Below are 72,089 nucleotides of genomic sequence, written 5' to 3' on the forward strand. Positions count from 1 at the left end.
CAGTGGAAACAGTTTAGTGCTGGTGCTTCATTATTAGCACAGGGAAGTATAAGGGAATTTCAACCTGTTCTTTGTAACAATTCTAGGGTGTAATAAACAGGGAAGATCATGGAGAAGAGCATCCATGTTTGATATGGTAAAGCATGGAACATGGTATGTGAAATCTGCCATCTCGGTTTGGAATGTAAGCCAAATATGGCAATTGGAGATAGAACCCCTACCCTCTGATTCGCAAGATCCATTGGTATTTAATCCAGTCTCATTCTGACCCTGAGTGATTCATGGGAGAGGAGCCCTTAGTTGCAAGGTTTTCCCTTTAGAATACTGTCTGACTAAATGCTTTCTTTTACTATGGTAGAAAAAGGGAATTTAAGTAAACGGCTCCTTGAAATGCCCTGCAGCTAAAGGTAGCTCTAAAATAAATGCCTAATTGTGAGCTTCCACGTAATGTACAGTACAAGATGTCTGAGTGAAGATTCAAAGTCACATGTCCTCACAAACATGTAAGAAGGAGTGTTATTTCTCAAAGACACACATACTGTGCAATTTTGTTCAGTGACTAAAGTTTAGGAGCCAAAAGCCATTTTATTTGGCTTCAAATTCTGGCGCAGAGTCCTCCAACAGTGTGGTTGCAACCACTCCAAGCCTTGGTTTTCTCTTCTGTACACTTGAAATCGCCCTTCCCTTAGAAAGGGGCAAATGTGGCTATTGAGCACACTGCCCAGCACATAAAAATTACTCAGTAAAAGTTAAATAAGGAAGGAGAAAGATTTAGAGTAGCTGGTGTCCGACACTGAGGAGTGTGATTGTTTTTAACCTGGATTTAGGGAAAGTTTGTGAAAGATTTTGAAACAACTATCGCAATTGCTGGTTATCCAGGGGCTCTTCCCATTCTAGTTGCTTTTTCACCTCTCTATATCACCTTCCCCAGTTTCCCTTAGGAAAAGGGCTCTTCTGTATTCTCCTCACCACCATTATGTCCAGCATATAGTAAACAATAAGAAATAAGGTGGCCGGGCTATTTTGGTATTAATTACTCATTTTATTCCTAATTATAGTTCATGATTTCATCTCTTCCAACAAAAGACCAAGACATTTCTGCTTAATTTATTTTTTTATTTATTTTTAACTTTTTATTTTTAAATAATTGCAGATTTATGGGAAACTGCAAGTATAGTCCAGCAAATTCTATGTGCCCTTCACTCCATCTATCCATTAATAGTTGTATATTATTAAACTCAGGAAATTGACACTGATACAATGTGTGTGTAAATCTATGCCATTTTAGTGCATGTATAAATTGGTATGTAACTCCACTACATCCAAGATATACAAATGGCCCATTATCACAAAAATCTCCCCTATTTTATCTTTTTAAAGTCTTTCCTATCTCCCTAATCCTCTTTCCTAGCCTTCACAACCATTTATTTGTTCTCCATTTCTATAATTCTGTCATTTTGAGAATGTTACATAAATGGAAAACATTTTGAGACTGTCTTTTTCTCATTTACTGTAATGCAACCCTGGAGGTTTATGCCATAGCAACATGACTCAATGGCTCTTCAGGAGGTATATTTCCTTGTGGGAACCTTGCTGTGTGAATGGTTAAACAAACTGTGGTTTATCCATTCCATGGTGGGTGAATGGTTTTATTTACAGGTTTCTCTGAAGGCATACGTTTTAACTTATTTAAGATAAATGCCCAGGGGTATAATTGTTAGGTCACACAGCATATGTTTACTTTTGTAAGAAACTGCCAAATTATTTTCCAGAACGTCTGTACCGTTCCCATCAGCAATATATGAGAGATACAGTTTTTCCAGATTGTTGCCAGCATATGGACACAGTATACTGGTGTTGACATTTTACAAGTATGAATACATTTAAAATTTAGAAATCGTATCTCTACCTTAATATCCTCTCTCACCATTTATAATGTAAGTATCATAAATATTTCCTCCACACATAGAAAACTACATCAGATAGTATTATTATTTTTGCTTCAACTGGTAATCACAATTGAGAGAATGCCATAGGAGAAAGAAAGTGGCAGCTCAGGGCATGCGGCACCTCATTGTTGCAGGGCTCTGGCAGTTCAAGTTCTCCAGTAGGACTCCAGTGATACTGTGGTAGGAAGGGTAGGGAACCTTGCTACCACTCCTTATGAGGCCTTCATTGCCATTGCATGCTGTGGCTTTATTAGCACTGGACATTGGCAAGAATCCTGAGTCTCCCCTAGGATTCCTATGACACAACTCCAGCAGGGAGAGGGAGGGTGTCTCATTACTGCTAGGTGAGCATGGAAGCCCAGGCTCTACATGCCTTCTCCAGAAACACTGTGGAAAAGGGGAGCTCATTACTACCCAGTAGGAGTTGGAGCGTGGCTCTTCATGGTCATTTTTGACACCAATCTGGCAAAAGAAATGCCTTGTCACGAAGGGAAGTTGATTATCCACTCAGCCTTGCTGATAGAGGTTGAGATGGGCTGTAAAGCTTTCTGTGGTGTTTGGCTGGAATAATACAGTTATGGTTTAAATTTTTTGGTATTTTTTTTGGGCAGAGGGAACTTTTTTCTGGACTTTTGGCTAGAAAAAGCAGTATTTTTTGTGAGTTTATCTTTCTATTTGCTTCTGTTGGCATTTTTGGTTTGGTAGCTTCTCCAGGACAGAGTGTGAAATACATGTGGCAAAAAGATAAAACCTAGAAAACTCACCACCTTGCCATTCTTCAAGTACTGTGGTACTTAGCTAGTATGTCTTTCTTTCTATTTTTCATACTTTTCTATTTGTTTTATATATAACTTCCAGAATTTTTAGTTAAACTTAACAGAAAGTATAGAAAAATGTGTATCTACTAAATCTTTCTGCCATATTATTTTATGTCACTATTTTAAAAGTTTTTTTTTTTTTTTTTTTTTTTTTTTCAACTGTCCCTTTAAAGAGGAAAAAAAGTAGAGTTTGGAAAAGAAAGAGAGAAAAATTAAAAATGTGGCTCTGACAGCCCACAACACAGAAATGGATGAGCTTGGATTCCTGGAAATTTATCCTCTTTCAGAGTCTCCTCCAAGGCCTGGGAACTTTCTTGCTATCAGAATAACAAGCTTCACTACCTCCTGTCCAGTGGCTAAGCAGATGATAAATACAGTTATGTAGAGAGGACAATAGAGAAATTGATTAGGAAGACACACTGTTGGACAGGAAGGTGAATCCTACTATGTTACATGGTATGAGTTAAATAATGACCTTTATTAGGGAAGCTGGTAAGCCAAGGGTAAGTAAATGAAGGCCTCAGCCTCTCATTTCTTCTATCAACCCAACAGAGAACCAGTTGGACCCAGCCACTGGTGGACACATAATGAGTCCCAGAGTGGGAAGAAGCCTATTCTCTCTTTGTTATTCTTTCTACTATATATGTTGTTCATCCTCTTCTGAATGAACAGAGATTTGAACTCCAGTTAGTCTGGGATTCAATGCCATGAGAGCTGGCTTGCAAAACTATGTGTTCAGCAATGGAAAACCTTGGAGTCCATGAGAATAACAGCATTTTCTCTGATCCTATGAAAAGATCTGTTCAGGTCTAGCCCTTCCAGTCAAAAGAAGGAGGGCCTCCTCCCTACTCCTTACTGGCCCCTGATAGCATATTGTCTAGGTAGGTCAGAGTGGAATAGAAACATCACCCCAAGATTCAGTGACTCACTGGATCACATTCACTCTAATATATATTTTATAATTAGTTCCTTTACCTCCTCCCCAGATTAAAAAAAATCATTCTGATTTGAAATTATTAGTCATAAAGGATGTACTTGAGTCAATATGTAAAATAATTAGAGGGACTTGACAAAGTGGATTTTCTTTAAATTTATAATGCAAATGAAACATAATACAGTTTCTTTTTAGAAAAACAGTAAAATCACAAAACCTTATGACCGTACAGAGCAGGGAGTGTGATACAGGGTTGAACTGCAATGCCAGATCTTCTACTAAAATGCCATGTACTGCTTCTACTAAAAGGATGGTAATTATATTTTTTGTGAGTTTCAAGAAAATGCTATTGTCTGTGTCTTAATCATTTTAGCAAACCATATAGATCTGTATATTTCTTCTTAAAATATTTTGTCTTTAGCATGACAGTGAATTTCTTTATTCAATGCTACTGCCCCAAGTTAAACTCCTGTTAAAATTTAAGTTATTTAACTGTGACAAAACAAGTAGTCAAAATAGTGTTTTAGTCCTGTGTGAACAGACTAATTAACAGATAAAGATAACTTTCACTGTTCTGCTGATCGTCACGGGGCTGTGCTGACTGAGTCAAAGGAAAAGATATGAAAGTAAAACAAGAGACTGACTTCAACATAAATCAGTACTGACTAGAATCAACATAAAACACAACATTTATGCATTTACCAAGAAATAGTTACCACATTTTGTGTGTCATTAGGAGGGCTCAAAGAAGACTGTTAATACATGATTGCTGATTAATTGGTGGCATACATGGAGTGAAGGAATCTCAAGGTAAAGAAATGAGTTAGTGATATGGGCAAAACAAAAACAAAAACAAATAAATATTCTATTAAATATCAAATCTCTATTTGTTTTCAGCATAGATGTGCACACAACCTATAGAAAATTTGGAAGTGAGCTGGCAATATTTAGAAACACAAATTTAGCCCTGCTGAGAAATATCCTGATCCAATTACTTGAGTTTATTTCAAAATAAAACAAAGTTGTTAGGACACAAAGATGTAATGTCTTGGGAATAAAATTATATGTGTGAACGTGTATGTAAGTGGGGTAGGGAGACAAGAGAAAAATCTCTTTATTTGAAATGATTAGTTGCAATAAACTGTCTTCTGCTGGTTAACATAATAATGAAAAGACATTAATCAATTTTAATTGATTTTTTAAAATTATTGATTGTCACAAACAATTCCCTTTATTTCAGAAGTCAGCAATGCAGCAATAAGAAAACCAAACCATAAACTGCAGAGGTCAGAGGCCAAGTTTTATCTTCTCTGTGTGTGCCATAGCATATAATTGGAAGAAAAGACCTGACAAAGGCATATTTCCCATTGGCACTACTGAGAAGAAAATATCTACTGTTGCTAGAGCTATTAAGATCAGAAGCCTTTATAGCAATATTTATTCACCACAGATTAAATTGTGAAAAATCAATATATTTACTTGTAAAGGTGAGTAACAAGAAAAGTATATTGTTTTCTAAATTTCTATCAAGATTTTAAATAAGAGTGCAATTTTTTTCTTCCACCCATTTCCAAACACACACACACGCACACACACACACACACACACACACACCCCTCCTTTTTTTAGGTGCATGATTGTCACTTACTTCATTCTATGCCAATATCCATGCTGGACCCTGGTGCTCTAATTGGATACAAAAGCAGTAATTGTAATGGGCTGTGGTTAACCTCTCAAAGGCTTGTTAGTCTACTCAGCTGTGACAGCTGGGGGAAATTAAACTAGTTCCAGTAAATCACTCAAAAGCAGATAGAAACTGCTAGTAGAAACAAAACTTTAAGGAAAAAGAAGTATCTGATAAAAAAAAAATCCTAGCATTAGAGCTGTCAATCTATAATGTATTTAAACTTTAGCTCTGTTCCTCCCTAGTATCTTCCATGCAGTATTCTAAAAGAGCAAGCTTGAGTTGGATTTTCCTAAATTTGAGCTTCTCCTCTAAGGGATTTCTGTGATGTTTGCTTGGCTCAGCATTGACCTGACGGTAATTTTTATTAAGGTCCCATACTTAGTATCACATATCTCACATGCACCTTTATATGTCTGTATGTGCACAGACAAGACTGAAAATTTAAAATGGACCAGCATTATAGCAAAGGCTCTTGGTATTCATCACTTTAGCATCCCAGACTTTCACTGTTCAAAAAACAAAACTTCAAAGGTCCATAAAATCTTGCGGTTTTTGATTTAGTGGGGGCAAATAACTCTATAATACTGTTTTTACATTGCAAGGCTAACTAGCCAATACCTTGTTTATATTGTATATATTTTAAATGAGAAATACTAAGTTATGTTGAGGTTAAATGGCTTGTTCTGGGACTTTAATTGGTGGATAGATGTGCTTCATCCTGTCTAGGTCTCCTGAACCATGCCTAACAATAACTGAAGTTATAAATATTCTTACAAAATTACTTTAAAGCTCAAGGCCAAATCCTCTTTTTAAAGAACTTTCCAGGTTTATTCTACACATGGGGAAACAAAAATATTACTTCAAGCTGAAGAGTTGAATTGTTTGAAGCACAGTTAAATGATACTTTAACGTATTTTATACATTTGTGAACGTTATATAACTTGGAGCTATTAACAAATTTTATAGTTAAGAATTCTTGCTGAATTTTGCAAGTTGTCTTTATTCAAGACAGCAAGACAGTGATATGTTGGCAGAATTCTTCAGGGTCCCCAAATAGAATGTTCTTGACCACTTGCTGCCTACTGTCTTTGAGTAGCCCAAAGCCCACAGACAGCACCAAACCGTGGTGGGGGTGGGGGTGCGGATTATGTGGTGGTGAGTGGAAAAGTTCCTGCGCCCACAGTTGGGAGGAAAAAGACTGCAACAAGCACACCCAAAGAGGCTGAGGCAGTTCAATCCTAGTGTCAGCAGACAGCAATCCATTCCTGGAAGAAACAACCACATGTTCCCTGTGGAAAGAAGTCAAATGCCTGACTCACAACACTAAGAGGATTAATATCTACAAACTAACAACAACAACAACAGCAAAATATAACTTATTTTGGTACCCATTCATATAAGGGAAGAGAATCAAACTGGAAAAGCAAAAACAAATAGCTTCCATTGAAATGCAACTAATAACCAGAACTTTGGGAGGCTGAGGAGGGAGGATCACTTGAGCCCAGGAGTAACAGATTAGCCTGGACAAAATGGTGAAATGCTGTCTCTACTGAAAATACAAAAATTGGCCAGGTGTGGTGGCCTGCACCTTTATTCCCAACTATTCAGGAGGTTGAGGTAGAAGGATCACCTGAACCCAGAAGGCAGAGGTTGCAGTGAGCTGAGATCATGGCATCCTGGGTGACAGAGCCAGACTGTCTCTCAAAAATAAGAAAAGAAAGAAGAAAAGAGAAGAGAAAAGAAGGAGGAGAAGGAAGAGGAAGAGGAGAAGAAGAACAGAAAGGAGAAGAAATAAAATTAACAGAAAAGATGAACAAAATCTTTAAGCAAAAGATGAGGGTCTTCAAGGAGAAAATTACAGTTCCAAAAATACTTTTTAGAGTTAACAAAAATTATGATTTCTACTTTTTAAGAAGTTAAATTTTTAAATGAAAGGAAAGAAAGAATGACGCATGTTAAGAAGCCATTTAGGGTTTTTGAAGATTAAGAGGAAAAAAATCAACAAAAAGTGAAGTTCTACAGAGCTAGAATTTATAGGTGAAAGGACATGAGGCAGGTGAACAGATCTGGAAGATCTAAGGAGAATATAATAGGTGTCTTCAAGGGGCTGCCGGAGTACAGACAGGAAATGAATCATTAGACAAAGTTAAATTTAAAAAAGAAAAAAAAGAGGAGGAAGCTACCATAATTTGTTGAGTCTTCAGATCAAAAAAGACAATGTGCCCTGGGCCGTATTAATGGACACACACACACACACACACACACACACACTCCTTAACATTGCATGTTAACATTCCAGACAAACAAGGAGAAAGAGAAAATTTTTACAATCTTCAGAAAGAAAACTACAAAAGATGGCTAGATGACACTTTCCAAATCATCTTTCATGAAGAGTAATTTAACATTTAAAATCTATGAGTACTAGGCTTAATACTTGGGTGATGAAATAATCTGTACAACAAGCCCCCATGAAAAAAGTTTGCCTATGTATCAAACCTGCACTTGTATCCATGAACCTAAAATAAAAGTTAAAAACTAATAAAAAATAAAATGTATGTGAGAAATCCATCTCAAGCCATGTAACAGTGGTTAATCAGAAATAGGGGAGCAGAGGGCATATTAACTGATAATGAGAGAGTAATTTGACAAGAAGAACACATAGTAACACTTTATGAATATATACCCATTTACCAAGAAATGGGTTAATGCACTGAATTCTGGTATCTACCTGTAATGTCAGCGATGAGAAAGTAACGCATGGTATAAACCACTGCCACCATAAAATGAAACTGGTTTGAAACAAAATACCACCCTTGACCTAATGTCTTTAGCTTTAAATGTCTGTAGCTTGAAAACTGAATTACTTCAAAATTACTAACCCAATTCACTTTGGAAGGAGTCTTTTCTGGTGGTCAACGCTGAGAAACTGTAGTGTATGTGGGTAAGAGCACAGGCTCTGGCCCCAAACCTGCTGGATTTGCATCTTAAATCCACCTCTTTTCTGTGTGGTCTCTGTGTCCCATTCCTTATCTGTAAAGCCAGTGTACTGACAGCATTCACCTCACAGGGTGATGGGGAAGATTCAATAAGTACATAATGTACTTAGAAAAGTTAACCTACTTAGTGCCACATGAGCATTTACATTGTTGCTGTAGTTAATGTGTAGTTGGCTGTCATTCAGTGCACCAGTACCCGGCACTAGAAGCAGAGTGGACACAGCACCCTTCCCAGTAGATGATGGGCCACCTTGTGTCAGGACATTGAGAAACTGAGCTTTCCTGGCTTGAAACATTAGTCTAAGGCTAGATGAATGAAATAGAGTCAGGTGAAAATTAAAAAATCAAAATAACAAACAAAGAAATTTAGCTTAAAATACTTAGAAAGTTAGATTTTCAGCCGTTACTCTTACCTGCATGTTCGCCTCCAGAAATTGCTTCCTGACCTTCTTCATACTAATCTACCGTGCATTAAAGTTAAAATTGTTTCTAAAATAAAAGTAAATACCTTCTTGACAAGAGACAAACATAATCTAACATGGATAGACTATAAGAGCCTACTTTAAGATATGTTTGTTATACCTATTTTGGAGCTACTCAACTGTTTGTCATATAATTCCTATTTGCTTATTATTGTGGTTTATCTGTTTTGGGGAATGAGGGAATGGGTTATACTTTAGATAGCTGCAATAGTTGTATAGGTCTTCTGGTAAATGAAATACAGCTAAAGAACCATTTTTTTCCTGCCAACCAATCAACAACCTTTTCTAATCTCCCTCATTCTGAACTTGGAATAATCTATTTTCTCTCAACTCTTTCAGTCACCAAATCTCAGCCTTTCAATTATTTCATTTATAGTCTCTTCTCCATTTCTGTCACCAATACTGTCCTTTTTACTGATGTTTTTATCATAGCAGAATTACTATCAGTCTCCTATCTTGATTTCCTAATTCATCACCAATACATCCAGTTGCAACATGAACAAGGGACATTCTTCTCTCAACGTAATCTGTCTTTTCTTTTAATTTCTGAATTGCTCAGAAACAGGGACCTGTCCAGGTGCTGTGGCTCAAGCCTGTAATCCCAACACTTTGGGAGGCCATGGCAGGAGGATCACTTGAGTTCAGGAATTTGAGACCACCGTGGACAATATAGCAAGACCCTGTTTCAAAAACAAACAAATAAATAATTTTTAAAGGACCATGTTATATTCATCTCTATATTTCCAGTTTTTATCAGTTTTCATACCTGATATACAACAATTGGAGGGTATAGGAGTATGGGCAGAAGGAGTTTTTATTTTACATTTTACTTCCAGGGCTAAGAATGTTGTTACTAAGCTAAGTGCTTTTGCATTATGAAGCTTAGTTTACAAAGCCCTTTCAGGTATCGTGTACTTCTTGTTTAGGAATCATAGGCTTCTTTATTTCTGTCTTTTCAATCTTTTCAAATGTCTATTGTATTTGCCAAAGGGATAGTCTAAATCTCTGGCTGTCATGTGCGACTACTTGAAAACCTGTTTCGCCAACTGTTAGAAACAAAAAAATTCTGTGTACAAAAAAAAAAAATCCTGAAGATAATCTGATTTTAATACTGGAAATAACAATTTTGATGAGTAATTTATCTTAAAGAAAATAACTATTACAAGTGAGTCATTTCTTTGATGAAACAACAGGTGGCAGCAAAGGGGGTAGTATTGGCATCCCTACTTTTCAGAATAATTGGAACTGAAAATTGCTTTTGGTAATCCATTTTGAATCCTGTCTTAAAACCAGTAAAATTTTTGAAATATCAGTATATAGGGGTTTTTTTTTAGTAAGTATGTTATATGGCATTTGCTTTTAAAATAATTCTTTTTGTAAGACAAATGGATAGAAATGTGGATCTTTTAAGAGTTCCCTTGGAACTTGCACTTATAAAGAGTTACTTTTTAATAGATCTAAAAAGAAGAAAAATAAACCAACTAAACAGATACTCGGCTTCTAAACAAATGCTCACAGAACCTCTCTCTTGCATTGGCCAAATTTTCTCTTCCTATAAAGCAATCTGTCTATCACAGCATTTCAATGTTTTCAAATCACCAAATTTAGTTTATCATAAAGTTTGGTATAGGTTGTTTTTTAATTTCAGAACAAAAATCTTTTGACATTAAACTTGAATGAAGATCATTAATGTAGTATAATAAATATCGGGATTCATCTGGAAAATTAAAAGAACAACATCATTGATTCTAATAATTTCTGAGCTTAAGGTGCAATTTTACATGAATTATCTGCATAAACTAATACTTTTTTTCTATTTTTGCAATTATAGCAGTGACAACAGTTCTTTCTTTTAGAGAAATCCTCTTTCATGTGTAGTCTTGCTTGTAGTGGAAGCTAAGTTCAGAGCAGGGAAAGGGCTAAGATCCTCTTTTTACTCAAAAGGGAGCAGAAAGTTAATAGTGAACAGTTAACAACAAATCAGTGAAGTAATTCCACATGTACCAAAAATAATGATGGTTACAAGTCACACACTGAAGGCTATACTCAAGTTTAATTATCAGTAGAGTTAGGAATACATTTAAGATTTCCTGTCCACTTATACATGTAACTCTCTTCTTTCTTTAAAAGAAATAACCTACACCTTTAGAAATGGCCTTTAAAGATGGTTTATAGTAACTTCCTTTTTTACTTTCCTTTTATTTTTTAAACTGGAAGTGTGAATGGATCAATTTTGCCAGATGACAAAGATGATTTCAGGAGAGGTAAAGATCCATGCAATGCTATAAAATAAGCAGTAATGCATTTATAGTACCCAGGTTTCCTTTCATCATTTCATTCTTTCCTCCTAGTAACGCCACCTCTACCTACCTCAGACCCACATGTCTTCCTAGTTATCCCTGCTACTTTTTAAAACTTACTTTCAGATCCCACAATCACACACAACATAAATACCTTGTAACAGAGGCCAAAACCTTTATGTTAAATTCTAATGAGCAGAATTTCATGCTCCCAACTATTAAATGGAGCAGGACTTAAAAGACATGAAATCACATGGGAGAGCTAAGGATATTGAACTGAGACTAAATCATGTAGTTGCTTCTTCCTCTGTTTCCATGTACAACTGGCTGAATCCATTACAGCTATGTACAGCTACACCTATTTCAGACACGGCCATCGTATTTGCCTGCAAGACGCATGGCCTCTATATCACAATAATACACACACACAGCCAATACAAGCTGAAGCTCTACAATTCATTTGAAATAATATGAAGAACACAGGTTTATAAATAGCAAAGTAGATCTTCTCTAATTTAGTAGTCTCAAGGAACAAAGTCGAGAGCAACATTTATGCCTTTGAAGACTTCCTCTCTCAAGAAATAATGATCTAAGCTGTCTTTGGAGTGTTTGCTTCCGTCACACAGCAATGGCTCTCTCCTAAAGGGACAAACCTCTGAAATCAAAACATGACTTAATGACAAGGGAAAGATAGTAAGACCAGTGAAAGTAGTGGAAAGGCAATTGACACAAGAGAAGAAAGAAAAGAGAGTCATAATAAAGGAATTTTGTTTTCAGAGCAGGAAGAATCACATGCACTAAGACTGCCAGGTTCAGTCAAAAACATGCGGAAAATATGTCCCCTAGTCAGGCTCTCTTGGCAATGAACCATAACTGTGGGTGTTGGGTCAATATCAAGTCCGCCTGAATATCAGGGCTTATAAACAGGAAAAAAAGGAAGCATTTGAGTCAGGTCCAAAAAAAGGACAACAATGTATATGTCCTCATTGTGTTTGGTTATCTCTACATGAAAATAAATGTGGTGCCACCTGGATCACTGCCAAAACAAGGTGATGATCTAGAGATGAATTCATTCCACTTTCTGTTCTCTTGTAACTCTTGTGGGAAAGAAAATTTCTTAGTGCCTAATTACATCATTTAAAACAAGAGCTATAAAGCCCTGATGACACTGACATGCCTGATTCCTTTCAGATTGAGAATAAGTATGCTTCAAAGCATATTAAAATCTTGGAGAAAGCACAATTTGTGATATAGAAATTAAGTCACACAGAATAGCCAAAGCTATACTGAGCAAAAAGAACAAAACAGGAGGAACTAGATTACCTGACTTCAAATTATACTACAGAGCTGTGGTAATCAATACAGCATGGTACTAGCATAAAAACAGACAAATAGATCAATGGAACAGAATAGAAAACCCAGAAGCAAGTGCATACATTTTTAGTGAACTCATCTTTGACAAAGGTGCCAAAAACATCCATTGCAAAAAGAACAGTCTTTTCAATAAATGGTCCTGGGAAGACTGGATATCCATATGCAGAAGAATGAAACTAGACCCTCATCTTTCACCATATATAAATTTCAAATGAAAATGGATTAAAGGCTTAAATGTAAGATGTAAAAGTATAAAACGACTGTGAGAAAACTTGGGAGAAACTCTCCAGAACATTAAGCTAAGCAAAGATTTCTTGAGTAATACCCCATGAGCACAGGCAATCCAAACAAAAATGGACAAATGGTATCAAAACACGTTAAAAAGCTTCTGCACAGTGAAGAATACAATGAACAAAGTGAAGAGACAACCCACAGAATAGCAGAAAATATTTGCAAACTATCCATCTGACCAGAGATTAGTAACCAGAATACATAAGGAGCTAAAGCAATTCTATAGGGAAAAAAATCTAATAAACCAATTTAAAAACGGGCAAAAAATCTTAATAGACATTTCTCAAAAGAAGACATGAAATGGCAAATGGCATATGTAAAGCTTCTCAACGTTTCTTTCATGATGGATTATCAAATCAAAACTGCAGTGAGATATCATCTCACCCCAGTTAAAATGGCTTTCATCCAAAAGACAGGCAATAACAAATGCTGGTGAGGATGTGGAGAAAAGGGAATCCTCATATGCTGTTGGTGAGAATGTAAATTAGTACAACTACTATGGAGAACAGTTTAGTGGTTTCTCAAGAAAACTAAAAATAGAGCTACTATATAATCCAGTGATCCAACTGCTAGAGATATACTCAAAAGAAAGAAAATCAGTATATTTAAGAGATAACTGCACTCGCATTTTACTGCAGCATTATTCACAATAGCCAACATTTGGAAGCAACCTAAGTGTCTATCGATAGATGAATGGATAAAGACAGGGTGGCTTTTCATTCCTGAGATTCCCACTGATACGTGGGAGCTATGCTATGAGGATGCAAAGACTTAAGAATAATACAGTACTCAGGAGGCTGAGGCAGGAGAATTTCTTGAACCCAGGAGGTGGAGTTTGCAGTGAGCCGAGATCATGCCACTGCACGCTCCAGACTGAACAAGACAGCAAGACTCCATCTCAAAGAAAAAAAAAAATGATACAGTAGACTTTGGAGACTTGCGGGGAAGAGTGGGATGGGGGAGAGGGATAAAAGACAACAAATACAGGGCAGCACATACTGCTCGGGTGATGGGTGCACCAGGAACTCGCACATCTCCACTGAAGAACTTATGTAACCAAATACCAAATGTACCTCAATGGAAAAGTAATTTTTTAAAAAATGTACCCCAAAACCTAAAATACAATAAAATAAATAAATGGGAAAAAAAAAAGACAATGTGGTACATATACACAATAGAGTACTACTATTCAGCCATTGAAAATAATGAGATTCTGTCATTTGCAACAACATGGATGGAACTGGAGGTCATGACGCAAAGCAAAAAAAGCCAGGCAAAGAAAGCCAAGTGTCGCATGTTCTCACTTATTCCTGGAAACTAAAAATTAAAACAATTGAACTCCTAAAGATAGAGAGTAGAATAATAGTTATCAGAGGTTGGGAGGGATAGTTGGGGAAGAGTAGGGGTGGGGTGGTGGGAATGGTTAATGGGTACAAAAAATAGAATAAACAATATCTAGTATCTGATAGCACAACAGGATAACTTTAGTTAATCATAATTTAATTGTACATTTAAAAATACCTACAAGATTGTATGCCTGTATGAAAATACCCCACATACTCCATAAATATATATACCTATGAGGTACCCAGAAAAAATGTTTTAAAATTACAAAATTTAAAAATTTAAAAAATTAAGTCACATATTTGGGACATCTTTCTGCTCAACACGATTCAACCAGTCAATCACATTCTTGCACAGATCCAATCAATAACATAAGATCTTAAACTCACGGACACAAGCCAGTTTCTCTCAAATGACCACATATTGAAAGTGTATGTAATTAGGGACATGGGTCCTCACTAGAAAAGTATGTTTCTTGGTTTGGGGTACTAGAACTCTTCCAACTTCTCCAAATAGCTGAGACCTCCTAGTATTTCAGGATACAGGGAAGAGAATTTGTTTGATTCATGGAATGTTAGGAAATGTAACTGATAATAACAATTATAACATTACTATTTTAGGCATATATTATGTGCCATGTAATGGGGCTTAAGTCTGTCATGTGAATTATCTCATATAATACTCACAAAACCCTATGGGATAGATTCCAAAATTCCACAATTACTAGATGAACACCCTTGGAAAAAAAAGAGTTTTGGAGTTCCAAATATTTTAGATTTTAGAAAGGCAATATTACACACACACACACACACACACACACACACACACACACACACAGAGAGACAGCTGTGTGACCCCAGTGTAATTGGGTCAATGAACAAATATTGATATATCATTACCGACTAGAGTCCTTACTATTTTTTTTTTTAGTTTTTATTTTATTTATTTATTTATTTATTTTTTCCCATTTATTTATTTTATTGCATTTTAGGTTTTGGGGTACATGTGAAAAACAGGCAAAATTGTTGCATAGGAACACACATGGCAGTGTGATTTGCTGCGTTCTTCCCCATCACCTACATCTGACATTTCTTCCCTTGCTATCTCTCCCCAGCTTCCCACCCCCCACCCTCCCTCCCCTATTTCCCCACAACTGACCCCAGTAGTGCTCCCCTCCCTGTGTCCATGTGTTCTCATTGTTCAACACCCGCCTATGAGTGAGAACATGCGGTGTTTGATCTTCTGCTCTTCTGTCAGTTTGCTGAGAATGAAAGTTTCCAGGTTCATCCATGTCCCTACAAAGGACCCAAACTCATCGTTTTTGATGGCTGCATAATATTCCATGGTGTATATGTGCCACATTTTCCCTATCCAGTCTATCGTAAATGGGCTTACTATTTTAATGGTTTTAATCTAACATCCTTTTCCAGGATATCACATTGCATTTAGCTGCCATGTCTCCTTAAGCTCCTCTTGGATGCAGCAGTTCCTCATGCTTTCCTTGTCTTTGATGACCTTGGGTTTAGGAGAATACTGGTCAGGTAGCTTGTAGAATGTCCTTCAGTTGGACTTTATCTGATATATTTCTCATGATTAGACTGGAGTCACAAGTTTGGTGGAAGAACCCAGAAGTAAAGAGCTATTCATATCACATCATATATATTAGGTATATACTATGAACATGATCTAACTGCTGATAATTAGCTTTGCTTACCTTATTGAAGTGATGTTTATTATGTTTCTATTCTGTACAGTCGTGCTGTTCATTCCCCTAGAGTATTCAAAAGCACACATTTTGGTCAAGGCCTACGTACAACGAAGGAAGAGCTGAAAAGAATGTTTGGATGCTTTTCCCTTTCCAGCCCTTTTCTGTCCCAGTAATTTTTCATGGACAAACTGCCCTTTAAAGATCACTCTGCAGGTGAAGACTCTGACAGTCTGTATTCAGATGTAAAAACAGATCACTTAGCCACTCTGTGGATTTAAGCAATTTAATGTCCCTAAGCTTAGTTTTCCCAATTGTAAGATAAAGAAAATACTAGCATGAAATTCATAGTTTTCTGAGAAAAATAAATGAAATTATTTCCATATAGGTCTTAGCACAGTGTTGATATAGAGTAAGTGCTCAATAAATATTAAATAGCTTCACTTGCAGACTCATAAACGGCATCTTAAAGAGGACTGGGTGTGATAAATAAGGGAGAAATAAATGTTTCTCCAAAGGAGTATTTGGGAATCTGTGAGAAAATATTTTGATCATCCTAATAGCTAGGGTTTTATTTTGGTTTTTAGCATTCTGGGGCCAGAAAAGCAATATAGCCTGCCACATACGGTCCTGTGCAGTGAAGAATTGCCTGAGTCAAAATGTTAATAGTGCACATGGAGAAACACTTATAAAAAAACAGATCAAAAGGAACAAAAGCAAGTAGGTAGTGAAATAATCAATGCTATCCTGCTTTGAGGCACATTTCAAATCTGTGAATTGTAACACAAAAGGGAAGCAGTAGGACAAATTTAAATATTATTTTCCATTCACATTGGTTACCTGGCACAATGTACCCTAATTCTTACATAACATGCCATTTTAGTGCCAAACTATTTATTCTGTTCCCAACTTCCACCTCCAAAATTCTCCTTTGTGAAATGTTTGCTATTTCGTTGGGTTGTTGATTCTCTAAAATTGCTATATTTTTCCATGTTTACAGACTTAGTTCTCAATATATCTGCTTTTCTATAAAATGTTTCTATTATTCTGGATTTATTATTTTTTTAACTTAACAACAGAGTGGGAGGAAGAGGACGATCATATAACTTTGAAACTGCAGGTTTTCAAGAACACCAAAGCTATTTCAAACATATGAATTAAAAGCAATATAATGTTTTATGTCCTAACTATAAGAAGGCATGTAACTCAGATTACAGGTAGTGTGTACAGATTGCTCTTATGTTTAGATTTAAAATGTATGAAGATGATGACTTTAAGATATGAGAAATCAGAGACAGTACAGACTAGTAGTATCATTTTCACTTTAATGTCATAATCAAGTAAATGGGCATGATCTCTTGAGCACACACCAAGGTTTCCCAGCACATCCCAGAGTCAGCTCTACACTCTGGCCTTACTGGGAGTTAATTGTTTCTTCTTGTCTCTGGTTCACAATTATCACTGTGCAAGGAGATATGATCCTATCACTGCCTATCTTCACAGAATCCCTCAAAAATAATAGCATCTTTTTATTTTGCTTCTCTCAACATTTAGCTCAAGCAATAATAAAATGAATCACTATCTGAAAAGGCAACACGACCCTCTCCACTTTCTTTCCTCCTCACTATCTCTTTTTCAAGACAACAGCAACAACAAAACATCTCATGAAAATTGCCTCCTGGAAACCATCACACTAGCTCATCAGGCATACCCAAAACACCCTCACTCCTAGAGTAGATTTGGAATGGTCTCATGGTGTTGCTTCCCTAGTATTTCTGCCCTGTACATGAGATGTTGACTATGTATATCAGCTGGCTATTGTTCCATCCAGTAAGACACTATCTCAACAGGCATTCCCCATCTTGGGCAGGTGTACCATTAATCTGAGCACTTTTCTCTCCTCTCTTGGACATTGCTGGACCCACAGTGCAGGACTCTGTATTTAGCAGACATCTCTCATGTGGCCAAAATTATGCAGCATTCTGTTGGGCAAAGTTGGGGAGAATATATTGCTTCTCTTCTCTTAGAAAGGGAACAAAACTCTATAGTTTATATCCCAGTAACTTGCGTTTTCTAGTAAAATAGATCTTTTTTTTAACTTTTATATACATTTTTCTTTTTTTGTGGGATCCAGACAATCATCTCGGCCTAAGCAAGTGACAGTCACAACTGTTCTCAGCTTCATTACTTCTGCCTATCTGAGATTTGGTTGCCTGCTCAGGTTTGTGTTGGGATAACTTCTCTCCCAAGGATCTTTTTCTCCTCATGCAAATATGCTTCTGATGGAAATATCCCATCATTTCTGATTTTGACCATGAGTTCAAGGGAGGTACAAGTTTGGGACTCCCAGAAATACTTGGGAGGAAATTTGAGGAGGCTAGAAGTAGTTGTCTGAAATAAAGTCATATTCCAATTGTCAATAAAACACAAAATACATTGTGGAACATCCAAGTAGCATTGCAATGGGAAGATATAGATACAACTTTCTAAATGCAACTGCATAATCACAGGCTCAAATTCTCATTAGGGTACCGATATACTCTTTTGTCTAAGGTGCCTGTGGCAATGTCTATTCTAGTTTTGGTTCAAGTCTTCACCTTCCTTAATCTTTATGATTCTTCAGCTTTCTGTCTTCCTGTTTTTACCTTTTATCCTCCTCCCCATTCTCCCTATTCCTCTGTTTCTTAAAAGTATGTTTCAGGCAGAGTTAAATTTTGATTTCTTAACACAGTACTAATCGAATTGTGGTCTGCCAGTGCACGAACTACTTATTTCTGATCAACAATAAGAAAAGCACAGAAATTGAGATTAACCATTTAGAAACTTTTATTGCCATTGAAGATTACCACAACATTTAATTTTAAGCTTAATGAATCTAGTTTTAAAAAACTAGAGCTTATTTTTTTCTTAATTCTATTTTTCTAATTTTTTTTCTTAATGTAATAAAGGGATCCATCTGTGACAGATCAGAAAAAAAAAAAAAAAAGAACCAGCACAGGTGATTAGACCTATGTGAACCTTTTGTAATATTTTTTTAAGCAGAAAATGAATGTGTGATATGCATATTGGCTTTTCCGGAATTCATGAGGTAAATGAATTTTCAGGCTTGGATGAGTGTTAGAAACTAAAATACACTAAATGACCAGAATCACCACCAAAATCAGGTCTCATATTAGTCTGGTATGAATGGTGTTGCTGCCATCACTGTCACAATGTAATCAGACCTTGGACCTCAGAAGGTCTGATGCTGTCACGCATTCTCCCTGAAATAGCATCTTCCCTGTCCCCAGTCCTTTGCATCACTCACCCTACATTTAAACTACCAGGTTAGAATATCTCACTGGCCACAGCAACATCCTTCCAAGTGCCTTTTGAAAATGCCTGTTGGGTCTATGAATACTGTGTGCCACCAATGTCTATCCTGTCTGTCTTAGTTCACCTTTTTCCAAGAGCCAGGCTCTGCTTACAGGCAATGGGGTAGAAGAAGCTGCCTAGGTAGTCACTGAAGATACTGAAGGAATTTAAATGAAGACTTGGCACCCAATATCAAGGAAACTTTCCTAAACTATCAGGCACCTACCGTTTAGTGGTAAATGAAACCACTCATATATAATTGCCTGTAACTCAGGAGAATCTAGATCCCCACTGACCATGTTTAATGAAGGGCATAAAGCCTTACAATTCCCAGAAGCATGACTCGGATCAATATTGTTCCTTATTGAGTTCTCATTTCCTGAAAGAAAGAGGGGGCATCTTATCTTCAAAACAATGTTTCCCAGAATCCATAATAAGGGAAATATCAAACCTTCATGGCGGTTGATGAAACACACATACGATTCTTCACATTACCCACATGAAATGCTAACATAGTCTCTCCTTGATATCTTGTTTTCCTTTATAAAATAAATATTAATACAGTAATTTCATGCTTTCTCCAAAGAGAGACACAAAATTATGCATCCAATAAGAAGATGCTATTAAGGAATAATACAGAAGCAGCCTGTGATAACTGAAATAAAACAACACACAATAATGTATCATAAGAGACTTGAAATACTCATAACTTTTTGTGTGATAGAAAATAGAATGTTTTGTTGGTGGGAGGTGAGGAGGAAAATAGAAGAAGCTTGGGAAGAGCTTCTTGTTTTCTTTACTGTAGAACTGAGTAGCAAATAGTTCCAGTGGCTTAGCATGTGACAGGCTGTTAGTTATTATTCAAATTAAAGAGAGTTTCTGGAGCATGTCATGTCTGTAAGCCTGACATTTTTAGAAATGACAGTGTGTCTGAGAAAAAGCTTTTAGCATATTCTCAGCGGTAGCTAAATATGAAATGCCAGACTTCTCCCTGCTCTGCTGAATGAATTTTTATGGAGAACTAATGGGTGATTATATTATTTTGAGGGTGAAGGAGAATTTAGGATGTCCTTAGTGTATTTTGCTTTAGTGTCCTCTTTGTCCCCATTCTGCAAAGACAAGTTTAAAATTCACAGAAATATACAACAATTATGGTACTATGTAAAATTACAATGTCACACAGTGCTAGAACAATAATAGTTCCACTGATGTAGAGAGGGGAAAATAACATTCAGGCAAAAACAGGTCTAATATATAATATCTTAAGTATAACATGAAAACATAGTAGGCATGATCTGTAAAAACTATGTCACTTACTGATATTACAGTTCCACATTTCTCATTCATGCTCAAATGAAAACTTCTTAAGTGCTGGCCCATTACAGAAGAACACACAATGTCATTAAAACCCTATGCCCTGGCGCCGGGCACAGTGGCTCATGCCTGTAATCTTAGCACTTTGGGAGGCCAAGGTGTTAGGATTGCTTGAAGCCAGGAGTTGGAGGCCAGCCTGGCCAACTTAGCATGACTCCGTTTCTAAAAAACAAAAATAAAAAAATAATTTTTTAAAACCCTAATACTAGGACTCAAGGCACCAAATTCTACCTCTGTGCTGTCAAGTAAGAGAAAGTCACTCCTTTGACAGACTCCAACAGCCCTTACCAAAAAGCCTAATCTGACTCAGCACTATTGAGATAATCATAGTGGTGTTTTCACCAGGTTGGGCTAGTCTTGCAAGCGTAAAGACGTAAATTGTAGCATTCCCAAACGGGAAGGCACAACACACATCAATCTTTCCAAGTTTAAATGGGCAGTTTGATGGCACTGGGTAGAAGAGCTTATCTGCTTACCAACCTGCTTTTCTGGAAGTTTGCAGAAACCACCAGCTGTTGCACTGAATTAACGGAAGTTTTTATTTTATTTAAGGACTATTTCGTAAGTGCTTTCAGAATCTTTATTCAGAGGTCTAAGTGTCCCCTCTTTCTACAAATGTGAAATAAGGAAAAATGATGAAAGGAGGGATAAATTCAGTTCTCTCTGTTGCAGGGGCTGCTATGAAGCAGGGAGGAAAGAGATGTGAATTCTTTTGAATTAATGGAAGGCTATTTTCATGTCAGCTGATAGAATTTCATGGGGGCTTTTACAAACAATTTAAAATGCATCCGCTTTGGGTGTGCATGTTATTACAGGTTGTTGAGTCTGTATGGCTTGTCATTTGAGGACAAAGCCCACTCCCTATTCATTCTTACATGCCCACTGCCTTCCACAGTGCCCAGCTAATAGGCTCATACTTCACTTACTAACACTTAATCAAATCCAGTGGGTAAATGAAGACATTGAGATCTAGCTTGTCATAAGAACTACATTTTTCTTTTGGCTCAATTCCTCTTCTCTACAAATAATAACAATTAATAATAATTAGCTGGTTTCACATGACAGGCAATATTCTAAGTGTTTTGGATTCTAACTTATGGAATCCTTATAATGACATTAGGAGGCTCTACTGTTACCTCTACATATATGTGTAAGCTGAGGCACGAAGAGATTAAGTAACTTGCCCAAGATACTGTAGTTACTGTGTGTATGACCCATAACGTGAACTAAGGCAGCCTGGGGCTGGAGCTGGATTCTTAAACATTCTTCTATGCCATTGAAGGCACAAGTGAGTTAAAAGGAAAATGATGAAATTGGTGCCTCTCAAAAATTTTTTAAATCTTCAGTATCTAAGCAGCTTGTTATCTCTTGCTACTTTAGATTTTCACTGAGAGAGCTTTATTGATAATTAACTAGACTTTTTATCTTTTAATAAATGCAAAGCAAATCTCTTTCCCATAGCACACAACTTTGCAAACTTTACCTCTAATAGTGAGAAATAGACTCTACATTTTTAAGATAATATTTTAAAGCAGTATTTCTACTAGTTCTCTTGGAAATCCTAGTATGTGAGGGATATAATAGAGTGAAATATTTGATGACATAGTTAAATGTCTTTTTGTTTATTTTTTCTATGTGTCTAAAATACAACTCAATATTTTTCATTGCAATAGAAAGAACAACAATTGCTTCCAATGATAAAGCCCAGCCTTTAATTGGCAACAGACGCTGGCCAGCAGGCTCTGAGCATTAAAGCACTGTCCCTTGGTGTGTGTGTGTGTGTGTGTGTGTGTGTGTGTGTGTGTGTGTGTGTATTAAAGTGGAGGGGGTTCTGAAATCCTACTTACTCTTCTAATTTTTAATTTCTACTGGTAATAATTAAATTCACTTAAAAATTCTTGCAGCATTTAAATCTCATTTCAGATTAAAATGGTGGTGGTGGTGGTGGTGGTGGTGGTGTGTTTTGTTGCTTGCTTTTTGTTTGGCTCTGTGTAGGGACTAATTTCTGCGCTGCCACCTTTCCAAAATTCACTTCTAAAATAACTGCCATTTCCCAGTCCAGCTGGATAAAACAGCGTTGTATTAATGTTTTAAAAGCATTGACTATGGTGTTAGCACTTATGCTTTCAACCACCACATACCTTAGGAGTAACAATCAAATCCCTTGACTTCATTTGCTTCGTGCTCCATATCTGTGCTATGGGAATCATGATAGTCCATTTCTTACAGAGTTGTTTCTTCATTCATTAATTTATTTTGCAGGTCAGCAAAGAGTTCTTGAGCATCTGCAGGGCCAAGCACAGCTCTAGACATCAAAGAACCTGCAATGAATAAAGCAAGTCTCTTCTGGAAAATTACAATGTAATGTTGCAATTAAGTTTTTTTACTGCATGTAAAACCCTAATGCATACATTTGTCTGATACTGAAAATACATTACTACCCATTTTAGTAATTAACATTTGTCATTTGCTTTGTCTATGAGAGTTTAAAAGTATGAAAAGACATATTTTCAGCTCTTAGGCCCTGATTATCTCTGGGAGATCACAAGGACTACTAACTTTTAAAAAATGAGGAGTGGGAGAGTAGAGGGAAGCACAATGTGGGTGATTAATAATAATTTTGTTTAGGGCTCTGTGAAAAGCTGCATAGAAAGGGTATTTGATATTTGATGTTTGAACAGAATGTGAGGAACAAGAATTGACAACTAGATAAGAATGGAAGGAGTGATCTGGGCAGAAGGAGCTGTATGAGCAGAAGCTGGGAGGTATGAAGCTTCATGACATGCGTGGAAAACAGGAGCAAAACAGTCTGACCAGAGTAGAGAGCACCAGAGGTGGCATAGGAAAGGCAAATTATGGCACATTATAAACAGCCTCAAGGGCTGTGCAAAGTCAGAATCTGTAAATTGTCCTAAATATAAAATGGAAAAATATGAAGGTTTTAAATCAGGAAATGAGAGAATCAGGTGTTCACTCTAGAAAGTTAACAATTAGCTGCACAGATCGGAGCATGAAAGCCAGGAGATGAGTGTGTACATTATGATTTTAGGTAATAATTTAGGTAAAATATAAAAAGTAGCACAATGAGTTGAGAGGGTAGACAGATTACAAAATCATTTTGAAGGAGGATAAAAAAGAAAATTTGGTGAAAAGAAGTACATAAAGAAGAGACTGAGGAAAGCAGATCTTTCCAAATCACCTATTGAAGGTGATATTAAATATTGAAGGGCTCAAGAGTTCGGAAGGACAGAGAGAGAGAGAGATGGGAAGAAAGACAGGGAAAGAGCAGAGGTTGGGGGGAGGGAAGAGATGGCTGGAGATAGATAGATATAATGCCAGTAGTTTAGACATTAATAAAATTATATATATATATATATATATATATATATTCACATATATATTACTATGTATACACACACCATTTGTCATCATTTTGAGAATGCCTTGTTAAATGGCTAAGTTGTTATAATTTTTAAAAGTCAGGAACTCAAAGAAATAAAAGATGGCACATGAAGAAAGAGGGTACAATGAAGAAATATGGTCCAATCTCACTAAACACAAATAAAATAGATTCACAGATAAAGAGGGCACATAGGGAGACTACAAGTGAAATTAATGAATAAGACCAGAGAACTGAAGACACAATTGAAAATGGCATCACAGAGAGAAATACATATTTTTTCTCACACATTTTAGTACATTAAATAGAAAACATAATCTAAAAACTAGGGATTAAGGAGGCTCGGTGAAGTAGGCAATTATGATTTCACTTTGCATATGAGAAAATTAAGGCTTAGAGAGGCATCATGGCCAATAAAGAGATCTGATACTCAAACTCCAATCTCCATCTCTTTTTCTTTTAAATAATCTGAAAGACCTTTCCATTGTATTACTCATTATCTTTTAGACATCAGTAAGATAAGGTACCTAGTGAGATCATAGAATACTGACTTACTGTCTCTTGGAATGACATGGACTTGGTAGGATACTAACAGAAAGCAACTGTGTTTTTACTTACCATTCCTGTTAACACTAGCTACTGCATAATAAATAATTATTAATATGACCAGCAAAGTCCAACATTAAAACTCAACTTTCTGCCAATTGAAAACATCCGAGCTCCTCAGCTTGGGCCTGCCTTAGGGGGGAGGTACTGGCTTGTTGTTTCTTCCATACTTGCTCTAGTTTCTGGCCCCTTCAGAATGAGCAAATTGGGGTGACAGGGAGAGGATAGGAGACAGCAAAGATACTAAGAGACTGGCAGGATTTTAATTTGATCTTCTGGCTCTTTCTCTCACAAGGTGCTTTTGTGGATTTCTCAGAATTGTCTGTCATCTGTGGGGACCTCCAATTACAGTTTCCTGGAGGTGAAAATGTCTCCTTCAGGCTGGCTAGCAGCTTACAACAGCCCAACACCTTTCACTTCTGCATCTGGAAATCTGTTCCCAGGCTCCTTTTGAAGCATACCCTTCACTCTGAGTGAGATCATCTCAAGACATCTCCCTCTGTCATCCATCATTGGTGCGGTTGAGGCTGGCTCCCACTGTGGCCTCCTTACTTAGTTACCAACAAACCAACCTGTCTAGAAGTTAGTGTCTGTCATGTGTCCCCCAAATCACAGGGACATGTACCCCAAATTCTTTGATAACTTCTCACCAAGCATGGGTGCACCCTGAAACACCATCTTCCATCTTACCAGCTTATAAGATGACCTCCATCAAACAACAGGTCGGCTTCCCTTCCCCTACATAGTTTTCAGGAAATCTTCCCATTTCTCAACCATACACATCCATACACATTTTCCACCAGAAACTAAAAAGTCTGAATTAATTCTGTTTTTTTTTGTGTGTGTGTGCTGATTGTCTTATAGCAAATGATGAGTAGCTTTGTTTTCTTTCTTTATAGGGCAAGGGGCATCACAGAAAAATGAAACAATGATATTTGGTGTCCCAAGTTTTAATCTACACCAAATTAACACTTTCTATACCACCCGCCATAATAGGAAAACCAGAAACATTATAGGCATTCTGTGTTTATTCAAACAGGCACTCCTGAAAATTTGCAACAGAAGTTCTCATTCTGCAGCTCCTTTTACCAGTATGTTCTGTTCATCTCTTCTCCCCCCGTCTCCTTGCCTAGCCTTTTCCTGACTCCCATTCATTGATGTTTAAAAAAATCTTTCCAATGGTCCTCCCTGAAAAACTATAGTTATGAAGGGTTCATAGATCTATCTTTATTGCAGTTTTGTCTGTTTCTCTATTACATGACAGTAAATTTGTTTTAGAAGTAATTATACCACCTGAGCTGAGTCAAGATCCAAAAAGAGATCTTCTATTCCTTGAACCATCTCTATCAACAGTATTGCATGGGAAACTATATTTGGTTAATGCCATCTGCATGCATGATGGACAGCTATTATCAATGACAAAAAGAACAAAAAATGTAAAATATTAAGATGTTAGCTTGAGAAAAAGAAAATTTGCTAATAAAATAATTTCTGTATGGGATATGCATTCTGCATTCATCGATATGATCAGGCATTTTTTCAAAGAGAGAAACAATATGATATTAGTATTGCTAGCTCTTATTTTTTACTTTTTAATGCAAATATACAGTTTTTAAATTTTAAGAAATAAAATCTAATACAAAGCTACATCTTTATCCTCAGCTCTTGATTTTGGCTTTCATGTCTTCTGTCAATAATGACAATGTTACCTATCAACCCCCAAATACTCTAAGCCCATTGCACTTTACAGAGTTTAATGAGCAAGATTGCCTGGCTCTCCCTGGCTTTATGATGTTGATCTTCATGCAGGGCAAGCTTTCAGGTCAGCTGTCTCTCCTACCACACTTTTCCTCCTCCATTCTCCTGAACACATGCCAACACTTGTACATGCATGCAGTCTGCATGAATAGTGCTTTCCAAATGCTTAATGTTTACTGAACAAATGAATGAGTGAATGAATAAGGTATATTATGGATGCATTTGTGAATTGCTGTATAATGAAGTTGAAGTAAAAGTTACAAGCACTGTGATTGACCACCTTTTACATGTGGGCTGACTTATTCCTTTAGCTGCTTTCTAAGAATGGCATTTGCAAATGATCTCTCTGTTTCCTTCCTCCTCCACACTATTTCCAAATTCTGTTTGATAATCTGGCATTAACAGACTGTAAATTCCTTTGTTCTGGAAGCTGCCTTCTTCAAACAAAAAGTATAAATCCCTCTGCATGATCTTTCATTCTCAGCCTCTTAAATGTGCCTACCTTCACTATCAAACAACAAAAACTATTCTCATTAAAACCAATAATAACCTTCCAATTGCTAAATTCAACCATCTATATTCAGTACTACATAACTTTGCTGCAGCACTTGGCACTGTTCGTTGTATCTTCCTCTTTCAAGAAATGGTATTCTGATATCTGTATATTCTACTCTCCACATAGTCTAGCAATCTTCTGACCATTCCTGCTCTTTCATGTTGTTCATATATCCCTTATGTATGGGGTCCCAGAGCTATGACCTTCTAATGGTGGAAAAAAATACTCTCCCTTGTAGATATACTCCCATTGCAGATTTCAACTATGCCTTTAGCTTTCATCTATTTTCCAACCTCTAAGCCAACATTTCTAATTGTCTGCTGGAACAATAAACTTTGATATTGTACAGCTCCAACTTAATATTGACAACAAAGTTCATAACACACACACACACACACACAAACACACACACACACACTATTCTACATATAATTCTATCACAGAGGAATTCAGTTTTGTGTTCACTGGCACGGACTGGAGTCACACTGCTTGGGCTTCAATATTGGCTCTTGCATTACCAATTGTATGACTTTGGACAAATTACGTAACCTCTTTGTGCTTCAGTTTCTCACATGTATAGTGGGAATCATAACAGCTTCTCCTTTTTAAGAATGTTTTCAAGATTAAAAGAAGTAGTTCATGTAAAATATTTACAATAGTGTCAAAAACATAATAATCACTATAAAGGCTGGCCATATTTAGCTATCATTGTAGTTACCACAACATAATTAACTTTTAAATCTATATAGCCCCACTAAACAATGTGCTCTATGATGGTACGAAATATTCCTCCTTCATAAGGTTTCTAAGTAGGTCCTAATACACCGAGAATATTTAATGAAAGGTGTGTTGAATAAGTGAAAACCTTATGTGTATCCTATGTTCTCAGGTTAATTTATTGACTCTCTGCTATAAGAACGTCAGTTCTACTGCAGCTTCTTCCCTTCTGTTTCCCCAAACTTTCAGTGCTGAACATTCAACTCCCCTCTCACTCAGTCACTGGAATCTGCTGAGTCTGTGCTAGGGACCTCTACTTCCTATCTCCCCTGCCACTGAAAATCTTCATTTTACCTGCAATGAGCTCAATTTTTGTATGCTCCCAGATTCATACTTAAGCCCCTAATCCCACTGTTATAGTATTTGGAGGTGGTGCATTTAGGAGGTAATTAGGTCACCAGGGTGGATCCCTCACAAATGAGATTATCAGTGCCCTTAAAGGAAGAAGCCAGAGAGCTCTCTTGTCCTCTTTCTGCCATGTGAGGACACAGCAAAAGTCAGCAGTCTGTAACCTGGATGACAGCCCTCAGCAGACTATGTCCATGCTGATGCCCTGATCACACACTTCCAGCCTCAAGAACTATGATAAATAAATTTCTGTTATTTATAAATGACCCAGTTTACAGTACATTGTGAGAGCAGCCTAAACTGAATAAGGCATCTCACTTGAACTATTAAAATTACTCCCTAACTGGTTTCTGTGACAAGACTCTTATAGATATCATTTCTAGGTTTCTTTCTTAAAAATAAAAAAATCAAGTATGTAACTTCCCAGGTTTAAAGCCTCTCTTGGTTGCCTGCTGCCAGAAAATAAAATTCAACCTCCCCACATTGACATTCAAGAGTTTTCAGACCCTGGTTCCAGTATAAAACGTCTCCTGCCACTTCCCTCAAGGCTCCTGCCACTTCCCTCAAGGCTCCTGCCACACTGAATTTCTAAATGTTCATCAAACATGCCAAGTTTCTGTAGCCTCCAAGCCTGCACAAGCTTGAAAGCTTTTTTTTCCCCACTTTTGTCCGTTTTAACAACCCTAGGACAGTCTTAGTTTTTGAGATCCAACTCAAATGCTGATATTGCTACAAGTCTTTCCTGACACCCCAGGAAAATCTGTCATTCTCTTCTCAAAGATTCCATAGTTCTTTGTTCCTGTCTCTTAAGAACATTTGTCATGTTGCACTATTTGATTGTTTACCTGCATGTCTCTTCCATTAAACTACAGCAAACTCTTATCACAGCAACTCTCTTCCCCTCCCAGAAAGGCTGACCAGTGTAGGTAATGAAAAAATGATTACTAAACTCTTGATCCAATCAATCCACTCACTCATCAGATACTTTTAACACCTCCTCTCTATTATATATTGTATTATCGTTTTGGGTTAAAAGATAAAATATTCCTTTCTATAAACTAAATTATAATCTAGCCAAATAAAAAGACTTCCTTCATTTTTTTTCAATTGCAGAAAGTAGATTGATTAAAGAGAACAAGATTCCTGGGAGGTGGGTTAGGAATATGGAGAGGAGGTGATAATGAGAAATTTTTTCTTTCCATGAAAAAAGTGAGATTACCAAAATTGGGGACATTTTTTATTCCACTGGGAAGTATGACTTCCAGAAAATAAAAGGCAAGTGCTGTGAACTCAAGACAATGAATTTATCTCTAGCTTGAGATGCCAACCGTTTCCAGGCATGCTTAAAAATCATTTGCTGGAGTCTATCTTGCCTTTCTCCTAACCACTTCCTATATTTTCCCTCCTGTTTTCCTCAACTCTTATTGCTGAACATTTTCTGTAGGAAAGCAAGATTAGACAAGAAAAAGAGGAGATGTGGAGGTTGGTGGTAGGGAAATGCTTTATGGATTACAATGAAGGAATAATTTGTGCTTGCATATTTTGTATCAGTCAATGAGGTTTTTATCCCCAGTGTGCCTCGATGCAAGGCATAGGCTTGGTTTTGTTATCACACAGTGGTGTCACAGAGAAGGACACAGAGAAGAGCTGCAAAGGTAACTAGGTGCTTTCTACCTTCCCTAAATGTAGCAATAGATAGCAAAGGGGTCCTTATCTTCATTCTGTATTGCCCTTTTAGGAAAAATATTAGACAAATTTAAGGTAAAGTAAATTAACAGAAAGACTTGTCTACACCAATTCATGATGAATAAAATGGACAAACGGAGCAGTGGAAGGGGGACTTACATTAAATTTCAAGCACTGCTAACCAACTGTAAGATCTCACCTGAGGCACTTGTTTTCTCTAGGTCTGTTTTCTTTGCTGAAGACAAGGAAAGTGGATCATATGGACATTCCTTTCTGCTTTCATCAGAGATCAGGTCTGAATAAAGTGCAGAATTCTACATTTCTTCAAATGTAGCACATGTCAGAAAAAATGTGAAAACAAAGTCCAAGCTTAGACAAATGATAATTAAACACATAACTGCCACATAAAATGCAGGTGAAATTCTCATTCTTTCATTCTTAAATTAGAATTAGAACTGGGATTATTTAACCAAAAATGCAGCTTTTAGGAGGAAACTGAATTCTTTCCCACTATAAAGACTTTGTAAAATGGCAAAAACTAAAATTAATCATGCCCAGGTTCCTGTTTGTGCTTTAATATATGCATGACTCCATGTCATTTTGCAGTACCTTCCTGTCCTTGACATAATTTTGTTTTATGTAATTAACACAATAAACTCTTTCTTAGAAAGGGGAAGATGTCTGCCCTTCTGGAGAAGCAAATTATCTAAACTGAATCCACTGTTATTTCCACAAACAAGCGAAGGAATTATTGCTACATTCCTTCTTTAACAGTTATAGACAGAGGATACAATGTTTCAGGCCTTTCCCCTTTAATCCACCCCTTTCTCACCCCTAGGGAAAGCCAAGCATTAGAAAGAGCACCTACTGGCTATACTTTTCACTTTTGCCCTCAAGACCATCTTCGACCTTGGTTGTTGGCTTGTTGAGTTAGTCCTCAAGGTCTCCATCTGCAAAGTGGCACTTGATAACCAGCTGAATCTAAAGCACACTAAAACTGCTTGTTCTTATTTTTAGGCTTTAGTTCCCTAAATGAAACAAATGAGTGTAATATTAGTTACATCAATGACACCACTAAAGCATTCATTGAGCTTCAATAATAAGTGTAACAATAACAATAAAATTTTATGGCTCCTTTTCTCAAAGGAAATTAGAACACTTTACCAACATTATTGTCTCATTAAACCTCATGTCTTTGAAAAATGGTGCAGCATTGTGTGGATGGAAGGGTATAAGCCAGGGAGTCAGACAGAACTGTTTTCCATTTACCTACCTTGAAATCATTTAGGTAATGAGTAAATGAGATAATGTACATAAAGTACATGCCTGCTGGGTAAGCACTCAACACATAATTCTCTTTCCTTTTCTCTCTCTCTGCCCACCAGCCATTCTCACCCTCCCACCGCTCCTGCAGCCATTCTCCATTTTTTCGTCATAGAGTAATGCAAGTTGAGACAAGTTTGTCAGGTTTTGCGGGGAGTTTAATCCCCTCTGAGAAAAAAAAATGCATAAAAGCTTACTATACTTGTCCATCTGGTATGCATGGGCACGTACAGCTCCTAGCTTCACCAAAGTTTCCAGAAGGTAGGACAAGTAACTCCTCTCTCAGCATTAATCTTACTAGGTTCAGAAGAGTCTTAAATTTGAGTCATCATAATATCTATACTTTGGGCCCTGGGTGGAAGAAGAAAATCTCTTAAGTAGAGTGTATTAGTCTGGTCTCATGCTGCTGATAAAGGCATACCTGAGACTGAGTAATTTATTTAAAAAAAAAAAAGAGAGAGAGAGATTTAATGTAGCTGAGTTCCATGTAGCTGGGGAGACCTCCCAATTGCAGAAAGCAAAAGTCATGTCTTACATGGTGGCAGGCAAGAGAGAATGAGAGCCAAGTGAAAGAGGAAACCTCTTATAAAACCTTCAGATCTTGTGAGACTTATTCACTACCACAAGAATAGTGTGAAAGAAACCACCCCATGATTCAATTATCATCTCCCACTGAGTCCCTCCCACAACACTTGGGAATTATGGGAGCTACAATTCAAGATGACATTTGGGTGGGGACACAGCCAAACCATATCACAGAGTTAGGTCGAAAACTAACATGGAATGTGATCTACCATTCTAATAATTCAAGCTATAATCTGCACTTCTGATTTTCTGTGTGTATGTCCCTGTGGTTGTCCAAAAGCATTTACTAAAGTCTTATCTAAATGTTGCAGCCTTCCCCTGGGGCATTGTGAGAAAGACTGCATGCTTGGGCAGGATGTTAAACAGTGAGCAGTGCATCCACTTGAGGCCAGCACAATGGTGTTGGGGTGCTGGTGGTGGGTGGAGAAGGAATAATTACAAGAGCATCTCCACCTTCCAACACACTGCATCTTGGAATCAAAGACAGGTCTTTACCTTCAACTGACTTTTGCTCACCCTAGACACCTGAGTGGAGATTGTCTCCATTTCCTACCTAGGAGAAGTAGGGTTTTTGGATGTGCAAAATGTGATGTTTTATCTTCCAGAAGGTAGTGTAGTACATTTTGAAACACATGTAGATGAAATAACTTATCAAGAAAGAGTCAGTCATATAGCTGTGCCCAAGAGTTATTAAACGGTGTTCTTTCAGACATAACAATTGTGTAACTGCCCAGTGAGTTCTTCCTGCCTACTGCAAAAACAAAATCAATTCAGAGAGACCATTGCATTGCAGTAAACAGTTTAATTGACATGAGACCAGCCACTCCACATGGAAATGGAGTTATGACTCAAATCAATCTCGCCACAGGTGCAGAGGTTAGGGGTTTTTCAAAGATACTTTGGTAAGCAGAGGGCTAAGGCATAAGTGCTGCTAATTGATTGGGGATGCAATAATAGGGAAGATGTAGAATACAGTCCTGTGGTGCTGGCTCTGCTTCTGATTGGGGGCCATGGGACTGGTTGAGTAACAGGTCTGGGTGGGGTCATTAGGTAGTCAGGAATGCAGAAGCATGAAAAGACATCTCAAAAGCATGGTCTCAGGTTCTCTCTCCCTCTCTTTCTCTCTCTCTCTCTCTCTCTCTCTCTCTCTCTCTCTCTCTCTCTCTCTCTCTCTNATCTCCCACTGAGTCCCTCCCACAACACTTGGGAATTATGGGAGCTACAATTCAAGATGACATTTGGGTGGGGACACAGCCAAACCATATCACAGAGTTAGGTCGAAAACTAACATGGAATGTGATCTACCATTCTAATAATTCAAGCTATAATCTGCACTTCTGATTTTCTGTGTGTATGTCCCTGTGGTTGTCCAAAAGCATTTACTAAAGTCTTATCTAAATGTTGCAGCCTTCCCCTGGGGCATTGTGAGAAAGACTGCATGCTTGGGCAGGATGTTAAACAGTGAGCAGTGCATCCACTTGAGGCCAGCACAATGGTGTTGGGGTGCTGGTGGTGGGTGGAGAAGGAATAATTACAAGAGCATCTCCACCTTCCAACACACTGCATCTTGGAATCAAAGACAGGTCTTTACCTTCAACTGACTTTTGCTCACCCTAGACACCTGAGTGGAGATTGTCTCCATTTCCTACCTAGGAGAAGTAGGGTTTTTGGATGTGCAAAATGTGATGTTTTATCTTCCAGAAGGTAGTGTAGTACATTTTGAAACACATGTAGATGAAATAACTTATCAAGAAAGAGTCAGTCATATAGCTGTGCCCAAGAGTTATTAAACGGTGTTCTTTCAGACATAACAATTGTGTAACTGCCCAGTGAGTTCTTCCTGCCTACTGCAAAAACAAAATCAATTCAGAGAGACCATTGCATTGCAGTAAACAGTTTAATTGACATGAGACCAGCCACTCCACATGGAAATGGAGTTATGACTCAAATCAATCTCGCCACAGGTGCAGAGGTTAGGGGTTTTTCAAAGATACTTTGGTAAGCAGAGGGCTAAGGCATAAGTGCTGCTAATTGATTGGGGATGCAATAATAGGGAAGATGTAGAATACAGTCCTGTGGTGCTGGCTCTGCTTCTGATTGGGGGCCATGGGACTGGCCATGGGACTGGTTGAGTAACAGGTCTGGGTGGGGTCATTAGGTAGTCAGGAATGCAGACGCATGAAAAGACATCTCAAAAGCATGGTCTCAGGTTCTCTCTCCCTCTCTTTCTCTCTCTCTCTCTCTCTCTCTCTCTCTCTCTCTCTTTGAGATAGTGTTTCATTATGTTGCCCAGGCTGGAGTGCAGTGGCACAACCACAGCTCACTGCAGCCTTGACCTCCCAGGTTCAAGCAATCTTCCCACCTTAGCTTCCTGAGTAGCTGTGACTACCGGTGCAGGCCACCATGCTTGGCTAGTTACTATACTACAATAATGATGTCATTTACAGGAGTAATTGAGGAATTTGCAAATCTTGTGACCTCCTGAATAATGGCTGGCAATTATTTAGTTAAATCTGCATCATAGTAGAATTCAGGCCATTCTCATCCTCCTAACTTGGGGGATATTTCATTAATTTTACAAGGGCAGCTTAGTTTGGGGAAGGGCTATTAACATTTAAACTATAAATTAAATTTCTTCCAAAGTTAGCTTGGCCCATGCCTAGGAATTGAGTGAGGACAACCAGCCTGTGAGCCTAGAAGCAAGATGGCATCAGCCATGTCAGATTTCTTTTTCTGTCACAGTTTTGCAAAGGTGGTTTCACTTGGACAACCTGACACACCAGGAGGTATTTAGATTTGTGAGATACTAAACTTGATGGTGTCCTAGAAAATTGTGTAGTACATAAAATAAATCATGGCTATAGGAGTTATCTGAATCTTAATGGAATTGTGATGTCCAGTCACTAACTTGAGAATCATTTTCATTGTCTATAAGAATTGAGCAAACTTTTTGAATCTAAAAACACACATGAAAAAATAAAATTATAAGAAATACAGCTTCAGATCAGAGTAAATGGGAGTGTGGTGAATAACCCTTTAGAAAGTCACTACATGGTGCAATGGTGATTGATTAAGTTAGTACTTTAAGGTGCAAATTGTATAGCTTGGCTCAAATAATTACAAAGAAAGACAATAATAATATAATATTATATGGTTGTAGATTTCAAACATGGAGGAGCAAAAGAATGTGTGGCTGCATTTTTAAATGATATAACAAAGCAGAACAATGTGAAATTAGGCAAAAGAAAAGGTGGACTGCTCTCTATGACATTTTCTCAACAGGGAGATGTATTACTGAGTATTAGATTCTCCCCAGGGCTCTGGTAAATGCTTCACTGCATGTGATTTCACACAAAATACATAAAGCTGCTATTGCAGGTGGACAAGGTGACCTGACAGGTCTCCTGTCTCTAATTTCTGTGATTTAAAGGTTCTGTGCTATTACCCAGCAAGATGCATGGCTCTTTAGTGATTCCATTTGCAAAATGATCCTACAGTTTTTTTCTTTTAGCGTCCACCTTTGCAGAAATAGTTTTTCTTTCACCTAGGCAGTAAAACTCAAATATTATAGTATTCAGCATCACAGGATTAGGGATGGTGCAGAAGGAGGGTTAAGCAGGATTAAATGTTTGCTTACAAGGGAAAAAAAAGAGTGAAAGAATTGGGAGGAAAGGTGAAATGATCATCACACAGTATAAAAAAAAAATCAGTTTCCCTGCATCTAAATGGAATTTCGAGTTAGACATTATATTGCTTTTAAGAAAAGCTGTACTGAGTGAACTGCACATTAATCTTTCTTTTGACAAGACTAACGGAAAACAAACAAAGATACTAATTGAACACTGGCTTATTGAAGTTCTCAGATGGTAATTTAATTCTCTAAGGAGTCACAGGGTAGTGAAAACCTTAGGATGATACTGAACATCTACAACTTGTTAAAAGCCTTTTAATGGCAATTATGGAATGTAATCCATGCATGCCATTTGCATGATCTATGAAAAGCTTTATCTTTTGGTCCAGATGGACTTGGATTCACAGTATGTAAAACCTTCAGAAATCAACCCTTGCTGAGTTTCAACTATAAGTACAAGACTTAGTCTGAATCCTTTATTTCCTTTTGTAAATGGGGCACATCATGAATAGAGTGTATCAAAGGTGATTGTGGGTTGCCAGAATAAGAAATTTTTACCTGGATTTTAATGCTATAAACAAGACTAGAACAGCATGAGGGCTTCTTCATTAATTACATACTAAGACAGTATTCTACTACAGAAACATTAGGTTTCATGGATCATAAAAGCATTTGTGATAAACTCCCTGGATCTGAGATCCAGAATGAAGAAAGAAAAAAAAACAATACAACATATTTCTTCTTACCCAGCCCCCAATCCCATTTCCTTTTCTTTCTGCTACACTCTCAGACATTGTCTTAGAAGCATCAACCAACTTGAAATCCTGGTTGTAGCAAAGCAACCGCAGGTAACCAAAGAACAAAAAGAGGCAGAGCAATGGCTGTTGGACTTCCTGGAGCACACGAAAGCCTTCATTTTCCTCAGGATTTGGATGGAATAAGAAACCCTAAGTGTTTGCTGAAGAACAAAAGTGTCGTTTTTCACATCAGCATCAGTTTGCAACCTTTGACTCTGCTGCTGTTCTTCACTGCACACTCGCTATAATGGATCAGTTCGCTGATTCGCATCCTCTGTTTACTTACATTTTACTTGTGGGTATATTTTTCAGTATTTTTTCCCAGAAACTTTTTATATAGCTCTTTGTAGCAGTTATGGTGTAATTCTGTAACTATTAATATGTGTACGTATTTATATCTCCACATAGAATATATAATGAGTTCCCAAAGTTTATCCCAGAGTTAGTGACTTCTTAAAATGTTTGTTCAATGAAGAAAATAAATACATAAACGTGTCAGCAGTTTTATTACTGCTTATCATAATTGTGAGTAAAAGGAATGTCTAATTCTGTGAGTACAAGCCAGGGATAGAAGGGTTCTGTTTTTGAGGTAACCTTGAACTATTCTTACAATATACTTACGGAGAAGTTGGCAAGCCATTACTTGGAAACTTCTTCCAATAGGAATCCTAAGGCCTTACTAAATGGTCAATTTCTTCTGTGCACAATCATTACAAATTTTATATACATGGGTATGATATACATCTCTTAGAAATGTCCACTGATTGAAATCAGTTCTAGCATATGAGTCCATTCAGAAAAGAAAAGTTCCCATTAAAATTGAAAACAAGACAAAGGTGCTATAACATCACATCAAAAGTCCTAGCCAATACAATAAAACAAAGACAATAAATAATAAAAAGAAAAATACAAAATGTTCCTTCAAATATACAGTACTCATAAAAGTTCCATACAAAACTATTATCTTATTTGGTTAAAAGGGAAATTCAGCCAGGTTCCTTATAAAAAGATCAACATATAATCATCAGTATCAGTTTAAATCAGTAATAAATGCTTATAAAATATAATTAACCAGGGATTTATTTACAATAGCCACCAACAAGGAACAAAATCTCAGTATCCAATGGTCTTGTCTACAAAGTAGACATCTTTTCCATCTTCCTTGCTAACAGAATTCTTGTGGTGTTAGATTATTATCTCTCAAAGTAGAGGACACCATTTTCAGCTCAGCAGAAAATTCTAAAGAAGACTAAGTTAATCACTGACTTTTGTGATTCTTTTCACACACAATTGGCTTTTGGGTAGCCAGTGAGACTGAGAAATGTAATGATGTTCCTCAGAAAGATTTGTTGCTTTCAACATGTAGAGCCAGTAGCTTTTCAACTAGTTCTTTTCATGTTTGTATGTGATGCCATATGGCAGCCACCCAATGGGAAAGAAGGGAACAAGCTAAAGAATGAAAGAGAAACATTAAGGCTGACTGAGCTGAATAGCGAAAAGAACCCAGATCCTTGTTGATTATGGAAACCACTGAGTTGACTAAATCCTTAAGACAGCTACTCAAGAATTCTTGCTGTATAAGAAAATTATATATTATACTTTGTCTAAGCCATTTGGGGTTTTTACTTCCTTCTAGATCTTCATGACAAAGACATCCAAAACAAATAAGGAAAGCAATAGACTCGCGATATTATTCATGATACAGCTAAGCATCAAGAATTAGCATCCAGAAACAAAGTAATTTAAAAAATTAATTAGAAAATTAATTTTTCTAATTAATTTTTTCTAATTACTTTGTAATTTTTTCTTACAAATTAATTAGGAAAAAACTATAAACAATTCAATAGAAAGATCAGCAGATGCTATACACAGGAAATTTACAGAAAATGACAATAGAATATTCATATAAATAGCATAAAACAATGCCCAACTCAGTAGAAATAGAAGAAATGCAGACTAAAACGCAGTGAGTATCTTTTCCAATGCATCCAACTGGCAACAGACAAAAAAGTCTGACAAGATTAAAATCACATGGATGGTGGTATGAATAATTATCAACTCTGGAGGCTAATGGGAGAATAAGTTTATGTAACACATGTAAGAACAGTTACACCATGTCTAGCTGAAGATGTCTATATTCTTCAATTCAGTAATTTATTATCCAGATATAATTCTTAAAAAAAACTCTAACATAGGTGCTCAGAAATACATATACAATGATACCTGTAGCACTTTACGATGTAAAGAGGAAAGTGCTTAAATATCTGTCGTAAAAATAATGTAATGATAATGTTCATTCAATGGCATAGTGTACTATAGTTGAAATAAGTAATATAAATACATACAAAGCCCAGATAAATTTTATACAATATAATAGTGAGAGAGTTAAAAATGCAATACTATCAATCCAGTATAATGTCCATTACATAAGGTTGAAAATATGCAATATATACTGTTTTGGATGCACAGTAACGTGGAAAAACAAAAAAAGACACATAGGGATGATAGCACTACATTGAGGCTAGTAGTTTCTTCTGCATCATACAGAGAAGCTCCAAATTTCTGAAATATTTTGAAATCTCCAACTTTTGAATTCTTTAAAATTCAACATTTGAAAGTTAACATTTCTAAAACTGACCACTTGATTTTCTGAAGAACAGCCCCCTTACCCCCAGAAAAAAAACCTTAAAAATTTAAAAATTTTAAACCTCTCCTTTACCAGCATTCCTCAGAACTTTTTATTAATAACAATTTCTTTCATCCAGGTGCTCAAATGAAAATCCTTGGTGACATCCCCAGTTCCTCGTTGTCTCTCACACCTTATATCCAATCCATCAGCTGATTTTGAAGGTTCTAATATCAAAATACAGTATATTTAGAGTTAAATCACAACCTATCAATTTTACCACCATCCTGGCTAAGGTTATTTAACCACTACCTCTTGCCTGGACCCGTGCAGCAGCTTTCTTGCTCATCCCCGTCTCCACCTTTGTCCCTAGCGTCTGTCCTACAACCAGTATTGAGATTTATTTCCTTTAAAGGCTTAGTTCAATCACGTCACTACTTTGCTTTAAAAATCCTGGCTGGGAGCGGTGGCTCACGCCTGCAATCCCAGCACTTTGCAAGGCCGAGGCGGGCGGATCACGAGGTGACGAGGTCAAGACCATCGAGAGGAGCCTGGCCAACATGGTGAAACCCGGTCTCTACTAAAATACAAAAATTATTTGGGCGTGGTGGCACATGCCTGTAGTCCCAACTACTTGGGAGGCTGAGGCAGGAGAATTCCTTGAACCAGGGAGTCAGAGGTTGCGGTGAGCCGAGATCGTGCCACTGCACTCCAGCCTGGCCACAGAGCGAGACTTCGTCTCAATTAAAAAAAAAAAAAAAAAAAAAAATCCCATTGGCTTCCTGCAACTCTCAGAATAAAACCCAGTTACTCTGACGCCTTTGCAAGCCATGGAATCACCCTTCCATCTTTTAGGATGGTTTTCTGACCTTCCTCTTTTCAAACTGTGCCCCATCGTCACCTCATCAGAGAGCACTTCCTTGACCACCCTTCCCTAAAATGGCCTCCCTGTTACTCTTGCCCCTTAGCCGGTTTAAATTTCTCCATACCACTTCTCAATCTCTGACACATTATGAAGTTGTTTGGTATTGTTATTTTGGTTTACTGCATGTTTTCCCCGTTAGAATGTAAAATCCTGGGATCAAAGAATATTGGTTCATTGTTGTGTTTCACCTTCTGCAACTGGAACAGCACCTAGAACATAGTAGAAGCTGAAAAAATTGTTGAATGGCTGAATTAACCGAATCTGCATTTTTAATATTCTAAAACAAATATGACAACATTTTAGATTTGATACATCTGTCGTCTATCATCATCAAATTTTTCTATATTTTATAATTTAAAACAATGACAGACTCTTATTCAAGAAAAGATGGATGCTAAAAAGTAGATTTGGGACATGTAAAGGGTCAGGTGGTAAAATAAATGGCAGAAGGAGATGAGTTAAATACAAGCATTTCCCTTAATTTCACCTGGCAAAATAAATCTGCCAATTCCTTATCAGGAAGTCATTAGAAATTAACACCAGAACCTTATCTCATATTCCATAAAATCATTATAAACAATGTATGTATGTGCTTGCATACTAAAAATAATTGTATTAAATATACAAAATTTTATTTAAAAACTATGATTTTAATCATTCTCAATTGATTCTTTTCCTGTTTTAAGATCTCCTGAGTTTAAAATTTTTCTAGGTCACATTAATAATGCATTAATAATGACTAATAATGACTAATAATTCAATCAAGGTAAAAAAAATTTTTTTTTTTAAGAAAAAGCTTTTTGCAAAGCTGTGTCTTATACATGCAGACAGCTTAAATATGACAACTTGGATTTTCCTTCTTTTCTTTTCAATACAATTTATTAAGCCTTTGCTATTTAGTACGTATTCAAGGAATAATAATATTATTGTTATTATATTATGTAATAATATATATTTATTATAAAAAGAGCGAATATTTACACAATACTTTTTGTGTACCATGCACTATTCTAAGAGTTTCACATACATTAATTTATTTAATTGTCACACTAACATTTAAAGAAATATAATAGATATGCAAACAAAGATACAGAAAATTAAAGCATCTTGCCCGAAATCATTTACAGCCAGCTTCATGGCCATGTAACCTATGCAGCTGCTTTGAAAAGAACTCATGCTTTAAACAGGTCCACACTAATTAATGCTGTACTGTTGGTGTGTCAATTTTCTTAATACATATTGAATAATGTGTCCCGCATTTTAATTTTGTACTAGGTTCTTCAATTATGTAGCTAATCCTGCTTGGATTTGAAACTGGGTTGTCATCTTCTGGTAAATTAATTCTTAATCAGTACATTCTTATACTTCTCTTTTGAGATAGGCAGGACACTATTACTCATTTCTTTAACAAATATCAACTGCATCTCCGCTGTGTGCTAGACACTATACTAAACATTGAGAATACAATTGAGATGCATAAGGTAATGTTCCCATAATAATGAAGGCTATTTTAGTAGAGATACATAGAATAAATGTATCAATAATCAAAAAGCATGGGACAGTGATAAATTCTGTGAAGATAATTAAACTAAAGTAATTAGGGTTAAAAGTCACTGGTGGCTACTGTAGATTGGTAAATGAAGGATGACATTTAGAAACAAGATCTATTGCCTGACACAGCTGCTGATTCTTGTAATCCCAGCCCCTTGGGAGGCTGAGGTGGGAAGACTGCTTGAGGATAGTTAAAGGTCATCCTGGGCAGAATAGCAAGACCCTGTCTCTACAAAAAGTAAATTAAGAGAACTTATCTGGGCATTGTGGCTCATACGTCTAGTCCTAGCTACTTGGGAGGCTGAGGGTGGGAGGATTGCTTGAGGTTGCAGTGAGTTATGATTGACCACTGCACTCAAGCTGAGGCAGCACAGCCAGACCCTGTTCTGTAAAAGCCCTTTTTCTAAAAAATGTTTAACATTCTCTTCCTCACTATAGATGCCTTTTTAAAAAATTGTTTTGGTTTCTGGCTAATTTATTTTTCAAAATGGAAATGTACTCTGAAGATTATTGAGAGTTTTGTATCTCTCATATTGAAAGGCCAAAGGAATTTGTCAGTGATTTATATGTATGTAAATTAAACTTGGTATGCTTAGTAAAATCTGGCCGTCATACTAATTAATTGCAATGAGTATAATTGATTAAAATACTGACTTACCAAATCTAGGTTGCCATGTGCTCTACATGAAAAGTGGCACCTGGACTGAAGCAACACAACATCATTGATCAGAAGTTGACTTATAGCATGTGCTCTCCAAAATCTGTAGAAATATAAAATATTATAACCTAGAGGCTTTATTTTACAGAAAAGGAAAGTAAAGCCCAGTAGTTTCCTTAGATGACCAAAGGCAGTTCAGTTCTTGGCTGGTGATTTTTTAAAATTCAAAAACAAGAATAATCAATTAAAGATGAGATATCATGGCACATTTCTATTGAAAATGAGAACCATGGAGCAAGTCAGGAGTGCCTACAGAAAACGAGAGTTTTTTTGAAATGCTGATTATGTCCCAACTGATATATCCTTACCCTTGTCACATGGAGACCCTAATTCCACCTCTGCATACAACCCATCATACATACCTCATTCAGGAAGAAGAATGTAAGATCCTTGTTTAATACTAGTGTTTAAATTTTATAATTAAAACAAGGACCCATTAATGAGATCATTTTATTCATTCTTACATTCCCTGCATGTCTTAAGAGTTGCAGACAGCCTACATTAAATTTCTCTTCACAAAAATAAGGGAAAGATATTATCAGCATATGTTGCTCACTTAATAACAATTTCATTCACATGATTTTTTTAGGAAAAAAAACTGTTCTCGTATACTGATGATCAATTACTTGTAATTAGGATATACTGTCCTTCATTTATCAAACTCCACAATACTGAAAATGACAACCCCCACAAATTTGAACAAACAGTAAGCACAGTCAGAAATCCTTGTGTTTTAAGGATTTGGGGCAAGTTATACTCTTGGATTTCTACTTAGAAATCTCAAGGCATGTTTTCATCTATCTGGAAACTCATTGGTTCTAACTTCTTAGGGGGCCATATTTTGAAAATGGTTATTCATAAATAGAAAATAATTTTCCCAAACCCAGTTACTTTCTACAAAACCAGTGGATTTTTAATGACAAATAGAGGAATATTTTTAAAGCCCCAAGGATTGGGAGCTGGGTGAGACACCATGATGGTTTTCAAGCCAAAGACCCAGGGTTCAAGAGAGATCCCTCAGCAATAGGATGCCCATGGGGGTGGAGATGGTAAGGAGTAAGGAAAAACTGAGCGGCACCTGGGATGGCACCCACCTCCTTCTTTCATTACTGTAAACTCTGCTTATATTTTTCTATATATTGGGATTCAGAGAAAAGTGTGTGTTAAAAAAGTTTAATGATGACAAGTCTAGTAAGCCACCCTTTTCTTAACCCAGATTTTTATTGTTATAAGAAAGATAAATAAATTTTAAACAAGCTCAAGATGAATACACACAAAAAGAATAAGAAAGAAGAAGGAGGGAAGGAAGGAAGGAGGGAGGGAAAGAAGGAGGGAGGGAGGGAGGAATGGTGGAAGGGAGGGAGGGAAGGAGGGAAAAAGGGAGGGAGGAAAAGAAAAAGAGAGAGTAAGGTAGGGAAAGACAGAGGGAGATGGGGGTGGGAGAGAAGAATTTGTTGAAAGTATAATGGGCTTTCTCATAGAATCCCAAGAAGAATACCAGCAGCTATGGAGTGGGTAGGGCAAAGGCCATGGACTAGAGAGTTACCCCAGAGCTCCTGAATTTATTTGCCTACACGTCAATAATTCAGCCTATACAAATCAGTGGCTCTTGGTCCCCCAGTCTCCAAATTCCAAGGAGAATATGACTAACTCAGTTGAATCACACGACTGCTGTGGTACAGTAAACTATGCACAAGGGGAGCAGGTTCACAGGGCACAAAAGTGACTCCATAAAGGAGCAGGTCAACTGAAAGAAAGGTGGGCTTGGCAGATACCCCACCATCCACCCCAGCACTGAGGGTGCTAGCTATTAGGAGAACAATCATATCACATTGTTGGGTGTGTGGCCAAAGGTCATTGCCATGGGCTGAATTGTGGTCCACCAAAATTCACTTGTTGAAGTCCTAACCTTCATTAACTTAGAATGTCACCTTAATTGAAAAACAGAATTTTGGTCTTCCGCCAAGATGACCAAATAGGAACAGCTCCAGAGCGCTGTTACCTTACATTTAAGTATACTATAACATCCAAGATAGAAATGTTACTCTTCATTAAGCCTAGTTTGGAGCTATTTATGATACTATGGTACCATAGGTTGGATTTCAACTTCATAAACCTAGTGTGACCATAAACACAGGCACACACATGCAGCATGTACTTGATCTGATTTAACAGCTCTTGCTGATCTATGACCTGCTTTTATTGGTGTAACACTAGATCAGAAGCCATCTTGTCTCCATGTTGGATAAATATGCAATTATTGAGTCTGTTACACTTGACATCGCAGAACTTGGCTGAGAGATTTTTGTGGGATATTGCTTTGTGAAAACTCCCTTGAAATCCACAGTGAAACTTGGCTTTCTACTATGTATTTTTGAATATTTTTAGTCCTTTTTGTTCTCAGCACCTCTCCATAATGAGGCAAACTTCTGTATTTCTCATCTGTGTTAGTACTATGGCTGCCTAACTAGTGCATGCACTTTGTCTCATCTTCTCATCCATCTTTACAGTCAATTTCAGTCTTATTTCTATATATCCACTAGACTTGTCTTTCTTAAAAGGAAGGCATGACCCTGGCATTCACTCAAAACATTGCATGATTTTCTGTGCATAAGAAATAAATTCCAGGCTCCTTGGTATTCCATGCCTTTTAAGTTTTGTCCCTTAACTATCTTTTATTCCTATGCCTTACAATTCTAAACCTCCTACTCTCCTCCTACTTCACCCTATTCACTATTCTCTGGACATGATCTTTCACGTCTCCAAACCTTGGCTTATGCCATTTTTATATCATATGTATACATATATGATATATGTTAAAATTGTATAAAATACCAGAAAACTATGTATATATCCTTATATTAATATAAGCATATATCATATATACTTATATTAATATGTGTATGTATCATATACATATATTATATATGTATAATATATATTTATATTATATTATATATGTATATGTCATATATACTTATATATAATATATACTTACATTACTATATGTCTATATGGTTTATAATATATGTAATATATGTAACATATACATATATGTATGCATATATGCATACATATACCTACACATGTATACATATGCTATGTGTATATATGCATATATATGCATACATATATTATATACATATGTGTATATATTCATATGTTATATGCATATGTGCATGTAATATATTATATACATATGTATATATTATAATATGTTATAATGCATATAGTTATATATAATATATATATGCACATAATATATGTAATATACATATGTATATTAATATGTTATATATTACATATGTTAATATTATATATTATATATAATACATACATATATTACAAATATATACCATATATAATATAGTATATACATATGTATGTTACAGATATTAATGTATTAATATATATATCATATATGCATATATACATAAATGGTTTTCTGGTATTTTTATAAAATTTTAACGTTATCATATATGTTTGTATGTACATATATATGATACAAAAATGGTATAAGCAAAGGTTTGGAGACATGAAAGATCATGTCCAGAGAATAGTACAGAGAAGAATACATATTAATATATATTATATATGTTATGTATACATAAATGGTTTTCTGGAATTTTTATAAAATTTTGACAAAGCATACCAAGAACATTTATTAAATAAACCAACTATTTCTTAGTAGATTTTAAATCTACCCTCATTACCAGTGTAGTTCCCCACATAGATATCAATTTAAATTTGGACTCTCTCATCTGAACCATAAATCTATTTGTCATTTTTGTGTCAATAAAAAACTGGTAGATTGCAATACATTTCTCCTACTGAATTGGGAATTATTTAATGAGTATACTATTGTATTTATTATGTAATCGAACAAATGACATTTAACATGTGTTAGTTATATGCTTGTATAATCGTTTGATAGTTTTTCACTCTAGAGTGTAAGATGGATGAGAACAGGAAATATTCTCTTTTGTTTTCTCTCTGTCCTCATCACATGCACACTTCCTGGAACATTGCTGATACATAAAGATATATGTTGGATGAATAAACAACAATTGAATGCACCTAGAAATTTCTAAATGTTAAAGAATATGATACTGAACATTAAAATTATCATACCATGGACATTTCATTTCTTTATACAGAAACAAATAATTGGCACAGTAATCTTACAGAGTTATTTTGTTGTATCATTTTAGGGCTTGTTGGATGATGTTGATAAAATACAGGTCCCCTGTGCACATGACTAATATAAAGGAAAGCAACTTAATAATCAACAAAGAAAATGATTCTGTGCCCAAGAAACTCTGCCCTCAAATAGTCAAGATTCAGAGCTTTGAAGATAAACTTCCGCTCCCTCTCAAAATATTCTCTATTTTCTAGTGGCTAGTTTTGTCTGTAGGTCTTATGATAACTACTTCCTGTGATAAGAGAGATTAGCAATTTTTAGACAACCAACAACCAATTGCATTTTCTCTTTGATAATCAGAAGAACTTAAGTTATCCTAAAAAATAAGGGCTCTGGATAGAAAGTCATTACCTATTGTAAGCATTTTGTTTTAGAATAAATGCTAACACAGTTTGTCTAGCCTAAACACCTCTAAAGTCCCACTTGCTAGGAAGAACAAACATCATCCCTGTATTTTTTAAACCATTTATCTCTGGTCATTTAAGGTCCCAGCCAAAGTGATTATTCATCACTTTTCAGCACCCTTCCTGCATTTATGGCATGGGTCTCAGTGTGGTCTCTATAACATTACATTATATAGAAACAAAAAAATAAAAATTGAAACAGGTTTAACCTCTAAAGTCCGGATAAGTATTCAACCTATGACATTCCGTCCAATAGTGATTATTTTTCAAAAATTTTAAATATGTAATACTTGTCATTATAAAACAGTAATGTACTGAATTAATAAATGAGTCAATCAATCAATCATCTGATAATTAGCCAAGCAGTCCATGAAGTTAAGCCCTCCATTATCTAGAGCCAAGCTTTCCAACTTGGCTTAGCACCCTTCTCCCCTTGCTGACATTGATGTTTCTCCTTGGAATGTCTTCCATCACAATTTCTGTCGATTGCAAGCCTCTCCATCCTTCAAGCTGCCTCTGAAAGTCAGTCTGGCACAATGACACAGGCTCAAGCTCTGACTTTAGACAAATTTAGTTTTATGTACCTGCTTAGTCACTTTCAAACTCTATGAATTTGAATGAGGTTTCTTAATAAACTTTGTAATCTATAAAATACAATTAATAATCATATTAACCTGATAGATTTATTTTGAAGATTAAAAGATATAATATATGAAAAATGTTTCTAACATTGTAGGTTTTCAATACATATTAGTTTAAGAACATATTGAATGGTATTTACTTTATGACACCATCCTTGAGTACCAGATCCCACAGTACAGTAAAGTAGTAGTCTCCAAACTTGTTTGTGTCTTAGAACAAAATGTAGGATTATGATCACCAGGATTGAGGATGGGTGGGACAGAGGGATTTATAATTTTTAAAGTTCTTTCCATATTCCAATGTACAGACAAATCTGGGAACTGTGACAATGTTTCCCAAATTTCTTGATAATGAAAATCAACTGGAATTTTTATTAAATAATGTTAAAAGCCTCTACCCCAGACCTAAGAATCTGAATCTCCAAGACAGAGACACATGAATGAGGATTTTTGATATATCGTTAAGTTCCATGATCAGACAAGTTTGGAAACACACTATTGGTAGACTGTGTATACAGTTATGTGCCCCATAATGACATCTCAGTCAATAACAGACCTCATATAGGACAGATTATAATACTGTATTTTTACTGTACCTTTTCTATATTTAAATATGTTTAGATACACACATACTTACCATTGTGTTACAGATGCCTACAGAATTCAGCACAGTAACATGCTGTACAGGTTTGTAGCCTAAGTGCAGTAGGTGGGATCATATAACCTAGGTGTGTAGTAGGTTTTACCATCCAGGTTTGTGTAAGTACACTCTATGTTCAATTGACAATTAGATTGCCTAATGATGTTTCTCAGAACATGTCCTTGTTAAGCAACTGAGGACTGTACTTACTTCTACATCAGATTATCTTACTAATTTATAAACTCTTTTCAGTAGAGCACAGTGTTTCTTTCAATTCTATTATTTTCTATCACACAGGTTGTACATATTAGGCATGCAATAAATGTTCGAAGTTAAATTATGGAACATAAAAAATACAGTAAAGATTATAAATATATCTCCTAATTGAGACATTTATAATTTATATAAAAGCATGGAGATGGAACGTCAATATCCAAATACAAACAGGTGTACATAATCTGACATCTCAAAAGTACTATTAGTTTAAACTTTGCCACCACCGAACTTCAGGACCTTGGAAAGCCACTTAGCCTCTCTGGGCCTCAGTTACTTGTATGCCAAATGCTGTCCGTATGCACACAGATTAGATGAGTTTTGTATTTTTATTCATACTGAATGCCAAGCTAAGCCCACATTATATTAAGTATACATGAGGAGAAAGTGAAACTATATTTTCCTGCTTTAAAATGCTTCTCTGTTATTCTTCCTGGAAACAATCCCATCACTTTTCTGCAGCAAAACATTCATTCACATTTATGGGGCTTTTTAGTATCTGCAGATGAAATGTGCTCAGAGACCTGATGCCATTGCCCTTCCTACAGGGGTGGCAGCCTCTGCCACCACACTCTGCCATCCACTCACAATGTCCAAGCTTATTGTTATTCAGGGGCTTCTCTCTCACTGTCTGGTTTGTGAGTTATGTGTCTGCTTTCTGCTTCCTGCCAGAATGTTCACTCCTCACCACTCGATCATTTTTCATCAGTAGAGATACATAATCATTACACTCATTGGTAATCCTCCCTCCATACCAAATGAAAAACATTTATTTTTATTGTATTTTACTCTATTTCTTCTCACTTTTCAGTGAATCTGGCTTTAAGATTAAGATGATCATATTAAGACAACACATATAAGATGTTACTCTCTGGTCTTCCTACTTACATATTATAACAGAATCATCTCTGAAAAATATGTAAATATTAACTATTAACTTGATTTATTTTTCATAAATTATATGAAAAAATACAGATAATGAGAAGCACTTGATCACAATAAACTTATATGACTATCACAGCATACATATAAAGAACAATATATGTGCTAATAAGTACAATTTTTATTAAATATAACTAAAATTGCCATTGTCTTCATTATTTTAAGCAAAAATGCACACGGTTAACAATGATTTACTTGTTTTAATATTTAGGATAAAAGGGATATTAAATGAAGTTCTAATGATCAAAATTTAAGTAATCTCTGGTATCAAAATATTTTTCAAAGAAAAATATACTAGGACTAGAATCATGATATTTGTTTTATATAAGAACATACTTTTCTTCAGTGTTGCCTTTTGGGAAAATGTAATTGAGAAGATTTTCAAAAAAGGTGCTAAAATTTTATAACTGAGTCTAACCTGGCCTTCATATCAACACCCATTTCATTTCAGCACTTGACAGATTGAATGTTAGGGGCAGGTTAAATGTCCGTAGTAATTCTGTAGGAAACTCAAATACCCAGAGTGACCATGAATCATATAATATAATACCAAGAATAAAGATATTTTATGGTGGTTATGTTTCTGTATCTGGGTGAAACTAAAGGAGAAATTTTTCAGTAAGACATCTGTAACCTTATTTTGGCCCCCAAGTTTTAAAAATTTAATAAATTTCTGTTCAATGCTGCCATACACTTTAGAAAATAAAGAGGAAGATGAAGAAGAGCAAAGAATAACTCTCATTTCAATTTTTAATACGTATTGAGGACCGGCTCTGCAATAATGGCAATTGAAAATACAGAGATAACTGTCACCACACATGATTTTGAGATAGATGGTTTTAATAAACCCAAGAATTGTACATCTATGAGTTCTGTTCCTACGTTCATGTGAGTGCTATTCCTCAGGGTGATCATTTTGAACAGATATACAATATTTTCTGTAAGTGCCGTTGCTCAAAAATTTTGAAATATCTCTTTCAGTAGAAATATGCATGTTTCACATGACAAATTTACCTGTCAGAGGTGAGCTCTAATTTTTTCTTGTTTTTGGTAAGATACTTTTAGCATATATGTATGCATTCCAAAGTGACTAAAAACAAAGAACGAGTCCAAAATATCTATGTTTAAATCCCAACTCTACCAATTTTGTCCTGTAAGACCTTGAACAAGTAACTTATCTATACATAAATTTATACCTCTCTAACCCTGCACATAATTTTTAGAGAAGTTGTATTACATTTACACACATATAATCATTTACATAGCAATATATGTGTATACCATCATTGTGTATATGTAACATGCTATATAAATGTTTGTCATTATTATTTTAATTAATTATAGGACATCCTTCTCTTAATATTTTTTGATGAGAAACTTTCTGTGAACTTATTTTACTTTTTGCTTTGTAAAAAATATCTTTAATCATAAGTATAGTTTTTAAAAAATTACAAATTTATTAGAAGTGAAGTTTATACAATAATTTCAATAAAATTCTTGATATAATCTCAGTATGGTGAATAGTAATTATTATCTGTTATATCTTTCAGATTGTTTTAGAATCATTTGGAAATTACTTTAAATTTTTATATAAATTTGAGAGGGCTGGAACAAGATGGTGAAAAGGAAGCCTATACCATTCATCCTCCCCACAAGAATACCAGATTTTTACAACTATCTGCACACAGAAAAGCGCCTTTAAAAGTACAAAAAGTCAGGTGACCAATCACAGTACCTGATTTTAACTTCATATTTCCAAAAGAGACATTGAGGAGAGCCAGAGAGACAGTATTGAATCACTAACACCACCCTCCGTGATCCCTGAAAGTGGCTGGGTGGCACAGGCAGAGATTGTTTGCACTTTGGGGAGGGACAATGCAATGACTGGCGTCTTTACATTGAACGTAGTGCTACCCTGTCATAGTAGAGAATAAAGCCCTGCTGGGTGCAATCAGCACCCATGCACAAAGGGAGCATTTGGACCAGCCCTAGCCAGGGGAGAATTGCCTATCCCCGTATCTAGAACTTAAGTTTCTCAGCAAGCCTCACCACTGTGGGCTGAAGTGCTCTTGGGTTCTATGTAAACTTGAAAAGCAGTCTATGACGCAAAAACTACAACTTGGAGGCAACTCTTAGTGCTAGGCTGAGCTTAGAGTCAGAGAAATGGGGGGCATGTGACCTCAGAGATATCAGCTGGCATGGCTAAGTGAACGCTTACATCATCTCTCCCCCAGTCGGAGGTACTGCAACTCACAGCAACAACAGTGACGCCTTCCTTCTTCTTAAGGAGAAGAGAATAAAGGGTAAAGAGGACTTTGTCTTGCATCTTGGTACCAGTTCAGCCACAGTAGGATAGGCCACCAGGAAGAATATTCCCATTCCTGGCCCTTCCACCTGGACAACATATCTAGGCACACCCTTAGCCAAAAATGAAACCACTGCCTTGAAGAGAAGGACCCAGTCCTGGCAGGATTCATCCTGCCAAAGAGCTCTTGGGCCCTGAATAACCAGCAGTGATACCCAGGGAGTATGCTGTGGGCCTTGAGCTCTGAGACGTGCTGACTTCAGGGATGACATAGCACATTCCCTGCTGTAGTAACTACAAGACTCTTTCTTGTTTGAGAAAAGCAGAGGGAAAAGAAAGGGGACATTTACTTGTACCTTAGGTACCAGCTAAGCTAAAATGAGGTAAAGCAACAAGAAGGCTGTTAGGGTCCCCAAGTCCATGCTAAGGCTTTTGGACACCATTTTTTTTACATATCCGGGGACAGAAGGGAGGCATCTAAGCTGAAGTGTGAATCCCAGGCTTGGCAGCATTCACCATGAGCTGACAGAAGAGCTCAGGGTTTTAAATGAACACATGCAGTGGCCTGACCCTTGTGGATCAGTGGTGGTGGTGGCCACGGGAAGAGGTTCTTCTTCTTAAGGAAAGGGGAAGGAAGAGCAGGAACTCTGTATTGTAGTGTGATATGAGCTTAGATACAGTAGACTAGAAAATCAGGTAAACTGCTAAGATGTTTGACTCCAATCTCTGGCCCCCAGACAACATCTCTGGACATTTCTGGAGCCTGGGGAAACTTATCACATTAAAGAGCAGGGCCTTGGGCAAGACCCAGAGCTATGCTGGCTTCAGGTTCCGCCCAGTGCAGGTCTGAGTGTTGGTGGACACAAGGGTGCTTGCCTCATCACACTCCCAACTCCAGGTGGCTCAGCACAGGCAGGAGACTCCATTTAGTTGGGAGAAAGGAAGGGAAAAGAACAAGAGTCTCTACCTGGAAAGGCCAGGTCACCTACAAAGCAAAGCCCATCAGACTAACAGCAGACCTCTCAGCAGAAGCTCTATAAGCCAGAAGAGATTGGAGGTCAATATAACCTTCTTAAAGAAAAGAATTTTCAACCCAGAATTTCACACCCTGCCAAACTAAGTTTCATAATTGAAAGACAAAATCCTTTCCAGACAAGCAAATGCTGATGGAATTCATTACCACTGGCACTGCCTTGCAAGAGCTCCTGAAGGAAGCAGTAAATATGGAAAGGAAAAACTGGTACCAACCACTGCAAAAACACACCAAAATACAAAGACGAATGACATTATGAAGAAACTGTATCAATTAATGTGGAAAATAACCAGATAGCATTATGACAGGATCAAATTTACATATAACAATACTAACCTTAAATGTAAATGGACTGAAAGATACACACTAGTAAATTAATAAAGGGTCAAGACCCATTGGTGTGCTATATTCAGGAGAACCATCTCACATGTAAAGATACACATAGGCTCAAAATAAAGGGATGGAGAAAAATTTACCAAGCAAATGGAAAGAAAAAAAAATCAGGGGTTGCAATCCTAGTCTCTGACAGAACAGACTTTAAACCAGCAAAGATCAAGAAAAGACAAAGAAGGGCATAACATAACGGTAAAGGAAACAATTCAACAATCCTAAACTATCCTAAATATATGTGCACCCAATACAGGAGCACCCAGATTCATAAAACAAGGTCTACAAAGAGACTCAGACTCCCACACAATAAAATTGGGAAGTTTTAATATCCCATTGTCAATATTAGACAGACCAGAGACAGAAAATAAACAAGGATATTCAAGACTTGAACTCAGCTCTGCATCAAGTGGAACTTAGAGACATCTACAGAAATCTCTGCCACAAATCAACAGAGTATACATTCTTCTCAGTGCCACATGACACTTATTCTACAATCGACCACATACATGGAGGTAAAACACTCCTCAGTAAATGCAAAAGAACTGAAATTATAACAAACAGTTGCTCAGACCACAGTGAAATCAAATTAGAACTCAGGGTTAAGAAACTCACTCAAAGCCACACAATTACATGGAAATTATACATACAAGCTGCTCCTGAATGACTCCTGGTTAAATAATGAAATTCAGGCAGAAATCAAGAACTTCTTTGAAATCAATGAAAACAAAGATACAACGTCCCAGAATCTCTGGGACACAGCTAAAGCAGTGTTAAGAGGGAAATAAATAGCACTTCATAAAGCTAGAAAGATCTCAAATCAACACCTTAACATCACAATTAAAATAGCTAGACAGGCAAGAGAAAACAATTCCAAAAGCTAGCAGAAGGCAAGAAATAACTAACATCAGAGCAGAATTTAAAGAGGAGACACAAAAAACCCTCCAAAAAAAAAAAAATCAATGAATCCAGAAGCTTTAAAAAAAGAAAAAAGTTAACAAAATAGGTAAACCATTACCTAGACTAATAAAGAAGAAAAAGAGAAGAATAGACAAAATAAAAAATCATAAAGGAGATATCACCACTGACCTCATAGAAATACAAACTACCATGAGAGAATACTATAAATACTTCTATGCAAATAAACTAGAAAATCTAGAAGAAATTGATACATTCCTAGACACTTACACCCTCCAAGACTAAAGCAGGAAAAAGTTGAATCCCTGAATAGACCAGTAACAAGGTCTGAAGTTGGGGCAGCAATTAATAGCCTACCAATAAAGCCATGGCACATAAAAATAGTAAATAAAATATTTTAAGGAGGTCTTTGCAGAATACCCAAATTATCCACTTCAAGCCTCGAACTTCTTAGACCCACTCCCATCATATGTTAAGTCCACTTCATCCAAAACAGATTCTTCAAAGCCATGGCTGGTCAGAATTTCTGAGGAAAAGCTTAGAAAAAAATCTGCCTTTGGAAAAGGAGCCCAACTGTGATTATCGCCTGATGAGGTTTAAAATAATACAGTCCTTTTCAAAGAACCGTGACATTTTATATGGACCAACAGGAACATATCAATGAGAATATAAACAGCATCACTGCCCTGCATCTTTGAGGTCTTTCATGGGTTACAATCATTCCTGCTATTTCCAAAAGAGAACAGTGTTGTTTCGGGTTCAATATTCTACCTACGAGACCTGGCAGGGAGGGGAAGCTCCAGCAGCTTTCACTTATCCTTTCTATCCTAATAACCCTCACTCCCTTGCTTAGAGAGCCAGTTTGGTGATTCCACCAATGCCAGTGTCAAGTAGGTCCATTTTAATTATACATCTAGGGTATAGAGAACCACACAGAATGGGTCCATGGTCTTACTGAACACTGGGTAATTCATACTTGGTACACACCTCCATTTCTTATCTATTGTAATTGCACATTGGTATTGCGAGTACCCCAAAAGTTTAGATGTATCATTTTCTCCAATGCACAATCTCCTTAGTAATTGTCCTCAGATCACTTTTGACAGTGCCAGAGGAAGAGAAATGGCAGATTCCTATGGTAGTAGAGCAAACCTCTACTTCAATCAAGAGGCTTGAGTTCTCTAAACTGACTTAATTCTAGAATTAGGGGAGAGGACGTGATTCTCCATTGTGGTAACTCAGATATGGATTTGACCTTTAACCTGAAGTTTATCTTATTATATATATAAAATAATGTTGTACTGGGTTGCACATTTAGTTTGTTTTAGGGACTTGTGATTGACTCCTGATTGAGGTCTCTGTGGGTAAATACTTCAACCCCAATGCACATTACACTGAATGTGCCCACCTAGCCTCTGGCAGTTAAATGTTTCATTATCTTTATGGAAAGCCCAACTCAAGGATGGCATCTCCCAGCATTATACCTGGCTTATAGAAGGCATCCCCATATTTCAAAAATATGGACATCCCCTTACTAATAAAATTTGTCAGTAAATTAATGAAGGGAGTGCTATTTGGGCCCCTTCAGGAAAAAACAAAATGTGAGAAAAACTAGTTGCATGTGATAAAAGCATTTCAATTTGTCTATTTCTCTAAACCTTTGGATTCTTTCCTCTATATTACATGAAGGAAATTCTTCTGTCTCAACATCATTGAATTTCCACTATGTCTAAGTTTCACCTAACCCATCATGTAAAATGTTAGAGCCCCTTCGTCCTGCCAAACTAGCACATGAACCTGTGTTAGATGTACATATGTCAATATATGTGACCCTATCCATTTATATGAATTTTGCAATTCATTTTGGAGTACAAGCTACTTCCTTCCAAGTCACTTTGTACACATCCTCCTGGGGTATGCTGAAAATTGACACTAATCATAAGATTCTTGGGGTAAATCTTGAGAAGAAGAAACATCTCCTCTTAGAATTTTACCAAGAGAAGTTATTAAAGAATCATTAATAGAAAAAGGCTGATGCCTTCAAGCACAGGAAGAAGGGCTGCTTCCACTAGCAAAGAAAATTTAGAATGATCTGGTTTAATCATCAGCATCATCCAAGTTTTCCCACTTATCTCTATTCCAAGCCTCAGGGCCCTACTCATTCTCAATCAATGCCCTAACTTCACCTGGGATACTTAATAAGGCTGCAGACCCACTCTCTACAATCCATACAATTAACTTTAGTTTCTGGTTTTTCAGAGGTACTATCATAGCACATTAATAAATAAGAGATAGATTTAGATTTGCTAGAAGAATTATCTGTTTCTACAAGTGGGACCTGTCTGAGAGTCCCATCGCCTGAAAGCTTAAGAACCTGAGGTATTTTCTTTCTAAAAGTGCTTCCTTGCACTGAGGAGCACTCGTCTCATGCCACATTGTTTTTAGTAATTATTGCAGCCATAATAGTTAAACACAGCAGGCATCAAGTGCTCCAAACACCTGCCTCACTAAGCACTTCACCACCATCAACTGTACATGGTAAGTTTGTCCTTAATATGTGCTGCATATTGTGAGGTATTTGGATACCATTTCATTTCAGTAAGGATCTGAGCACTATACTCAAGGTTAGTTGAAAAGAAAACTGAACCAATCATCAAACAGGATACAAATGTTTGAAAAGACAAACGCATACTGAGAAATATTTGCAATGCTTTTAACTATAAATGGTTAATATTAAGAATAGAAAAAGGAATTTCAACAATTTATAAAAGAAAAACATACAAGAGAAAATACACAAGGGCATTTTTTTTTAAAGAAGACTTTTATTTCCTTGTTTTGCAAATAAAGCTGGCTAAGTTGGTTGCTTTCTGGTGATTAGTCAAAGAGACCAAATCCCATATCCTCGTCCGACTCCTCCGACTCTTCCTTGGCTTCAACCTTAGCTGGGGCTGCGGCAGCAGCAGGAGCAGCCGTGGTGGCAGCAGCCACAGGGGCAGCAGCTGCAAAGGCAGATGGATCAGCCAAGAAGGCCTTGACCTTTTCGGCAAGTGGGAAGGTGTAATCAGTCTCCACAGACAAGGCCAGGACTCGTTTGTACCCATTGATGATAGAATGGGGTACTGATGCAACAGTTGGGTAGCCAATCTGCAGACAGACACTGGCAACATTGCGGACGCCCTCCAGGAAGCGAGAGTGCAGAGTTTCCTCTGTGATGTCAAGCACTTCAGGGTTGTAGATGCTGCCATTGTCGAACACCTGCTGGATGACCAGCCCAAAGGAGAAGGGAGAGATGTTGAGCATGTTCAGCAGCGTGGCTTCGCTGGCTCCCACTTTGTCTCCAGTCTTGATCAGCTGCACATCACTCAGGATTTCAATGGTGCCCCTGGAGATTTTGGTGGTGATACCTAAAGCCTGGAAAAAGGAGGTCTTCTCGGGCCCCAGACCGGTGTTCTGGGCTGGCACAGTGACTTCACATGGGGCAATGGCACCAGCACGGGCAGCAGCTGGGACCTTATTGGCCAGCAGCATGTCCCTGATCTCAGTGAGGTCCTCCTTGGTGAACACAAAGCCCACATTCCCCCGGATATGAGGCAGCAGTTTCTCCAGAGCTGGGTTGTTTTCCAGGTGCCCTCGGATGGCCTTGTGCATCATGGTGTTCTTGCCCATCAGCACCACGGCCTTCCCGCGGAGGGACATGCGGATCTGCTGCATCTGCTTGGAGCCCACATTGTCTGCTCCCACGATGAAGCATTTCGGATGATCATCCAATAGTTGGATGATCTTAAGGAAGTAGTTGGACTTCCAGGTCGCCCTGTCTTCCCTGGGCATCACGGCGGTGCGTCAGGGATTGCCACGCAGGGTTTAAAGGCGATGTCACTTCCACGAGGACGCCTGGCGAGAGCCACAAGGGCATATTAACTGCCAGTTGTACACAGGAATTGGCCAACAAATATATGGTAACTTGATTAATTCAATATTTAATATTTAAGTAGTGGCTCTCTTTATTTCTCTGTTTTTACTTAAACGTAATTTGTTGATGGTAATATGTCAATAATAAACTCTTTTGGTTAATTTCTTCTTGATACTTTTTCCTTTTGCATTCTTTTTGGAACCTTAAGTTACTGGGTTTAACTTGCATGTAGTTGATAATTTTTAACATAACCTGTAAATCTATTTTCAGTGGTGAGAGTCATCCATTCATATTTATTGTGATTATCGATATATTTGGAATCTTTCTACAATTTTATTTTGTGTTGGCTGTTTGTCCTGCTTTTATAGTATATTTTGTTTCTTTTTATACCGTTCTCTAAGGTTAATTTCTCTTCTTTCAGCTGGGGGAGGTGGCTCATGCCTGTAATCCCAGTACTTTGGGAGGCCTAGGTGGGTGGATCACCTGAGGTCAGGAGTTTGAGACCAGCCTGACCAACATAGAGAAACCCCTCTCTACTGAAAATACAAAATTAGCTGGGCATGGTGACTCATGCCTGTAATCCCAGTTACTTGGGAAGCTGAGGGAGGAGAATCACTTGAACCTGGGAGGCAGAGGTTTCCTCTCAGGAAAAAAAAAAAAGAAAAAGAAATTTGCCATCAATTTTGTACACGTGTAGGCTCATTTTTCTGTGGCTTTTTAAAGATCTCTCTACCTTTGGTGATCTGTTAGAAAACAATGATGAATTTCGGTATACATTTCATCTTTGTTATATCTGCTTAAGACTCATTCATACTCTGTCTATGGATGGAACTAGGGGCCATTATCCTTAGTAAACTAACACAGGAACAGAAAACCAAATACCCCATGTTCTCACTTATAAATGAAACTAAATGATGAGAACCCATGGACACATGGCAGAGAGCAACACACACTGGGGCCTTTCAGAGAGTTGAGCGTAGGAGAGGTAGAGGATAAAAAACAACTAGTTTCTGTATCTGGGTCATGAAAGGATCTGTACAACGAACCCCCATGACACAAGTTTACCTATGTAACAAACCTGTACTTGTACCCCTGAACTTAAAAGTTTAAAAAAGACTTATTTATGCTTCTTTACTACAAAGATTCATGCCATTGATGGATTAGTAAAAATCTTAGGCTTTATCACTTTAAATAGATCCTCTCTTTCCTTGTCTCCATTATTTTTTTCTAAAAATAATATGTCTATTAGACATACGTTCAATTATATTTTTTGCAACAAATTCTTTTGGTTTCTTTATAAAATATTTATTTTTATAGCATATCATTATTTATCATATTTTCTGTTGCTGTTGTTCTCATTCAGTGTGGCTAATTTTCTTTTAATTTTTATTGTGACTTTATATTCAGTAGAACTTTTCTGTGGAATTTTCACCAGGCCTGGGTTAGGTTACATCCCTTTGCAGAAGATTTATATTTTCCTTCTAACGTAATTCAGCATCTTATTTCATGATGTTTAGTTGGTTCTTTTTTTCTGTTTGTTTACTTGTCTTTTGCTATGCATGCTATAATTTTGGTTGCTTTTGGGAGAGCTTAAGTTCATTTCTCAGCTTGTGTTTCCCTAACCCACAGAAATAGTGTAAATTTGAACTCCAAACCAATGTGGTTACACACTCCCAGAACCTTTTTGTTTATTGTTTGCTCACTGAAAATACTAACTGAAACAAATAAGCATTTTTGTATTCTACCTTTCTTCCTAAGAATTTTTTGTTTGCTGTTGTTTTTGTTTGTTTAGCTTGGCTTTTTTACATCTACTCTTTTGTTAATATTTTAGCTCTTTTAATTTTCAACTTTCTTCAAGAGCTTTATTTTCAACCTCTCTTTCTTTGCCTAGGTCCAAAGCCTGATCTGCTGGGAAAGCTTCCTGGTTTTCTGAAACTGTTCTGCTGGGTAGTTATGGATTTCAGTTCTATTTCCCAATTTGTTTATTCTTTTGTATTTTTTTACTCACAACGATCCCCTTACATTATAGTGAACACATTAAAAAAAAAAAAAAAGCCGAGATCGCGCCATTGCACTCCAGCCTGGGTAACAAGAGCGAAACTCTGTCATAAAAAAAAAAAAAAAAGAGTGGCTTTATTTTATCCACATAAAAATGTGCATTGTAGTGAGGCTTTTCCAGACATATATTCTGCATTATTGCCAGAAGTAGCAACCCTGCAATTTTAATTTTAAATTCATCTTTGATTCAAGAGTTCCTTAGAGGATAACTTTTTATTTCTAAGAATTGTGAGTATTATTGTTTGATTTTGAGTTTTATTCAAGTTTTATTCTAAAATATGACTTGTACATTTCCCAAATTGGAGAATTTATTGGGATTTCTTGTATGGCCTACTGATAATGGCAGTACTGGAAAGGGAAAAGCGTGGTCCCTTTAAATGATACAGAAGCGGGAAACGGAAGTGGTGGCTAGAGGAGGGCGTGGCTCCTGGCTAGGGCTTCACCCTGGGCCCTGTGCCCGCAGACTTAGGTGAAGACAGGTACTCCTGCCTTCACTCCCAAATGTTGCATTTTCCAAGACCACCCTGGTCCACCACACCCTATACTGGGCCTATAAATACGACCGGAGACCCTAGTAGGCAGACACACGAGTGGCTGGACCTCGTGAGGAACACACCGGCAGAAGAAGACACAAGCGACTGGATGTTGAGGGGAGCATGCCGGCAGAAGAGCACACTAGGGACAGCGGCAGGCAGGCAGGCCATCAGCAGTGGGGACTATGCGGGGCTTGGCTGGAGTAGTCAAAGGAGAGCCCAGCCTGCAGAGAGGTCAACTCCAGGGAACACCATCTCCCTCTGGCTCCTCCATCTGCTGAGAGCTACTTCCACCCAATAGGACCTTGCACTCATTCTCCAAGCCCAGGTGTGATCCGATTCTTCTGGTACACCAAAGCGAGAACCCAGGATACAAAAAGCCCTCTGTCCTTGCGACAAGGTAGAGGTCTAATTGAGCTGACTAATGCAAGCCTATAGATGGCAAAACTAAAAGAGCACATGGTAACACAGACCCACTGGGGCTTGAGGAGCTGGAAACATTCACCCTTAGACACTGCCATGCGGTCGGAGCCCCACACCTGGCAGGCTGTATGCTCCCCTGGAGATTTGAGCAGCGAGGCACTGAAGAAGCCAGCCAGTCCTCCTGTCGCACACCCTGAGAAGGGGCCAAGGGGACTTTTCCCATTTCACTACTGTATCATCAATTTGATAAACATTTTAAGAAAAATGAAAAGGATGAAACATTTTTAAAGAAAGACATGTCAATTGTCATAATAATTAAATCTGTTATATATGCTTATTTATTTTATATCTAATCATCTGTCAAAAATTGAAAGTGGTGATAACATGTCCTGAAATAATTACATTGTTTTACTGTTTTTCCTTCTTCTCTAGCAATTTCTGTTCTTTATATGTCAAAACCATGTTATTTGCTCCTTGGAGTTTGATTCTATTATATCTTCAGTGTGGGTAATATCTTTTATCTTTCTTCCCTTTGCTGGTTTTGTTTTGGAATTATGTTTTAATGGATATTAATAGTCTCACTCCTTTATTTAGTTATTTGCTGAATACATCTTTGTCCATCCTTTCATTGTTTACTTTTTTGTTATTTTTGGGGGGGTAATTCTTGTGTATAGCACATATTTAGATACATTGGAGTTGCCACATTTCAATCTTTGTGACTTAATAGTGGGTTTAATCTTTTTTAAATTTATGGTTGTATCTGGAATATTTAATCACATGAATATCACTGTGTTTCATGCACAGTTTATTTTGTGGTTTCTTTCTGTTTCCTTTTACTTATTTTTTCCTATATGGATATATTTGTTTGCTTAATTTCTATAGTGGCTTAGAAGCTACCCTGTTTTATGTTTCTACTGATTACTTAATAATTTAATATTTAAAACATATACTGCAATATGTACATTTAAATTTTTCTACATCAGTACAGAAGTGTTATCTATTGACTTCCTCTTATGATAGATGAGAAATGAAGCAGGCTTTACTTCCCCTACCCAAGCCACCAACCCAAATCCACTTGTTAGTTTTAATAAACAATATTCTGGATTCTTAGGTCCAATTTAATATTAATATATACAATGTATCTTTTTATTTATAATTGTTTTTATATTTACATGAATTTTATAGCTGTTGATTAAATATGACAATGCTCAGTTTCAGTGCTTACCAGCTGTATACTGTAACTTCCTCATTTTTTGTGATATCTATTTTAATTAATCTCTCAGTGAAATATTTTTTTCAAAAGTGAATACAGGCAGAGTATTTTCTGAGAATCTGCATGTGAGGAAAGAACCTGCTGTTGCCAAAACACACGACCAATAATTTGGCCTGGTATAGGGTTTTTCAGTGATAACATTTTCTCTTGGGAAAAAAAAAAACTATTCTATTTTTTTTCCACTCTGCATTTAGTAATAAAGGACATTTCTGATGTCAGCATTTAAATAATTTTGTATTTTAATGTGATTTTAAAATTATCAGATCAGAGATCCAGTTATTTTGAGGGAAATGGAGCATCAGAACCCTGCATAAAAATTCAACTACCAGCCTTTGCCTCTCTTCCATTTCTTCTGTGTTGTCTTCTCTCGAAAGAGAAACAAAGCCTTCACAGGATGAGGGTTTTACCATACGCATAGCTGCCCACACCAGAGAGAAATGCATGGTGCCACTGGGACCCACCTATGTCAGGAGTCATCCTTTATGCTGTCAACTTTGTGCTTAATGTGAACTGTTTATGCCAGAAAGAATGTCAGCAGCCCTCTTATTTCTACTGGTGGCACCCAAAACAATATGTTCAACAAAGAGAAAAGCAATCTAAGTTGTGTGCCCCCTGAAGACTGCACACCTACTTTGCCTCCATCATTCACTTCCTGATTTAGGTAATGAAAACTATTTTATTGCCCATCCCCAGTCTTCCATATTCATGTATATTTATGAATCTAACTTTTGCTCTTCATAAAAGGAGATGTGTGGCCCAGACTCTAGTCTTGGCACCACCAGCACAAAGCAAAAACTCCTTAGCATAAAAGCAGGTCACAGAGATCCAAGGAATACCTTCTGAATGGGTCTATTTTGACTTTTGCTGAACTACACTGTGGTTTTCTAGGACATCTTCATTTCTGAGGGACATTAAAAGAAACCATTCTATGAAACTCACTCACACATTTATTTGTTGTAAGATATTGGTGATTGTAGTGTTAATTAGGCTTCACAGTAAGGTGTTCACCTGCTGGTTCAGCCTTAATCTAGATTTTAAAACCTATCTTTTCCTTAAGCAGATACATTTTAAATCTTGTTATTATGTTATGGTTTAATCTTCAGTTTTAGACTATTGTATTACAACTCAATTTTAGTAACTGAATCATGCTCTAGTAACGCTGTATCTTTTGAATCAGGTCTTTGTTCTGTCTTGTCCTTACCAGTCTTCCTGGGTATTAGGGTAGTTTCCCTAAACTCAAAATTCTGTGACAGAATGGTTTCTATATGGTGCTAGAGGGACTGCACTGAGAGTAGGCCTTCCTGGCCAGTACTTCTCAGCTTCCTATTCCCATGCATATCTTGCTTACTGGCTGAACCTTTCATCAGAGCCTGCTCATTGCCTACCAAGTGGCCACTACAGGGGTTTTCCCAGATATTTTGTCATAACTCAGTGGACTTATGTGTTCCTAAAAACTTACGTTCCTAAGTCCAACCTGTTCCGCCATCCACCAAGTCCTTAGTTCTAGTATCATGTTTATTTTTTACTAGAACTAAGGAAATTTTTAATTATCTGGATTTGCCTATGGGTATCTAAAGTCTTATGCAGCAGCAATAGATATTTGTAAACATATTAACTGAATATGTCATAATGTATGAGGGGAGGTTTTTCAGGCTCATTTCCAGTGATCTGACACTAAAATCCAGTTTTTTTTTTTTTTTTGAAATTGACATGATGCCTGCTATCTGAAATTGACATAGCACATGATTTTAGCAATTGACTTGTACTTAGACAAATGTTTTTTCATTTTCCATAATCATTCTCACAAAGGAAATAATAAGTGGCTATTCTTCACCACTGAGTAACACAAATAAGCAAGCAATACAAAAGGAGCTCAACCTCTTTTGTTTGCCTCTAAGTAAACCTTAACAGTATTTCTACATGGCTTTCCCAGTAAATAGAAATCTATTGTTATTTTCATTGTGTGTAAGTCAAGAAATGACTATAAAACCCTGGAGGGATGAAATTTTTCAGAAATTCTCTCTGAATAGTCCCTTTAGAAAGTAGGAATTGAAAATTTCTAATTTGAATCTGATAATAAAAGGATAAAACAATCTGACCCTTTCAATAAAAAAAGGTTCCTACGATAGTCTTTTTATCTTCTTGAATCTTGAGCTTATATGAATTTGCGCAGTTATTTCTATTTATCAGTGAGCGTTTATTGAGTGCCTTCTCCCAGTAAGATCCTTTGCTAAGCACTTCAATTATGCAACTTCACTCCATTTCACATTAGACCTCTAAGACAAGATCATCATCACCATTTTACAGATGAGAAAATTGACCCAGAACTTCCTAATGCCTCTCACTATCAAATGGAACTCTAACACAAACATTCTGGATAGGCAAGGAAAAGAGACCTGATCAGTAATATGGCAATATTGATCTGGAGCTAGTGATGCTGTAAAAAAATATGTGTTTTCTTTTATTAAAAAATAAAACCATTGGGCACTGTTCTTTTAATTAGTAGGCATAATTTATAAATAGTAACTCATTTGGTCTTCATAACAACACAAGTAATATTATTACCTCCATTGTAGACATGAGAAAACTGAGGCACAGAAAAATTAACTAATATGATCAAGATAGGAAGTGGTGAAGCAATATTTCAGATCCCAACAGGTAGGCTTCATGGTTTATCCTTGTCTCTACCATGCTAAAAACAATGTCAGGATAGTATAGACAAGTCTGTGCAGACTGACAAAGAGTAGTAATATTTCTTCATAATGCTTCCCACAGATTTGAGTTTTGAATTTTGCATGTAGCTCCACTGATTAAGAATAAAAATATTTTATCCACCTTTGTTAGGTATTTTAAAAGTATAGTAAAGGGTAAAAATCATTGACTGGTAAAGGAAGATAAAGTGAATGTTCATAGTGCTTTCTCCTTTGGAAAAGATCTTTTCTAAGAAATGCATTATTCATTTAGGGTATTATAACAACGCTGGAACATTTGAGTGAAACATATTCATAGAAGCATTAAATTTGAAACTCAAAATGTAAAAAAGTAAACACTACGCGGAAGTCATTCTCTGCAGAGAAATTTTAAGTCACCCTAACTTTAAACCTTAAGTTCCTACATCTTCAGCAATAATGAAGAGTTGTTTATTTGTAAATAAGTGAAATAAACCCTATCTCATGATATGTACTATTAAAGGCGGCACCAGAGTACATGTTTTAAGATTCATTTTATTCATTTACATTTTGCATCTCCCTGCTCTTCCATGGGAATTTATTTCTTGGACCTCTTTTTCAGTCAGTGTCTGCCCCCTGTGGTAAACTGAGGAGGCAGCAGTCAAATGTCTACATTCCTGCAGGTTACAGTGTGTGGAGGGTCCATGCAGTAGCACAGAACCTGCCTTCTGGTTTTCTTAGAAGGTGTGGCAGGTTCAGTAGAGGACTAGAGGAGGGGAAAATAGCGGTTGAGATGCCCCCTGAAGGGAGCTACAGCATGGCAGGGCCTGACACTGGCATAGATTTTGGGCATCTGTGATTGCAGCTGGGAAACATGCTTGCCCAGGAAACAATCACGATGGAGTCAAGAGGCTTGCTGTTTCCTCTTTGTGTCTGGGAGACCATATTATCGCTCAAGCTTTTAAGGTTTTAAGGGAAATGAGCTCATTTGACCTGGCAGAGACCATAATTATCAATCTGTCAAATCCACATTTGTTAGACAGTGGTTGTGCTTTGTGAAAAAACATAAATCAAAATGGTGACACCATATATTTAATATTTTACTTTATTTACAGATAGCATTTTAATTATCCACAGAGAGATATACACCTAGTTAAAATGGACAGTTATGCTAACACCAAATAGAAAGTATTTTTCTTTTTTCCAAATGCTGATATTCTGGCACTGTCTTTATTAAATTTTTTGTTAACACATTGAATACATTTGTAAGCAGCCTGGAGAAAATAAGAGGTTAAAGGAAGTGAAGAAAGATGGAATGTATCAGCACTGACTCTTAATGAATATATTTCACCTCTATTCATTGCTTATAAGTCATTTTTTCTGTTGTGGCAACAAACATCCTAGTTATGGAAATACCATTGCCTTCAGCTTAGAAATGGGAATTTAAATACCTGACTTGAGTCAAGTGTGTTGGGAAGAAGCAGGGTAGCACGCAGCTTTTTGAAGCAATGGAAGGCCATATATCAACTGAACAGTTAAGAGTTCTGGATCCACTCCCAAGTCTCTCACTCATCTACTCCTTGGCCTTGGGCAATTTGCTTAACCTTTGTGCCTGATAATTTCCACATACTGTGTAAGAAAACTTTCAGACATTTTAAAGTAGGGTACAGAGACAACAGATAAAGATAGTGGTTCCAGGGACTGCTTCTCCCCAGATTGCCATGCTAAGTGCTTTTACCACAAAAAAAGTGCGGGTTCAAGGGGACAGAGGAAAACGTTTGGAGATGATAGATATGTTTATTATCTTGATTGTGGTGATAGCATTGCCAATGTATACATACGTCCAAACACATCAAATTACACAGTTTCTAATTTATCAATTATATCAAATTGCACAGTTTTTTATCAATTGTATCTCAATAAATCCATATAAAAGAGGAGAGACAGAACTCAGCAAGCTATGAAGAAACATGACTGGGAAGGTTACTTACAAGATGCTAGACATTTAAGAATTGGGATGTTTTGGGAGATATAAAACTCATCATCACTGAGGGCAGCCAGCTCTGCAGGGACTTGCTCTGCCTCCAGGAAACAACTGGATAATTTCCTTTCCTCCCATTCCACGCCCACATAATATTAGTGAAAAAAAAATTGGAAGACTTCATTCTTCTAGGGAGAATATTAAATCGTAGATGAGAGAAAGAAAATATGACCTCACAATGTTATGCCCACTCTATATGTCATACATGTGTAAAGCAACAAGCAGTCCTTCCCAAACATGAAAGATATCAAGGATTCTAGATCCCAAAGACTCTTCTCAAATAAACTATTTAACAATAAAATTTAACAAGTCAAGCAATACATTAAAGCAAATAAATACAAAAAAAGAGATGTGTCAGCATTGAATTTATGGTTACAAAAAAGAGTGTATCATAAATTTGACAGTATAAAAACACAACTTAAGAAAAATGAATACCTAAGAGAGGAAGTCAGGGAGTATAATTATATTTGCAAAGCATGGCATTAATCAATATTGTCCAAAATTAGAATATAAAGTTAAAATAACACAATTACTCAAACTTTTAAAAAAATATAAAAACAAGATTATTATTCAATAACAATTAAGATGATCTATAGTAGGACAAGATTTTAAGCACTTGATGTACTAAAACCCAACACATGATCCCACAAAACCGTGACACACAGCTGATTAAATCTCTGATTTTCAACTATAAAACATAGAAAGCTGCCTACTTAATTACTACTCCTTCCCTTTAAGAATCCATATATTTGGGAGCTCCCTCTGGTGGTTGAATAAAATATAATTTTCATATTAATTCATGCTAAACATTTTTAAATAAAATAAAAAGCTATGATCTACATTCAAATTACTTCCTGAAGAATATGAAAGTCTTTCTGTTTTTAAGATATGATACCCATTATGATATGGTGATGACAGTGATTGATGATGATGATGATATAAAGAAAGATTATTTTTATTCAACTCTTTGATGCCTATTGATTGCCATAATTGTAGACAATGTGGTTGGAAACAACCTAGCCAAAAAAAAAAAAAAAAGCAGAAAAGGCAAAATCTGTTAGAAACAAATTGTACATTTTTAAATAGTGCAAAATTTTAAAATTTTTAAAAAATTCTATAAAATAAAATGGAAATTGGTAAAACATCCTGGGGCTCACAATAGTACAAAATATTCCAACAAACAGGGCATCAAGAACAATGAAGATGCTACGTAATAACATTTTTATTATTACAACAAATGTGTCCCAACAACTTATCGTTTTACCTAATTTTCCTATTAACCAGAGCAAGCAGAGTAGCCAGCAGAATGAGATATTCCAGTGATACACTTTTTAACCCTAAAATCTCCTGAGAAAATCCTAATGTGCAGCCTCTGCCCTTTAACTGGATGAGGTGTTGTCATCTAAACATTGTCTATAGGCTCTTGCCATGACTACTGGACTCTAGGACTGAGTACTCACACAATGATGCCAGGAAGTACTGTGCCATTGCCAAGCCCTAGTGACTGATCCTCTATGCACAGGACCCGATTTTCTCCTGAAATACTGACTCCCACTCCATAGTCTGCCCTGTCCCTTTGCCTAACACTTTGTTTCCCACCAGGACTTGAAGACTTTTCTGAACTCTTGGTTATGTGCCAGAGACCAGAGACCATATGTAGGTCAGTCCTTTTCTTTTTGCATCTGTACCATAGGATGAGGGTCTTGCTGTCAAGCCTTAGCTCTCTAGGAAAGACTGTCTGGCACCACCTTTCCAACCATGCTGCGAATCACACCTTTTGTGCCCCACCTGCAGGATGGTATCACTTGGTGTGCACACCTCCAGAGTTAAGAACAAGAGGGATTCAGTATTCCAGTTACTCCAGTCACCACCTGAACACCCTCCAATGGACCAATTTTGACAGTGAGGTCAGTGTTCTCAACAACTCTGCTCAATCCCCAGATTCCAACAAGACCTCAGTCAGCCTAATACCAAAGGTTCAGTTGAGATACCTGTATCCAAGCATATAACTCTGAATTATTTCTACTACAACAATATTGAGAATTAGTATGTGAAAAACATTCTAAAACTGTAAAACTCATGTACATTACAAATTAACAGCAATTAGTTTTGCATTTCCATTAATACAGAGTCCTATCAGACACATTATATATTAAATAAAATCTGTGGGTCTTTCTGAGATTCTGGATGTCATGACTAAATGTTGTTTTTCAAACAAAACGCACTAAATTCCGAAGCAGCCATTGGCAGGGCTCACTCCCTGAACAGCTAGTCGAACTAACTATAAAAGGAGTAGCACTTGGTAGACATAGGTAAAAGGTGCTGTGTTGCAACATGTTTTCCAAAAAGGAAGCATGAAACAATAAGATTATGTCATCATTTTGATACTTTTTCTGCATCTAAAAGAATATCTGCCAATCAAAATAAATAAGAGACAATTCAATATGGAGAATTAGCATACAAACTCTACTTGGCTTCTTGTTTCTGGTGTCTGCAAGAGAGTATGCCTTAATGAAATCTGTCCAAAGGAGCTGTGCAATGTCACAATGTAATGTAATGAGCTGCTAATATATAGGCACAATGCCCTTCTTCCAGATGTCCTTAGGTTAGTCAAAGGGTAGAACGAGTCTGCCCTTACTCACAAAATTTGCTAAAATGCAACTAAGTAGAAAAGTCAGTGTGCCCTTACACCTTTAAACACTGAGATTGACATCTCCACAGTAAATGTGTGCATATATGTGTTCATATCTATTCTTCAGTATTGCCTGATTTCATTCTCACAGGCCATTAGTTTCAGCTACCTTATAACTTTTCCCATATACAAAATTCTTTAGCCCCTAAAGAAAAAGCTGCTGTGGAAAATGTAGCACAATACTTTCTGTTAACATGAACTTATGCAAACAAAAATTATCTTCTAAAAATTTTCACATTCTAATTACAAAAAATTATAGTAGCCAAATGAGTGCCTTCATCAGGACTACTGGCATAAACTTCAGACTTTCTCCTAAATCATACATCTGCCAAGAACCAAATGACACATCCTGCTATGCAACCTCACAACACATGTGACTCAAAGCCATGTCTCAGCAATATTACAAGTCACCACATTGGGCAGTTATGGGGTTGCTCTAGATTTATCAAAACTGTGAAAAGTTGCTGCTTCAAGATAGAGGGTTCTGCTGCTTTAATTCACAACCTTTACAGGTTGCAGCTCATATGCTGTCTTAGTTCATTCTGTGCTTCTGTAACAGAATATTTGAGACTGAATAATTTATAATAAACAGAAATATATTTTCTTAAAGTTCTGGAGGTTGAGAAGTCCAAGATCAAGGAGCTAGTACCTGGTGAGAGCCCTCTTGCTGCATCATCCCATGGCAGAAGGGCAAAAGACCACTCAGGTGAGAGAAAGGGAAGGAGGCCAACCTCATCCTTTGATCAGGAATGCAGTCCTGCAATAATGGTATTAAGCCACTTATGAGGGCATGGCTTAGTTTTAGCTTAAGGGTCACACCTCTCAACACCATTGCATTGGGATTGTTTCTAACAAGTGGACTTTGGGATACACATTCAAATCACAGCATATGCTAAATAGCAACGACAATCCATTCCCAGGTGAATTTCTAACAGAGTAGTTAAAACATTTTCCCTCTTACTCTCACTTGAGAGATTATGTCAGAAATCAGTGACAATGGCATCATTATAAGCATAACCTAGATGTTATGTTTTATATTTTTAAAAACCATGTAATATCACAAACTTAGAAATATTAGTAACTTGCAAAATATCTCACAATGACTCACAATACATCTGTATATTACAAGAGCATGCTTTAAAAGTGTTGATCTATAGGTTTCAACGTAAAGCAATGGGATTTTTATAGCACTTTACATGCATTCTTCATTTAGTTCTCACAATATCCTTATAAAGTAGCAGGTGAACCTATAATTTCTCTCATATTAAAATTTCCTTTCACACATTTATGGGATCATGAATTAAGCATGGGGCAAATATTTGCTGCATGGATACAAGAGAAGAGAGGAAGGAATTATTTTTATAATTACATTTGTAAAACTAACATTTAGAAGATTTTTTATTTCTTCTTAACTCCTTCACCTATAATTAGGAAATGATGTTGTTATACCAGTAGTTTCTAGTGTTTGTTATACTAATTTATTTTTTCTTTTTGATAATTTATAGAAAAAAAATAAAGGCACTGAATTAAATAAGTTCTAGGAAATGCTGCATATTATGTCTGTCTTGTAAGTTCAGTGTTCTTTTGCATATTCACGGTTTCGAAAAGTCCTTCAATAAGAAACAACAGACACTGGGGTCTACTTGAGGGTGAAGAGTAGAAGGAGGGAGAGGAGCAGAAAAGATAACTATTGGGTCCTGCGCTTAATAGCTGGGTGATGAAATAATATGTAAAACGAACTCCCGTGACACCTGTTTACCTATGAAACAAATCTTCCTATATAACTCCAAACCTAATATAAAGGTTAAAAAAAAAAAATTAACAAAAACCTCTCTATCTGGAAAAAAAAGTCCTTCAGTAAATAATCATGTTTAATTTTGTTTTCGCTTCCATTATTAACACTTTTTGGGCATGGAAACTTTTTCTCCTATAAATGCTGTTGACATGATTTGGAACTGACTTCTGTAGAACATACTTTGAGAACCGCTACATGAAATATTAACTGTCTCAGGGTTCAAATAATCAAGCACCCTATAGATGTTTTATTCACTCATTTTTATATAAAAGAAAAAATATAGGTTGCTTCTTATGAGAATTTCTTATAAAGGACTCCTCTGAGAAACTGAGAGAGATAACCAAAAATGAATACAAATGAGAAAGAAAATGTTTATCAATTCTAAAACCAGTAAATACACAGGTTGAGAACCCCTCATCCAAAAATTCAAAATCCAAAATACTCCAAAATCTGAAAATTTTGACCGCTGATATGACACCACAAGTGGAAAGTTTCACACCTGATTTCATGTGGTGGATTGCAGTCAAAGCATAGACACACAGTGCAAAGTTTCTCAAGCATCCCCGAGAGAAAAAAGACTCCCCCAACACTCTCCTGCTGCAATGTATCTTTTCTGAGCACAGCATGACCGTTAAACCAAACGACCTCAGATTGTCCACATGAGTGGCTGAGTTAGTGACACTTTTCCTTGCTGATGATTTAATGTACACAACATTTGTTTCATGCACAACATTATTAAGAACAATTATCTTCAGACCATGGTCATGGGGCGTATATGAAACCAGTGAATTTTATGTTTAGATGCAGATCCCATCCCCAAGATATCTCATTATGTATATTTGAATATTTCAAAATCCAAAAGAAAACCCAAACTCTGAAACACTGTGGTCCCAAGCATTTCAGATAAGGGACACTTACCCTGTATCACAACTTTCTGGCAGGAGTTGCTGCTAGATACAGTAAATTTGAATCAGTGTGAAGAAAAACCATCAAAGATTGACGTGCAACTTCCCTTCGTGAAAATGTGCAGTTTTCAGGGAAGTAATTAAAGCAAAT

The 72,089-nt window shown here is 36.7% G+C and overlaps 1 protein-coding gene and 1 long non-coding RNA gene across 2 annotated transcripts; both read right to left on the bottom strand.

The window, feature by feature from the left end:
- Nucleotides 1-25,494: 25,494 nt before the first annotated feature.
- Nucleotides 25,495-51,426, bottom strand: LOC108299531. Its single transcript, XR_001823008.2, has 3 exons — nucleotides 51,215-51,426; nucleotides 30,608-30,767; nucleotides 25,495-26,020 (listed from the first exon to the last, which is right to left on the bottom strand). It is a non-coding gene; the product is annotated as an uncharacterized LOC108299531 (long non-coding RNA).
- A 5,015-nt stretch (nucleotides 51,427-56,441) lies between these two features.
- Nucleotides 56,442-57,552, bottom strand: LOC108299532 (60S acidic ribosomal protein P0-like). Its single transcript, XM_037736088.1, has one exon. The coding sequence runs from the start codon at nucleotides 57,465-57,467 to the stop codon at nucleotides 56,514-56,516; it is 954 nt and encodes a 317-aa protein (XP_037592016.1). The 5' UTR covers nucleotides 57,468-57,552; the 3' UTR covers nucleotides 56,442-56,513.
- Between the last annotated feature and the right edge of the window lie 14,537 nt (nucleotides 57,553-72,089).

Source organism: Cebus imitator, unplaced genomic scaffold, assembly GCF_001604975.1.
Source record: "Cebus imitator isolate Cc_AM_T3 unplaced genomic scaffold, Cebus_imitator-1.0 Scaffold22, whole genome shotgun sequence".
Lineage (NCBI taxonomy): Eukaryota > Metazoa > Chordata > Mammalia > Primates > Cebidae > Cebus > Cebus imitator.

What these genes read in the sequence shown, in the direction of transcription:
- LOC108299532 (XM_037736088.1), bottom strand. Translation starts at nt 57,467, where the DNA reads ATGCCCAGGGAAGACAGGGCGACCTGGAAGTCCAACTACTTCCTTAAG.